Source organism: Calidris pugnax, unplaced genomic scaffold (genome assembly GCF_001431845.1).
Source record: "Calidris pugnax isolate Ruff unplaced genomic scaffold, ASM143184v1 scaffold60, whole genome shotgun sequence".
NCBI classification, from domain to species: Eukaryota; Metazoa; Chordata; class Aves; order Charadriiformes; family Scolopacidae; genus Calidris; species Calidris pugnax.
Window position 1 is genome coordinate 1 of NW_015090831.1, and position 62,444 is coordinate 62,444.

The following is a 62,444-nucleotide window of genomic DNA, read 5'->3' on the forward strand; positions in this document are numbered from 1 at the left end:
CAGAGTGGGAGGAACATACAATGGGATCTGTGAAACTAAAAACCACAAAGAAACACTACAACAATTCCCACATCCTGTCTTCAAATGACACCAGACAGATTTTGTACAGTCCAATGAAAATAATTGCAAGTGAATTTGTCATCCAGTTATTTTTCACCTCGTTTAATGTTCTGTTTATCCCACCTCCACTCACAGGTGTATTTTTCTACTTATTCCAGTCCATTTTGCCACGGCATTCCCACTCCAGAGCAGTGCCACATCACCCTGGTTACAGTGGCACAGATCAAAGGGCAGAGATTAAAAAAAAACCCTTCACAATAAACCCTAAGACAGGGACAAATTAACACAAACGAACTGTGCAATGAGACCTTTAAACCCCTGTATAACAACAGCATTACCTTCCTTCTCACACAAATCCATTCCATCATCAAACACCGACAGGTTTCCCTCCTTTAACAGCAGCTTCTTAATACAGTATCATTAATGATGTTAAAAATTAACCTTACCAAATCACCATGAAATTAAAACAATCTAAAATAATGAGTCATGACTGCAAAATACATTCATCCATGTGTTTGCTTCAACCCTCTCCCCCAAAACTTACAGTTTTTTTCCTGCATCTCCTTGGTTTCTTGAAGGCAAGAGCAGAGGACATTAAAGGCTCACACAAATAAAACACAAAAATACACGAGCTAGAACACAGGAACCAGTCACTTGGTGAAGGGAGTGAGAAATATCCCCCCTCTCTGCTCCCTTTAAGAGAGGGCTGTGGGCCCTGTTCTCTTAATTCAAAACACCTGCAAGAACCCAGCCCCTTAAGCTCAGGCACTTCTTGCAGGGCTTCTTTTAGAGACAAGTGATGTTAAACAAATGCCTCCTACAAAAATGTCTTTGTGCCCTGAAATAGCTAGATTTTTTTATATCTTGATCTTCTTTTGATGTTATTTGCTACAAAAACCCCAAATAGGCTTTTTTTTTTTTTTGTCCCTGTTTAACTGAACTGACCGTGTGCTGCTCGTTTCCTTAATTTGGAATTTCAACCAGCACCTGTGCTTCAATTTTTGTGGTGAGTCCAGAGGCTGGTGTAGAAGCTCATTTTTTTGCTTTGAAACCTTTCTGATCAAATGGAATAGTAAAAAAAATATTTCCACTTAAAATTCCACGTTCTTACTGAAAATTACCTTACTAATGATTACAGCAATTTCATTTTCAGAAATGCACACTAGTTTTCTTCCTGCCTTTTTGAAATGCTGTGGGGCTCAGCACGTCTCCAGCAGGATAACCTGCCCTCCAAGAGGGAAGGATCGGCATCGGTGAAGGATCCTGGAGTCACTGCTGGTAAAAGTCAAAGCAGAGGATATTATAAACCACACCAAGGCCATGGCAGAATTCCATTTAAACTAAGATTGCTAAAAAAATTTGGATTTATGTTGCCTGGGGAAGAGGGAATCTCCACCCCATGAAAGATTTGATGAACCTGGAACCAGTTACACCAACCGGGAAAGTCAAAATCCCACCCCATGACCCCAATCCCCCCCATGATCCCACCCCAGGGCTCACTTTAACAAACTGAATAAACTGCAAAGTAGATTTTCCTTAACCAAAATCAATAAAGGAGAGAAGAATCTTCCTCATAATTGGTCTTGGTGTCTTCAGAAGCAAAAGGCTTTTTATCTTGTTGACCACAAACATTTTCCACCAGCAAATGTTTTAATATTTTTAATTAAAAAGTGCCATCTGTGGAGGAGATTTAAAACAGTAACACAGCAGTAAGAAAGCATCATACAAACCAACACTGATTAGAGAAGGAGCTTTTAAAAAATAAATCTTCTAGAGACTGTCCAGTGCAATGTAAAACAAAAAAAATAATAATTCCCCATTACACACATATATTATACAATGACACTTATCTTTCCTCAGCTGCACCAATGGATTTACTTGCTGTTCCCCTTGAATTCTTTCCAGGTTGTAAGGGCAATAGGAAGGGAGAATTTTGTCCATGAAGGCACATGGGTTTGGGACCCACAGATTTCACCTGGTGCCTGCTGTCTCTGGAGATAAAAACCTGCCCAATTACTGAGGGAGAACACAGGATTTAACACGTTATTGCTGGAAGAGGGATGTGCGTAGAAATATTAGCAAAGACACTCCTGCATGTGAAGTTATGGGCATGCATTGACAAAAACCTCATTTCCAGAGCTGGGTGGCCAATTTAGGCATTAACGAGTCGTCTGTATTGAAGGTACAACATCTGTGAACACATGAAATACATACATCACGGAGCACCCGACGATTATTTTTCTCAAGTCAAACAACACTCCAATAAGTTCCTCAGTGAGTCCTTCAGACAGACAGCTCAAGAGAAAATATAGCCATCATATATATTTATAGCCATCATATATACCCATCAATATAGCCATCAATAAAATAGAAGCATTCTGCCATAAATTAACATTGATTGCCCACGCAGTCGATCATTAGTCACACCAAAAATAGGCAATCTGGGGAATTTTAGCACTATTTTCTCTAATAATCAGCACAATCTGCTTTTTTCCTACAATGTCAGCGTTTCACATTGGCCTATAATAAAACGTAAGGGCCAGCATACAGGTTTTTACATACGTAAAAAGCAGCAATGGGTAAAATTGATATTCATTCATAAATTCTGTATTTTTTTCAGCCAAGTGCCTATTTGTGCAGCGTTAACATTGCAGAAGCAGCTTTTGCATATTCCTTTTTCAAGAAACAATAGCCTTAAACTTCGCAATAACAAAGGTATGGATGTGTTGAGATGACTAGAACTCATCCTCAATATCCTCCACTATTGGAATTCTATTACGCCAAAATACCAAACCTTTGGCAACACCAAATCTTTTCATATCCCAGGTTACCATCTTTATTCTTAATTTGAAAAAGATGACACTTAAAATTAATTTTGGGACTCCGGTGGAATTCTTCAATTATTCTTTTTTTTTAATTGTAAACAATTCTTTACCAAATGCATGAAGTATTTAAATTATGCGCAGATTTCTTAACTTTTCAGTGTGACAAACAGGAAAAAAACCCAACCAAACTCAGTTTGACCAATTAAAACAAAGACATAGAGACCTCCCCTCCCAAAAGGTCTTTTGGCAGCTACAGGGAACCTGCAGCCCTTTTCTACTGGGCAGCTCTTCAGGGTCTCCCTGGCATTCCCAAACCCTCTGGCATGGCATTTGCAGCATAAATAAATGTCAGCACTTAAGATTATTGTAATATTATTTACAGTAAACTCATATAAGACTACAGGGAGCTTTAAGGCCTTGTTGAGATTGCAATGGTTACTCTCAGAAATGGATTTATGGGAGCACCCAGTGCTTAGAGGCAAAACCAGGAAAAACACCGTGACACGAAACGTGGCAAAAAACCTGCCTTCACCTTCCTGAGGAACTCCCCGTTGAGCAGAGAGCAAACCTGGGACAGTCTTCCCACAAGCAAAGAGATAATGTTTAATGATGAAAAACACAGAACATAGTTGTTAAAATGTTTGACACCGAGGTAAATACTATCAATAAGTTACCTAGGGATGGTCCCTGAAAAAAGGAGAAATTTCCTCAAAATATCCTCAGCATCTTGGCCTGTTGAATGGCACAGCAATGGTCATCAGACTCCGGAGCCTGCAAAACCTGCAAGAACTACTTTGCATAAGCAAAATACAAATGTGTTTCCAATTAAAAAAAAAACCAAACCCGAAAGCGTTTCCATCCAATTTTTGTAACTACACAATTGCCTGTCAACAACCAAAAACTGATTTGTAGACACATTTATATATATCCTAAAATATTCCGTAGGCAATTTTAGGATGTAAACAAAACTGAAAACATTTCAAAATCTGGTTTTCACCTGCTCGTCTATTGTAGTCATTTTAAGTACCAAATAACTAGGCCAATATTTATGTAAATAAATCCCGATTTACAGCTTCTTAAATTTTTCAGAGAACAGTTTGGAATCTCTTTTTAAGAGTAAGTCTCCATGATCTGTCCTGAAAAATAGTTCAACAGTTAATCATAATTTTAACCATCTCACTTAAGATGAGAAAAAGCCACTAGAGACAGATCAGAACATTCTATCTTACTTGTAATCATATTGATATATTCATAAATGAATAAAATAGTTTAGGAAAAGAAAAAAGGGAATGCAGCTCCTCAACATTGCCAGGTGAAATCCTTCATTGTGCTGCAGTATCTTAGGCTGTCAGAGAAGTTGATGGAAATGGTGGGGAGTTGGAGGAAACACAACTGGGCAAACGGGAGCAGCTGAAATTTGTTGGGATTTTGGATCCCACTAAACCATGCTGAGAAGAGATGTAACATCGGTACCTGCTGGTCTCTACAACCAGGATGTGACCAATTCAGACACTGTGAGCTTGTCCCATTGCAGCCTCTGTAAAAGCTTTATTTGTCAGAGCCCTGGAAAGCACCATTCTGCGTCAGAAGGGACAAGAATTCACACAAGCTACTTATTTATGCTGCTCTGCATCCCAAGGTTTACAGTTTTTAATACATCTATCTGTCAGCTAAACTCTACCATCCCTGTGCAACCTGCTCTGGGTGGACCTGCTTTGGCAGGGGGGGTTGGACAAGATGATCTCCAGAGGTCCCTTCCAACCCCAACTGTTCATCTCATTGATGAACAGTTGTCTAAAATGTATGGAGTCAAATTGGCAAACTATGGAAATAATTCACATCATAATGGAAAACAGAATCTTGGCCCAAAGTTTTCAAACAGGGGTGGCAAAGCCACATAACGATGATGTCCAGAGGCCTGGGACATCCTCCAGTGCTGACTTACGAGCTGAAGATCCATCAAGGACAGTAATGTTTCTGGGAGAAACTTCTGCAAATCTAAAGGGAACACAGAAGGCTCCTCTCCTTAGTTATAATGTGGCTGCTTGGCCATAGCTGCAATTTTGAAGTCATGGTATCACCACCACTTTGAACAATATCACAAAGATTCAGCTGAGGTGGGACTCTATGGGAAGAAAATAATCCCTTTGTTGGGGGGAGAATTCTGATTTAGGTGCCCAAACAGTTCATCAGTTTTAGACAGAAATTCTACATAATTTCACACTGTTTTAAAATCTGAGTGCAAGGCCACATTTTTACAGAAAAGAAAGATACAAGTATTATTTTGCATTATTTCCAGCAGAAGTTATAGCTCTGATCAAAACAGAAAAAAAATTCTCTCATATATGTTCTCTATGAAAACCACACGTGTTCTCTATGAAAACCATAACTAACGACAAGCTTAAATACACCTGTTGATCAAGACACAAAACTCCATGTTATTTATGCACAATAAAAAGCAGTTTAAAAGCAGTCTCCATTCAGATACCTCTTGGCACATCGTCCATCAAAAAGTTCCTTCTTATCTCACCTGGGAAAGCGATTGTCTACAGACACTTTTCTCTGTCCAAAAACCACGTTGAGTATGTGCATTGTCATCATAAAACAGTGAATTATTATATTTGAGTTCACCCCACTGCTTAGTCAAGCAGTGGGTGGCTGTGGTTGGATATTTTTAAAATACTGCAGGCCATATGAAGTATCTTCACTGAAATATCCAAAGAGTTGGACACTTGTCTTTCCACCGTCCCCTTAAATTTGATGTAATTAAGGAGCAGCGGTGATTTCTCCTTGCACATAGTGAATCAAGCTCCTTAGGGTTCCTTACGGCCTGCAGAAAGGTGGACTCTCCCTGGAAGATGTCATGGGAGGATGATGCATCACGATAAGGTGACCATCAGGACCGACACGAGCAGGGCAACGCTGACCATCCGCCTGCTGCCATCTGAGGTTCTCCGGGCGTGCAAGACGGCAAACACGGCGTTGGTGTGGTTGGTTGGTATTTCTACGTTGCAAATCATGCCCTCGCAGCAGGACACACATTCCTGTTGGGACAAAAAAAAAGGTCACTGGGCACAGGGTAACTCAGAACAGCTTTTAGGGATGAACATATTTTTCAATTGATTGCAAAGGTTGTATCTACCACAACTTCTCTTCCACCACGGCCTTCCTGGAGTAACTCACCCTCTAGTGGCTTGGGAGCTGTGATGTGATGCTTTCCACCACTTTCCCCTTCTAACACAACCTAAAACCATGAGTTTGAATGTTTCAAATTTCAGCTAGAAAATTCTGACTGTCAAAACTCTGTTCCCATTCGTTTTTCCCCTCAAGCTTCTGTCTCCAGTGCAGCTTTGTGTGCTGAACTTCACACTTGCTCTTTTTTTTCCCCAGTTTTCTAGTGCCACAGAACCACTGACACAGCTGATTTTCAGGAGAGACTCTGAAAATAGTCTTCCTTACTTGACATTCCTTGCTGGGAAAGCCAAGAGAATGTCAATTTTTTTTATCTAATCCAAAGACATAAGAACTCTTACAGGATTAAAAGCAGCAGAAGGCAGGCTGCGTGGTCTTTTCATGCCCACAGCCCACCAGAGCCTGTTGAAATCAATGGAAGTTGATTCAAATAACATCCAAATTCTTTTATATTTAACATGGGCATTGTCTGCTTTGTCTTTGGTTTATGAAATCTTTCAAGTTAAAAATAACATTACTAACTTTCCCAACTATTAAAGAATTAGTGCATAATACTTCACTGCAGTGAATAATATGTTGGTGGGATATGCTTGATTATTCAGAATAAACTTTTACCCAGCATCCCAAGGATGGGAGAAGGCAGCAGTTCTAGCTATTTGTCATGGAACAAAACCTCATAGAATCATAGAATGGTTTGGGTTGGAAGAATCATCCAGTCCAAACCCCCCTACCCTGGGCAGGGACACCTCCCACCACACCAGGTTGCTCCAAGCCCCCTCCAACCTGCCCTTCAACCCCTCCAGGGATGGGGCAGCCACAGCTTCTCTGGGCAACCTGGGCCAGGCTCTCACCACCCTCACACCAAAGAAGTTCTTCCCCACATCTCAGCTCAATCTCCCCTCTTTCAGGGTCAAACCCTTCCCCTCCTCCTAGGACTCCCCTCCCTCATCCAGAGTCTCTCCCCATCTCTCCTGGATCCCCCTTGAGGGACTGGAAGGGGCTCCAAGGTCTCCCTGGGGCCTTCTCTTCTCCAGGCTGAACCCCCCCAACTCTCTCAGCCTGTCCTCCCAGCAGAGGGGCTCCAGCCCCTCTTCACTTGTATCTCCCTCATGTTCCTCCCTCAGTTGTATCTGGCTTAAGAATGTGGCTCTTCGTGGACACACACATCCTGGCTTTGTGTCCTGTGCCGCGTTACCCAAGCTGTGCTGTGCAGAGACACGACTGGACAGGAAAAACAAGTACTGAAATGCAACCCTCAAACCCAACCTGCTGCTCTGAAAGAAGGAGTGGTGCTTACCGTGTGGCCACTTTCCCTGTGGTGGTGGCAGCCTACGAAGTGGCATTCCTCTCCAGTGGCACATTTTTTGGTGACTGACGTACTCTTCCCATGGTCCGTGAAGAGATGAACTGTCAAGCAGTACTGAGTACCTACAAAATAAATTCACAAATGTTTATCTGCATAAAGGATGTCTTCTTTGACAGGGTTTAAAAACTTCACGCAACGTAGCAACATATTCCCATAAAAATGACTTATTTTGGCTGCATAAAGCTATTTTTCAACTTGATCAAAGTCCCATGTAGCAAGAAATTAATTACTGTTGAAATCTTGAGTTTAACTGACCCTTCAAACCTACAGAAAGGCTGCTCTCATTTAAACTACTTCTTAGCACTATCATCTACACATTTATCATCCATTCTCTATTCTTTTTTTTTTTTTTCAGCACATTCTTGCTGGTTTTGTTTCTGACACATTTCCTCGTTCCTCTAGTTCACATCTTCCCTTTTCCCACTGTTCCTGTGCACATCACTGCCAAGAAAAACGAGGAAACATATTTCCATTCTTTTTTTTTTTTTTTTTAATGTATCCATCATCCTCTCACACAAGTATGATCCCCAGTCATTCAGGTCTTGCTGCTCACCCGTGAGCCTAGAGCACAGAAACCATTATATCTCGGGATCTGTTCTCCAAAAGGAAGGGGATAAAGCTACAAAGGCGATTCTTAAGTTTGTTTGAATTTAAATTTATTCCTAGGAAGCACATAGCTATATATCTATACACACATACATATATAATAAATCAATTAATGCATGAATAAGATGTTAATAATATGTTACTATATTAATAATATCTGATATACATTGTATAAAATGGTTTATAGATACATATATATGTATAAATAATGTTTCACTCTTGCTTCTCACTCTGAAATGGTCAAAATATTCACCTCAGCAGAAATAATATGAGTCAGTATTAGTAATAACACAACTGTGTTGGCACGTTAATCCTATTCAGTTAGAATTCTCCAAGATGGCTGAGTCAGGGGAGAAACAAAGTTAAATGTTCTGTTTATCCCACCTCCACTCACAGGTGTATTTTTCTACTTATTCCAGTCCATTTTGCCACAGCATTCCCACTCCAGAGCAGTGCCACATCGCCCTGGTTACAGTGGCACAGATCAAAGGGTAAAGATTAAAAAAAAAGACCCCTCACAATAAACCCTAAGACAGGAAAAAATTAACACAAACGAACTGTGCAATGAGACCTTTAAACCCCTGTATAACAACAGCAGTACCTTCCTTCTCACACAAATCCATTCCATCATCAAACACCGACAGGTTTCCCTCCTTTAACAGCAGCTTCTTAATACAGTATCATTAATGATGTTAAAAATTAACCTTACCAAATCACCATGAAATTAAAACAATCTAAAATAATGAGTCATGACTGCAAAATACATTCATCCATGTGTTTGCTTCAACCCTCTCCCCCAAAACTTACAGTTTTTTTCCTGCATCTCCTTGGTTTCTTGAAGGCAAGAGCAGAGGACATTAAAGGCTCACACAAATAAAACACAAAAATACACGAGCTAGAACACAGGAACCAGTCACTTGGTGAAGGGAGTGAGAAATATCCCCCCTCTCTGCTCCCTTTAAGAGAGGGCTGTGGGCCCTGTTCTCTTAATTCAAAACACCTGCAAGAACCCAGCCCCTTAAGCTCAGGCACTTCTTGCAGGGCTTCTTTTAGAGACAAGTGATGTTAAACAAATGCCTCCTACAAAAATGTCTTTGTGCCCTGAAATAGCTAGATTTTTTTATATCTTGATCTTCTTTTGATGTTATTTGCTACAAAAACCCCAAATCCACATATATTATACAATGACACTTATCTTTCCTCAGCTGCACCAATGGATTTACTTGCTGTTCCCCTTGAATTCTTTCCAGGTTGTAAGGGCAATAGGAAGGGAGAATTTTGTCCATGAAGGCACATGGGTTTGGGACCCACAGATTTCACCTGGTGCCTGCTGTCTCTGGAGATAAAAACCTGCCCAATTACTGAGGGAGAACACAGGATTTAACACGTTATTGCTGGAAGAGGGATGTGCGTAGAAATATTAGCAAAGACACTCCTGCATGTGAAGTTATGGGCATGCATTGACAAAAACCTCATTTCCAGAGCTGGGTGGCCAATTTAGGCATTAACGAGTCGTCTGTATTGAAGGTACAACATCTGTGAACACATGAAATACATACATCACGGAGCACCCGACGATTATTTTTCTCAAGTCAAACAACACTCCAATAAGTTCCTCAGTGAGTCCTTCAGACAGACAGCTCAAGAGAAAATATAGCCATCATATATATTTATAGCCATCATATATACCCATCAATATAGCCATCAATAAAATAGAAGCATTCTGCCATAAATTAACGTTGATTGCCCACGCAGTCGATCATTAGTCACACCATTGCCCACATCAAATCTGGAGAATTTTAGCACTATTTTCTCTAATAATCAGAAAATAGGCAATCTGGGGAATTTTAGCACTATTTTCTCTAATAATCAGCACATTCTGCTTTTTTCCTACAATGCCAGCGTTTCACATTGGCCTATAATAAAACGTAAGGGCCAGCATACAGGTTTTTACATACATGAAAAGCAGCAATGGGTAAAATTGATATTCATTCATAAATTCTGTATTTTTTTCAGCCAAGTGCCTATTTGTGCAGCGTTAACATTGCAGAAGCAGCTTTTGCATATTCCTTTTTCAAGAAACAATAGCCTTAAACTTCGCAATAACAAAGGTATGGATGTGTTGAGATGACTAGAACTCATCCTCAATATCCTCCACTATTGGAATTCTATTACGCCACAATACCAAACCTTTGGCAACACCAAATCTTTTCATATCCCAGGTTACCATCTTTATTCTTAATTTGAAAAAGATGACACTTAAAATTAATTTTGGGACTCCGGTGGAATTCTTCAATTATTCTTTTTTTTTAATTGTAAACAATTCTTTACCAAATGCATGAAGTATTTAAATTATGCGCAGATTTCTTATCTTTTCAGTGTGACAAACAGGAAAAAAACCCAACCAAACTCAGTTTGACCAATTAAAACAAAGACATAGAGACCTCCCCTCCCAAAAGGTCTTTTGGCAGCTACAGGGAACCTGCAGCCCTTTTCTACTGGGCAGCTCTTCAGGGTCTCCCTGGCATTCCCAAACCCTCTGGCATGGCATTTGCAGCATAAATAAATGTCAGCACTTAAGCTTATTGTAATATTATTTACAGTAAACTCATATAAGACTACAGGGAGCTTTAAGGCCTTGTTGAGATTGCAATGGTTACTCTCAGAAATGGATTTATGGGAGCACCCAGTGCTTAGAGGCAAAACCAGGAAAAACACAGTGACACGAAACGTGGCAAAAAACCTGCCTTCACCTTCCTGAGGAATTCCCTGTTGAGCAGAGAGCAAACCTGGGATAGTTTTCCTACAAGCAAAGAGATAATAATGTTTAATGATGAAAAACACGGAACGTACTTGTTACTATGTCTGACACCGAGGTGAATACTATCAATAAGTTACCTAGGGATGGTCCCTGAAAAAAGGAGAAATTTCCTCAAAATATCCTCAGCATCTTGGCCTGTTGAATGGCACAGCAATGGTCATCAGACTCCGGAGCCTGCAAAACCTGCAAGAACTACTTTGCATAAGCAAAATACAAATGTGTTTCCAATTAAAAAAAAAACCAAACCCGAAAGCGTTTCCATCCAATTTTTGTAACTACACAATTGCCTGTCAACAACCAAAAACTGATTTGTAGACACATTTATATATATCCTAAAATATTCCGTAGGCAATTTTAGGATGTAAACAAAACTGAAAACATTTCAAAATCTGGTTTTCACCTGCTCGTCTATTGTAGTCATTTTAAGTACCAAATAACTAGGCCAATATTTATGTAAATAAATCCCGATTTACAGCTTCTTAAATTTTTCAGAGAACAGTTTGGAATCTCTTTTTAAGAGTAAGTCTCCATGATCTGTCCTGAAAAATAGTTCAACAGATAATCATAATTTTAACCATCTCACTTAAGATGAGAAAAAGCCACTAGAGACAGATCAGAACATTCTATCTTATTTGTAATCATAGCAATATATTCATAAATGAATAAAATAGTTTAGAAAAAGAAAAAAGGGAATGCAGCTCCTCAACATGGTCAGGTCAAATCCTTTGCTATGCTGCAGTATCTTAGGCTGTCAGAGAAGTTGATGGAAATGGTGGGGAGTTGGAGGAAACACAATTGGGCAAACGGGAGCAGCTGAAATTTGTTGGGATTTTGGATCCCACTAAACCATGCTGAGAAGAGATGTAACATCGGTACCTGCTGGTCTCTACAACCAGGATGTGACCAATTCAGACACTGTGAGCTTGTCCCATTGCAGACTCTGTAAAAGCTTGATTTGTCAGAGCCCTGGAAAGCACCATTCTGTGTCAGAAGGGGCAAGAATTCAGACAAGATACTTATTTATGCTGCTCTGCATCCCAAGGTTTGATGGAAATGGTGGGGAGTTGGAGGAAACACAATTGGGCAAACGGGAGCAGCTGAAATTTGTTGGGATTTTGGATCCCACTAAACCATGCTGAGAAGAGATGTAACATCGGTACCTGCTGGTCTCTACAACCAGGATGTGACCAATTCAGACACTGTGAGCTTGTCCCATTGCAGACTCTGTAAAAGCTTGATTTGTCAGAGCCCTGGAAAGCACCATTCTGCGTCAGAAGGGACAAGAATTCACACAAGCTACTTATTTATGCTGCTCTGCATCCCAAGGTTTACATTTTTTAATACATCTATCTGTCATCTAAACTCTGCCATCCCTGTGCAACTTGCTCTAGGTGGACCTGCTTGTTTTTAATACATCTATCTGTCAGCTAAACTCTACCATCCCTGTGCAACCTGCTCTGGGTGGACCTGCTTTGGCAGGGGGGGTTGGACAAGATGATCTCCAGAGGTCCCTTCCAACCCCAACTGTTCATCTCATTGATGAACAGTTGTCTAAAATGTATGGAGTCAAATTGGCAAACTATGGAAATAATTCACATTAACCCCCCCCCTCAATATCATAATGGAAAACAGAATCTTGGCCCAAAGTTTTCAAACAGGGGTGGCAAAGCCACATAACGATGATGTCCAGAGGCCTGGGACATCCAACAGTGCTGACTTACAAGCTGAAGATCCATCAAGGACAGTAATGTTTCTGGGAGAAACTTCTGCAAATCTAAAGGGAACACAGAAGGCTCCTCTCCTTAGTTATAATGTGGCTGCTTGGCCATAGCTGCAATTTTGAAGTCATGGTATCACCACCACTTTGAACAATATCACAAAGATTCAGCTGAGGTGGGACTCTATGGCAAGAAAATAACCCCTTTGTTGGGGGGAGAATTCTGATTTAGGTGCCCAAACAGTTCATCAGTTTTAGACAGAAATTCTACATAATTTCACACTGTTTTAAAATCTGAGTGCAAGGCCACATTTTTACAGAAAAGAAAGATACAAGTATTATTTTGCATTATTTCCAGCAGAAGTTATAGCTCTGATCAAAACAGAAAAAAAATTCTCTCATATATGTTCTCTATGAAAACCACACGTGTTCTCTATGAAAACCATAACTAACGACAAGCTTAAATACACCTGTTGATCAAGACACAAAACTCCATGTTATTTATGCACAATAAAAAGCAGTTTAAAAGCAGTCTCCATTCAGATACCTCTTGGCACATCGTCCATCAAAAAGTTCCTTCTTATCTCACCTGGGAAAGCGATTGTCTACAGACACTTTTCTCTGTCCAAAAACCACGTTGAGTATGTGCATTGTCATCATAAAACAGTGAATTATTATATTTGAGTTCACCCCACTGCTTAGTCAAGCAGTGGGTGGCTGTGGTTGGATATTTTTAAAATACTGCAGGCCATATGAAGTATCTTCACTGAAATATCCAAAGAGTTGGACACTTGTCTTTCCACCGTCCCCTTAAATTTGATGTAATTAAGGAGCAGCGGTGTTAACTCTCTCAAAGACTCTCTCTCCTTAGCAGAGAAGCACTTACTTTCAGGACACCATCTATCTTCAGCCCATCTGTTACAGTTGTATTAAAACATCCAAGGAGTTGGACACTTGTCTTTCCACCGTCCCCTTAAATTTGATGTAATTAAGGAGCAGCGGTGATTTCTCCTTGCACATAGTGAATCAAGCTCCTTAGGGTTCCTTACGGCCTGCAGAAAGGTGGACTCTCCCTGGAAGATGTCATGGGAGGATGATGCATCACGATAAGGTGACCATCAGGACCGACACGAGCAGGGCAACGCTGACCATCCGCCTGCTGCCATCTGAGGTTCTCCGGGCGTGCAAGACGGCAAACACGGCGTTGGTGTGGTTGGTTGGTATTTCTACGTTGCAAATCATGCCCTCGCAGCAGGACACACATTCCTGTTGGGACAAAAAAAAAGGTCACTGGGCACAGGGTAACTCAGAACAGCTTTTAGGGATGAACATATTTTTCAATTGATTGCAAAGGTTGTATCTACCACAACTTCTCTTCCACCACGGCCTTCCTGGAGTAACTCACCCTCTAGTGGCTTGGGAGCTGTGATGTGATGCTTTCCACCACTTTCCCCTTCTAACACAACCTAAAACCATGAGTTTGAATGTTTCAAATTTCAGCTAGAAAATTCTGACTGTCAAAACTCTGTTCCCATTCGTTTTTCCCCTCAAGCTTCTGTCTCCAGTGCAGCTTTGTGTGCTGAACTTCACACTTGCTCTTTTTTTTCCCCAGTTTTCTAGTGCCACAGAACCACTGACACAGCTGATTTTCAGGAGAGACTCTGAAAATAGTCTTCCTTACTTGACATTCCTTGCTGGGAAAGCCAAGAGAATGTCAATTTTTTTTATCTAATCCAAAGACATAAGAACTCTTACAGGATTAAAAGCAGCAGAAGGCAGGCTGCGTGGTCTTTTCATGCCCACAGCCCACCAGAGCCTGTTGAAATCAATGGAAGTTGATTCAAATAACATCCAAATTCTTTTATATTTAACATGGGCATTGTCTGCTTTGTCTTTGGTTTATGAAATCTTTCAAGTTAAAAATAACATTACTAACTTTCCCAACTATTAAAGAATTAGTGCATAATACTTCACTGCAGTGAATAATATGTTGGTGGGATATGCTTGATTATTCAGAATAAACTTTTACCCAGCATCCCAAGGATGGGAGAAGGCAGCAGTTCTAGCTATTTGTCATGGAACAAAACCTCATAGAATCATAGAATGGTTTGGGTTGGAAGAATCATCCAGTCCAAACCCCCCTACCCTGGGCAGGGACACCTCCCACCACACCAGGTTGCTCCAAGCCCCCTCCAACCTGCCCTTCAACCCCTCCAGGGATGGGGCAGCCACAGCTTCTCTGGGCAACCTGGGCCAGGCTCTCACCACCCTCACACCAAAGAAGTTCTTCCCCACATCTCAGCTCAATCTCCCCTCTTTCAGGGTCAAACCCTTCCCCTCCTCCTAGGACTCCCCTCCCTCATCCAGAGTCTCTCCCCATCTCTCCTGGATCCCCCTTGAGGGACTGGAAGGGGCTCCAAGGTCTCCCTGGGGCCTTCTCTTCTCCAGGCTGAACCCCCCCAACTCTCTCAGCCTGTCCTCCCAGCAGAGGGGCTCCAGCCCCTCTTCACTTGTATCTCCCTCATGTTCCTCCCTCAGTTGTATCTGGCTTAAGAATGTGGCTCTTCGTGGACACACACATCCTGGCTTTGTGTCCTGTGCCGCGTTACCCAAGCTGTGCTGTGCAGAGACACGACTGGACAGGAAAAACAAGTACTGAAATGCAACCCTCAAACCCAACCTGCTGCTCTGAAAGAAGGAGTGGTGCTTACCGTGTGGCCACTTTCCCTGTGGTGGTGGCAGCCTACGAAGTGGCATTCCTCTCCAGTGGCACATTTTTTGGTGACTGACGTACTCTTCCCATGGTCCGTGAAGAGATGAACTGTCAAGCAGTACTGAGTACCTACAAAATAAATTCACAAATGTTTATCTGCATAAAGGATGTCTTCTTTGACAGGGTTTAAAAACTTCACGCAACGTAGCAACATATTCCCATAAAAATGACTTATTTTGGCTGCATAAAGCTATTTTTCAACTTGATCAAAGTCCCATGTAGCAAGAAATTAATTACTGTTGAAATCTTGAGTTTAACTGACCCTTCAAACCTACAGAAAGGCTGCTCTCATTTAAACTACTTCTTAGCACTATCATCTACACATTTATCATCCATTCTCTATTCTTTTTTTTTTTTTTCAGCACATTCTTGCTGGTTTTGTTTCTGACACATTTCCTCGTTCCTCTAGTTCACATCTTCCCTTTTCCCACTGTTCCTGTGCACATCACTGCCAAGAAAAACGAGGAAACATATTTCCATTCTTTTTTTTTTTTTTTTTAATGTATCCATCATCCTCTCACACAAGTATGATCCCCAGTCATTCAGGTCTTGCTGCTCACCCGTGAGCCTAGAGCACAGAAACCATTATATCTCGGGATCTGTTCTCCAAAAGGAAGGGGATAAAGCTACAAAGGCGATTCTTAAGTTTGTTTGAATTTAAATTTATTCCTAGGAAGCACATAGCTATATATCTATACACACATACATATATAATAAATCAATTAATGCATGAATAAGATGTTAATAATATGTTACTATATTAATAATATCTGATATACATTGTATAAAATGGTTTATAGATACATATATATGTATAAATAATGTTTCACTCTTGCTTCTCACTCTGAAATGGTCAAAATATTCACCTCAGCAGAAATAATATGAGTCAGTATTAGTAATAACACAACTGTGTTGGCACGTTAATCCTATTCAGTTAGAATTCTCCAAGATGGCTGAGTCAGGGGAGAAACAAATTTAACTCTCTCAAAGACTCTCCTTAGCAGAGAAGCACTTACTTTCAGGACACCATCTATCTTCAGCCCATCTGTTACAGTTGTAATTGTCCACCGCGTTATCGCAGGTAAAGCACTTAAAACTGTTTGGAAATGGAGTGGCTTTAAAAGTATTAAAATAGAGTAAGTTTGGCAATATTAAGAAAAAAATATTCAAAATCATACCGTAAGTGTTCACACACACATATACTCACAAAAACCTATTACATATATTTACATATTTTCAACGATACATCACTGTTAGACAAATAAAACTGATGAAACAAGTTTTGTAGAAAGCTTTTAAACTGAACTTTAAAGCACCTCCTCCTGTTTTCATTCCCTCACAATCCAAAACACCATTTAAGCCGTGGTGGGAAAAACAGGAAAGAGAGAACACCTTATATGTATGCACAGGACAGTGCACCCGCGTGTGTGTTTGTACAGACACACAAACACAATCTACATTCAAATGGCTTTTCATTCCTTTGATGCAATAAAAACACGTCTTCAAAACCAGCTTCAGATCTTGATCTCCAGCTCTGAAGAAGCCTGAGCCCTCTGACAAAGGGATCAAGAGAGCTACTTTAAAATCTTATTTCCATTTTATAAATATATAAATTATTTTAAGGTGCACATTTCCCTAGATGCACATATATTCCTATTTTATCTGGCTGTCTCGACTGTTTCAATGATACGTGTCATGAAAATCTTCTCCCCTGAAATGAAGGGATAGGGCACTTCAGATGCTAGATAAGAGGCAAAAAAATGATGCTATTAGTGACAACTGGCTTCACAGGTCTCACAAGGTTTTTAATTACCTTCAGTTTGAATTAATTGCATACCGCACACCTATTCTTTGCCTTACAAAAACCCCCACACAATAAAAGGCAAACCCCTCTGTTCTGTGACACTTATGAGAAATCCACTGCATAATTTGCTCTGCTGGAAGACATTTCAGAGACAGAAAAATATAATAAAAGTACTTAAAATGTGAAAACTGTTGCCCTCGTGCACTCTTTAATTTAGCAATGCACGCAACTGTTTGTTTTCATTCAGTCAACTTATAAAATCTAAGAAATAAACTAAACTACTCTGGGTTGGAAGGCAAAAGTTTTATTTTAAACTTTTTAGCCTTCATATTTGAGGAAGACAAACACCTAAAAACCAAAGGATTGGAAGAATATGGCAATTAACTAAAAATCCACAAAAAAGAGTGTAACTGTCTACTTACGGTCCAGTGGAGGTCTCACGTTGTAAAAGTTGATGTTCTCAGCTGAAACCCAATTTCCTGAAAGGGTGAGGAAGGGAAGAAAGGCTCCGGCCAGCATGTGACAGAATAACAACATGCTGAGTGGTGGTGTAGAGGGAAAGCAAAACTCTCCGGCCTAGGAAAGAAAAGGCATGCATTATTTAGGGGGAATTCATCAAGAACCGGGCAGGTAGGACAATAAGTTTCCTACGAACTGCTTTGGGAACCTGGAAAATCCAGCCCGTAGGTCTATACTGTGAAGAGGGCTAATGCAAACAGGCACCAACCATGAACAATGCAAAGCTGGGCAGTTACTGCCTTCTGCTGGCCAAGAGCCTGTACGAAGCACTTCACATTCCCACAAATGTAGAAAATAAATAAATTTATTTCACCTATTTCTCCTTGTAAGCAACAGCAATCTTGGAGATTCCTTGTATTCACTTGTATCTCCCTCATGTTCCTCCCTCAGTTGTATCTGGCTTAAGAATGTGGCTCTTCGTGGACACACACATCCTGGCTTTGTGTCCTGTGCCGCGTTACCCAAGCTGTGCTGTGCAGAGACACGACTGGACAGGAAAAACAAGTACTGAAATGCAACCCTCAAACCCAACCTGCTGCTCTGAAAGAAGGAGTGGTGCTTACCGTGTGGCCACTTTCCCTGTGGTGGTGGCAGCCTACGAAGTGGCATTCCTCTCCAGTGGCACATTTTTTGGTGACTGACGTACTCTTCCCATGGTCCGTGAAGAGATGAACTGTCAAGCAGTACTGAGTACCTACAAAATAAATTCACAAATGTTTATCTGCATAAAGGATGTCTTCTTTGACAGGGTTTAAAAACTTCACGCAACGTAGCAACATATTCCCATAAAAATGACTTATTTTGGCTGCATAAAGCTATTTTTCAACTTGATCAAAGTCCCATGTAGCAAGAAATTAATTACTGTTGAAATCTTGAGTTTAACTGACCCTTCAAACCTACAGAAAGGCTGCTCTCATTTAAACTACTTCTTAGCACTATCATCTACACATTTATCATCCATTCTCTATTCTTTTTTTTTTTTTTCAGCACATTCTTGCTGGTTTTGTTTCTGACACATTTCCTCGTTCCTCTAGTTCACATCTTCCCTTTTCCCACTGTTCCTGTGCACATCACTGCCAAGAAAAACGAGGAAACATATTTCCATTCTTTTTTTTTTTTTTTTTAATGTATCCATCATCCTCTCACACAAGTATGATCCCCAGTCATTCAGGTCTTGCTGCTCACCCGTGAGCCTAGAGCACAGAAACCATTATATCTCGGGATCTGTTCTCCAAAAGGAAGGGGATAAAGCTACAAAGGCGATTCTTAAGTTTGTTTGAATTTAAATTTATTCCTAGGAAGCACATAGCTATATATCTATACACACATACATATATAATAAATCAATTAATGCATGAATAAGATGTTAATAATATGTTACTATATTAATAATATCTGATATACATTGTATAAAATGGTTTATAGATACATATATATGTATAAATAATGTTTCACTCTTGCTTCTCACTCTGAAATGGTCAAAATATTCACCTCAGCAGAAATAATATGAGTCAGTATTAGTAATAACACAACTGTGTTGGCACGTTAATCCTATTCAGTTAGAATTCTCCAAGATGGCTGAGTCAGGGGAGAAACAAATTTAACTCTCTCAAAGACTCTCCTTAGCAGAGAAGCACTTACTTTCAGGACACCATCTATCTTCAGCCCATCTGTTACAGTTGTAATTGTCCACCGCGTTATCGCAGGTAAAGCACTTAAAACTGTTTGGAAATGGAGTGGCTTTAAAAGTATTAAAATAGAGTAAGTTTGGCAATATTAAGAAAAAAATATTCAAAATCATACCGTAAGTGTTCACACACACATATACTCACAAAAACCTATTACATATATTTACATATTTTCAACGATACATCACTGTTAGACAAATAAAACTGATGAAACAAGTTTTGTAGAAAGCTTTTAAACTGAACTTTAAAGCACCTCCTCCTGTTTTCATTCCCTCACAATCCAAAACACCATTTAAGCCGTGGTGGGAAAAACAGGAAAGAGAGAACACCTTATATGTATGCACAGGACAGTGCACCCGCGTGTGTGTTTGTACAGACACACAAACACAATCTACATTCAAATGGCTTTTCATTCCTTTGATGCAATAAAAACACGTCTTCAAAACCAGCTTCAGATCTTGATCTCCAGCTCTGAAGAAGCCTGAGCCCTCTGACAAAGGGATCAAGAGAGCTACTTTAAAATCTTATTTCCATTTTATAAATATATAAATTATTTTAAGGTGCACATTTCCCTAGATGCACATATATTCCTATTTTATCTGGCTGTCTCGACTGTTTCAATGATACGTGTCATGAAAATCTTCTCCCCTGAAATGAAGGGATAGGGCACTTCAGATGCTAGATAAGAGGCAAAAAAATGATGCTATTAGTGACAACTGGCTTCACAGGTCTCACAAGGTTTTTAATTACCTTCAGTTTGAATTAATTGCATACCGCACACCTATTCTTTGCCTTACAAAAACCCCCACACAATAAAAGGCAAACCCCTCTGTTCTGTGACACTTATGAGAAATCCACTGCATAATTTGCTCTGCTGGAAGACATTTCAGAGACAGAAAAATATAATAAAAGTACTTAAAATGTGAAAACTGTTGCCCTCGTGCACTCTTTAATTTAGCAATGCACGCAACTGTTTGTTTTCATTCAGTCAACTTATAAAATCTAAGAAATAAACTAAACTACTCTGGGTTGGAAGGCAAAAGTTTTATTTTAAACTTTTTAGCCTTCATATTTGAGGAAGACAAACACCTAAAAACCAAAGGATTGGAAGAATATGGCAATTAACTAAAAATCCACAAAAAAGAGTGTAACTGTCTACTTACGGTCCAGTGGAGGTCTCACGTTGTAAAAGTTGATGTTCTCAGCTGAAACCCAATTTCCTGAAAGGGTGAGGAAGGGAAGAAAGGCTCCGGCCAGCATGTGACAGAATAACAACATGCTGAGTGGTGGTGTAGAGGGAAAGCAAAACTCTCCGGCCTAGGAAAGAAAAGGCATGCATTATTTAGGGGGAATTCATCAAGAACCGGGCAGGTAGGACAATAAGTTTCCTACGAACTGCTTTGGGAACCTGGAAAATCCAGCCCGTAGGTCTATACTGTGAAGAGGGCTAATGCAAACAGGCACCAACCATGAACAATGCAAAGCTGGGCAGTTACTGCCTTCTGCTGGCCAAGAGCCTGTACGAAGCACTTCACATTCCCACAAATGTAGAAAATAAATAAATTTATTTCACCTATTTCTCCTTGTAAGCAACAGCAATCTTGGAGATTCCTTGTAAAAATTCCTAAAAATCAACGCCAAAACAGAGCTCCTTTATATCCTACTTGAAACAGAGAGGATTGCAGCGCCAGTAAAGAAAGCAAAATGCAGACAAATGTCATTTTTGACACCAACAGCCTAGAGCCCAAGACCAATTCCTTATCTGATATAGATCAATGTATGTCTACTGACTTCAGATAAATTCTAAGTGCTCTTATCAGTGGCACAGTGTTAAGGTTCACGAGTGTAAATTAGATTTATTTCTTTTTGAGCTGCATACAAAGGAAGATGCCCAGTGACATTACACAGGTTTTGGAGAACTGTGAAGTAGAACAGTCAGAGGGATGAGAGGCATCTTTTAGGCCTGCTCTGCACATTTATTTGGGGCCCCCAAATCGACATCCTCAGTATTTTGGTAAGGCTTTAATAGAGAAGAAGAACTAATCACTGAACACTTTGGTCAGTTCGATATTTAGATGTACACACGTACGTACATACACACAGGTGTGTAGGGCAAATTGTAATGATAGTGGGGACCCAGTTGAGATATTAAAAAGCAGGATCCGAGGAAGTGGCCCTCCACCCATGCAAATTCCCAGCAGGAGAAACCAGCTGGAGTGGAGGCTCCCGCCAAACCAGAGACGTTGCTGGGAGCTGCCAAGTGCATTCATTCAGAAATCTCTGCGCAGTCCCATGTCCGTGTTACACTGAATGAACCCCAGCCCTGAACTGAAAATGCTACACAAGACCACAGCACAGAAGTCAAAGAATTTCCTTCTTTTTCCTATTTTTTTTTCCCCCAATTGACAGACGGGAATGATTTGAAAGATGATTTTGCCAACAAACCAATCAACAGAAAGTTCAACTTTATGCACTGGGATTTTAGCCATCCTACTTAAGATCAGATCTCAAGAACTTCTTGGCTGTGAGGGTGGTGAGAGCATCCTCTCACACAAGTATGATCCCCAGTCATTCAGGTCTTGCTGCTCACCCGTGAGCCTAGAGCACAGAAACCATTATATCTCGGGATCTGTTCTCCAAAAGGAAGGGGATAAAGCTACAAAGGCGATTCTTAAGTTTGTTTGAATTTAAATTTATTCCTAGGAAGCACATAGCTATATATCTATACACACATACATATATAATAAATCAATTAATGCATGAATAAGATGTTAATAATATGTTACTATATTAATAATATCTGATATACATTGTATAAAATGGTTTATAGATACATATATATGTATAAATAATGTTTCACTCTTGCTTCTCACTCTGAAATGGTCAAAATATTCACCTCAGCAGAAATAATATGAGTCAGTATTAGTAATAACACAACTGTGTTGGCACGTTAATCCTATTCAGTTAGAATTCTCCAAGATGGCTGAGTCAGGGGAGAAACAAAGTCTTGTTTTTTAAATCATGGCTTTATGAATCTATTTCAGCAGATCCTGAGAAAGCCACAGCATACCTCTACTTGCAGTGCACTTCCAACACTATTTTCTGTGGATGGACCAGATTTCTTCTCATATAGCCCAGGATCTAAGGAAGGATTAAGGAGAATCTGTGGGAAAAGCACAAAAAGTGATCGTTGCAATTCTGTCCTGAAGGAACTAATGACCTGAAACACTGTTATGTCCTTATTTAGGTTGAAAATGGAGATAGAAACTCCAAAGTGCAGTGGTTTTTATAACAAAATATTCATAGAAGCACGTGAACTACACCGTATGGCTCTGCCTCCTTGAGTGCAATCCTAATAGAGATTCTCTCCTTCCTGTGACACCCCAACAGCATAAAAGACAAATGAAAAACAAAAAATGAAGCAATGAGATTACTCAGTCCTTCCACGAGGGTGAGTTCACTTCTCTCACAGGGGAAAAACATAATTCAGGCAACAACCTGGGCAGGACCAGACTACACCAGATGAATATATATTTCATACTCAAGAGACATCCAAGCTTTCAACACATGCTGTGACCAAAATAGAAACACTAATTAAGGAACCTAAAAGAGCAAAGACAATCATCAGCCTCCAGATTAGGGGTTATTAGCGAGCTATGAAGTAAACAGGTCCCCCACAGTTCATTCCTTACTGAAACAGGAACACAAAAACGCTGGTCAAATCCCTAACACCACAGCAAAAACCAAAATCAATCTAAACCATAGTCACAGTTCTCTCCAATATTTGCACAGTGATATTCTGCAGCATTAAATATGAGCTGTTTATAACCCACTTGACTGGTCTCACTAACACACACTCAAGGTGCACATTTCAAATGTACACTTAGTTTTAGTGTTTTTTTTTTAAATTTTTTGAGAGACAAACCTGTACGTGACTGGATGCTTTTCTGCTGACAAGTCAAACCCACATCATGCTCCATCACTGAGCTGTTGCCTCCAAAGTCTATTTAATGACCCCTTAATGTTATCCAAGAGAGATGTGGCATTATCCAGGACAGGAGATTTTTGCCATCTACAGCTGAGATTCTTAAAATCAATTTTGCTCACAAAATAACCTTTTATCCCAATGTCATGAGGTGACAGAATTTCTATTCCAGCTGACAAATTCCTCCTTTTCTTTGTAGAGAGTAATTCCCCATTTTATTATCCCTTATTTTATACCCCTTTTATTATACCTTATCTGCTTGAAGGTGTTTTTGGATCGGGTTTCAGTGCTCTAACCCAGAGGAGGAAGCACCATAGTGCACCAACCCCCTTCATTATTACCCCTTATTCTGAAGGAGCTGAAAAGTTGAAGTCAAAGTAATCACAAAATGTTACGTGTACTGGAAGGAAAACACATGAGCATAATTTCTATAGGAGTATATATATAGAGAGAGAGAGAATTATGTATATAAAATAGTCAGTCTGAGAAAAAATTAACAGCTGAAGATAAAGTATATATATATATATGTATACACACACATAGAATTATGTATATAAAATACTCAGTCTGAGAAAAAATTAACAGCTGAAGATACACAAAGATGAACTTAAGAGATCTTCCATTTCCTGCATAGAGGAAAATCCTTACATGGTCATTTAAAAACCAAAATACCCCCAAAGCACAGAAGATTAAATGCAATTATACACCACTGAATTAGCCAGCTCTTCAGTAACGTCCCCTTTGCCTGACCCAGAAGACACATCCCTCCTCTCACCCTGTTTCCAGGTTGTCCTTACCCATTTCTTCCCATAGGTATGCTGGTCTCCAAGCCCTGGGAGGGAGTGATGCTCCAGCACAAATAGGTACCAATTTGCAGAGCCACATGTTCCTGGTGCTAATTACCTTCCTCTTGTGTCCCTGGATGATGAGGGATCCAGTTTTCACTGACCTTCGAGCCCTTAACACTACAGGCTGCTAGAGCACTTCTGGTAAGAGTAGGAGAAAAATCTTCTTTGTGCATCAAATTTTCAACATCCTTCTTCACGGACCCCTTGCAAAATAGCTCTGGTTTTGCCCCTCTGAATAGCACAAACAAGTTACTTTTAAATTGGCAAGCCAGTTTTAATCAAGTAGCAAATTTCAGAGTATTTGGGGCTGCTCAATAGCATTTAATTCTTGCCATTTTACCCTGCAGGAAGACAAGGTATTGAATCATTTCAATATGTAACAGTTGCAAAATGTATATTTTTTTATGTTTATATATATGTTCTGCAGAGTCTACTAGGTTGAGGAAAATTCTCCTTTACAGGGAGCCTGGTCTGTAATGTGACCTGATGCACCTGGCAAGCAAATAAAAGGCACAATTACGCTTGTGCCAGCTTTCTACAAATTCAAGCTCTCTCCTGGCTCCCCCCCCAACCAAGTTCCTATTGCTTTCCCCAGAGAAGCTCATGCCAAATGGAAAATTTCGGAGAATATAAATACAAAAAAAAAAAAAAAAAAAAAGCCTTGCATCGGTGTAAAGCACAGCGAATCGACCCCACGATCTGCCGCAGTCAAAGGTGTCCTTGTTTGCCAACCAGGGCAATAAATAATGGATGTGGTTTGACGTGCTCTTGGTTACACAGCTGCACCAGAAGCCCTTCTCAAATAAAATAGGAAAATATTGGCCAAAAAGAAAAAAAAAAAAGGCTTTCATATCTTATCCAACATCTTTAAAACGCTTATTTTCTTCAGAGCCTCTTATCTCTGGTGTGCTTTCAGATAATATTATCTAGTAGCATGAGTAAATATTTCATTATGTGCAATTAAGAACTCTCATTAATGAAGGAGAAAACTGTCACAATACAGGAGATTAATTTATATAAACAAGAGCAAACACAGAGACACCACTTTCCCGGGGAGAGGGAAGAAAACCCAAGAGGGAAGGGCTGTGAAGAATTGTAACTAAAGCCCACTTCAAGAAAACAATGAGGAATACAATGGCTGAAATAACTATTATATTCCAGAAGGTTTTAAAGTTTATCTTGCAATATATATATAATAGATGAGTAGGAAGCAGGGTGCTTGATTTCTGATTTTAATAAAATTCAAGTCTGTCTACATTGTTTTTCCTGGCAGACTCTGGGGAGGATTAGCAGATTTTAACATCAGATACGGAATGCAAATGAAACTTCCTGCTGTCATTTAGTAAGCAATTTTCAGGTGCTATTAGATAATTGCAAATGCTTATGTTAAGCTTGTTAAATACCACTTCAGGACATAAGAGTTAGAAATACATAGGCAGAAAGGTATGTATGTTAAGGGCTGAAAAAGTTAAAACCAACACCTGACATCATCAGGTGTTCCCTGCAACAAATCATAGGGGCCAAAAATGACACTTCAGCTTATCTAAAAGGATAAAAATAGCTCTTTGGCTTCCCCATTTTTTAGACAAATCCTGCCATTCTCACGTTTTCCTCTGGAGACCACTTAGTTTGATCCATAAACCACCATTTACCCCACTTCAAAACTCAGAGATTGAGTAAATGGACGGAATGAATAAGAGAAAACCTCCATTTTCCTTGGGAAACAGGTGGAGGACATTTAAAATAAAAATGGGGGGAAAAAGGAAATATTCTGAAGGATTAAAAAAAACCCACCATAAAATAGTGTTACAGATTACAGGGGGTTGGGACTAGATGATATTTAAGGTCCCTTGCAGCCCAAACCATTCTGATTCTGTGATTCTCTGATCTGCAAATTAGAACTGTTCGTTATATTATTTTCTTACTTACCGAGCTGAAGTTTCTATTTTGTGATTTTTTACCTTGCACCATGTTATTGTTAGTACAGAGTAAGAGGGAAACAGATTTTACAGGAGACTGACAGGCATCTGCAACTGGTAACGCTGCCAGAATGAGATTTCAGTTACCAACACGATTTCTTTATCTTCACCCACAGTACGTTTAACCATGGCCTGGAATTAAATTTGGTCTTAATTACCAGAAATTACAGAGTTCTGTATCTCAGATCTTCTAATAAGTAAACCACACAGAGATCTGGTAATGGCAACATCATGTAGCTTGGGGTATAATGCTGGCAGGGGAAGCTGTGACGCAAACCCATTGTGAGAGGGGATTTTGAAATCATTAATGGACAATTAATGCAATAAATCTGAGCACCACCACTGAAATGAAGCATTCACAAGGATAAAAACACATATTTGTTTTTAAACTCATACCAAAAAAAGAAGGTCCACGGACTAAAAATTGCATGACGTGACGTTACATCTCATTCCTTTTAGAGCCAAAACTGCTCAGCAAAAACTAGTCTTGAGCACTGACATTTATTTTAAAATTCAGAATCCTCGATCACCTTTGGAAAATAATTTATTCTAGCAAAAAGTCATTAATGAGAGAGAAATCTCCTATTCCCTTCTGCAAGTACATCATTTCCTCGAAGAACTGCACTTTGTCAAAGCGATGGATGACCAGAAGTTTCACACTTCGGTTTGTAACAGCTTCTATATATCACATATTCAAGCTTTAAATCTCTCCCACCTGTGCAAGGCTGGAAATAGGAACTTAATATTACTCTAGAGAAAAGAGATTATAGGAATAAGCAGCATTTTTTTCTTTCCTCAGGCTCATCAGAGCACTTCTGTAAAGACCAGTTTAACCGCCTTAATTTTACAGAATATTTTGTTAACTATCTCAGTGGATCAGATCATAATTAATTATTATTAATTAGTCAGGCCTCATTACAAGTGGTAGGAAAGAAGTTAAGCAGACTCACCTCTCTGTACACAAGCTGTAGGGACTCCAGTTTATATTGACCAGAGGCCCCAGTGAAAACCCAACCAGCCAAAACCGAAGTCAAAAAGTCAAAATTCTGATTTTCAGCATCCTTCCACAAAATTATCTCTAGACCACAGTCAATATGTAAAAGATTTCTATTTTGAATGTTTTGAATGTTACTCACATTCCCCAAGAGTACAAGGTAACACTACTGGACGTTGCAGAAGAATGAAGTTCTTCAAGACCTATTTTAGAACATGAGAAAGGTGGGACAACAGCATTGCTCCAATGAAACCAATGAAACATTTATATACCATCTGCTAATTGTTGTTAAATGGAAAATGCAGGGCTTCAGTCAGTTCGATCCAACCTCAGAAATAGGCCTTGGTTTTCATCCCTGTTTTTCCAAGTGAAATCCTATTTCTAACACAAACTGTGCCCAAAATACAAAGTTACATACATCATAAATTCCATATACCATCCTAGACAAAACATAAGACATTCCAGACAACAGAAATAAGGACCTACACCATTTCCATTTGTGAAGTAAACATTACACTCCCTTTCTAATGAAAATGTTGCTTTTACTTTCCCAGTAATAAGACAATGGTCATCAATGTCCTTCTGCCGCCACTTCATGCCAGTTTAGGACAGTGGCACAAACTCATCCACGCTGCAATTGAGAAAACCCACACACAGAGTCAGGCACTGGTTTATACTGGCAGGGTTTAACGTGTGAAATGTACAGTGCTGGCACCTGTCTGATACTATCTTGGCCTCATGTTTATATCAGCTTTTTGTTACTACGCAATCCTTGAAATCATAAACAACATCACCTCCTGCCATGCACCAGGAATGACTGGGAATCCCAAAGGACAGATATCAGCAGTTCCCAGTTCTGCTACACTGTGGGACCTTAAAGACCACCCAGTGCCACCCCCCTTCCCTGGGCAGGGACACCTCCCACCACACCAGGTTGCTCCAAGCCCCCTCCAACCTGCCCTTCAACCCCTCCAGGGATGGGGCAGCCACAGCTTCTTGGGGCAACCTGGGCCAGGCTCTCACCACCCTCACAGCCAAGAAGTTCTTCCCCACATCTCCATCTCCATCTCCCCTCTTTCAGGGTCAAACCCTTCCCCCTCCTCCTAGGGCTCCCCTCCCTCATCCAGAGTCCCTCCCCATCTCTCCTGGAGCCCCTTGAGGGACTGGAAGGGGCTCCAAGGTCTCCCCGGGGCCTTCTATTCTCCAGGCTGAACCCCCCCAACTCTCTCAGCCTGTCCTCATAGGAAACAATTGAGAAGAAGCTTTTATTCAGAAGCTCCTGAACTCATTTCAAGAGCTAGTAAGCCTAAGAAATACACATTGAAAATGTAACTTTAAAAGCAGAAATCTCCTGCAGGTTCTATTTTCATGGCCTACATGATGTTTATGTTAATTAAGAGGACTGATTTGCATTGCAAATGTGCTGGAGGCATGGACAGAGTGAAATTCTCATTATCATCAAGTCAATAAAGAATCTACTACAGGGTAACTGTCCAACCAACACAGAATCTTAGAATGGTTTGGGTTGGAAGGGACCTTGAGGATCATGTAGTTCCATCCCCCTGCCCTGGGCAGGGACACCTCCCACCAGACCAGGTTGCTCCAAGCCCCATCCAGCCTGGCCTTGAACCCCTCCAGGGATGGGGCAGCCACAGCTTCTCTGTTTCTATGATTCTGTGATTCTAAAAGTTGGCCAGACATACAGATATAAAAAGTACCTCCCTTGAAAGTACATTTCCTACAGAGCTGCACCACAGCCCAGTGTCACATATCATCCAAAACATTGCTAACAGTGTAACACAACCAGTTTCCAGCAGAAAATTCATCATAGTGTCAGTGATTACACTTCTGAAAAATGTTTTGTGCACAAAAATCCCCTCCTCTTCCACGTTGCTCATCCACATTTCTAAGGCACATACTTTCAGTCACTGAAAACTCACCAAGTATTTGAGTAATTCCCATTACTCAGCCTTGCCCGACATGAGCTGATACAACATCTCAAGCAAATGTAGTTCTCAGTAGATGAACCCAAATTGTGCATTTCCCCCCAGTTTTCTCTTTGAAGTCTCAGACTACTCCATCCATCCATACTTCAAATATGGCTTCCTAAATTACAGACAAAGATTCTTCTCTACTTGAGGTGCAACCACTAATGTAGAAGAGATGATGAAAACCCCACTTCCAAGCATAAGGTTCTCTGTTTGCAGGACTCTGGGTTCTACAACCCCTTTTCTAGCTGAACTTTTCAATCCCATTATTTGCCACCGAAGGGTGAGCTGAGAAGCTGGCAGGGATGAGAGTGCTTTTGATGATGTCTCTTAGGAAAATCTTGATATACCTAGAATCATAGAATTGTCTAGGTTGGAAGGGACCATTAAGACCATCTAGTCCAACCATCAACCTAACTCTGATAAAAACCAGCACTAAACCATGGAACAGGCTGCCCAGGGAGGTGGTGGAGTCACCATCCCTGGCTGTGTTTAAGGGCCGTTTAGATGCAGTGCTGAGGGACATGGTGTAGGGGAGGACTTTGTAGAGTAGGGTGGATGGTTGGACTCGATGATCCTAAGGGTCTCTTCCAACCTACACGATTCTATGATTCTATGATTCTATGTCTCTAAGCACTGTCAACACACATATTTTACAGCATTGTCTTCTTCAGGAAAGATTTACCTGGAAGATACATCCAGGGGTAAATGAACTCTGCAAAAGCAAGAGATGAAAGGGAGTAAGAAGAGAAAGCCTTTATTTTTCTACGAGTAGTAACGAAGTCTGTTTCAATTCCTTACACAGTTACAAACACAAAAAGGCTTCAGAGTCGTTAGTTTGTTTTAAAATGCTTTAAATGAACGAGGCTTTAATAAACTGCTGACCCATCCAATCTGACCCAGTGTGAGACAGCATTTACTTCCTGTCAACACTCTAATCCAGACAGGTGAAAACAGCAAAAAGCAAATCTCAATTTTTACTCCCCGGGAACTGTTCCCCACAAGCAGCGTTTGGCACAACCTCTTATTTGAACAGCCTCACTCTTGTTGCATCAAGAGCGAAAAGTGATTTGCCCTCAATTCCAAGGGAGGGACAAGCCAAACATGAAAAAGCTGCCTTCTGCAGCTTCACAAAAGCGGTGTTGACATATAGGCCATACCTGCGACTACAAAACCCCGACGCTGCCCTGTTTTCTTCCTCTAAGGCTCAAATTTCTGGAGCAGAAGCATACAGCTTCCACCTCTATAGACACAACCTGGCATTAAGCACTAATAATTAAATATAATGATATTTAATTAAAGTTATTTGAAAATAATTACTTCTGTACAGCTTCTCTCATTCCCCTTCACCATAAACATCCATGCTCTAGAACTGGAGTCATCCCTGTGACTCCCAGCATCCATGGCAGCTGGAAGGAAATCACATTTTCACATTACTCGTTCCATCTGCTGGAGGCTGAGCCTTGAATATTATAGTAGTTCACAGAATCACAGAATGATAAAAGGTTGGAAGGGACCTCTGGAGATCATCTCCTCCAACCCCCTGCCGGAGCAGGTCCACCCAGAGCAGGTCCCACAGGAACGTGTCCAGGTGGGTTTGAATGTCTCCAGAGAAGGAGACTCCACCACCTCTCTGGGCAGCCTCTTCCAGGGCTCTGCCACCCTCACAGCAAAGAAGTTCCTCCTCAGGTTTAGGTGGAACACCTTACATTCAAGTTTGTGCCCATTCCCTCTTGTCCTGTCCCTGGGCACCACAGAAAAAAGCCTGGCCCCATCCTCCTGACACCCACTCTTGAAGTATTTATAGGTGTTGATCAGATCCCCCCTCAGCCTTCTCTTCTCCAGACTAAAAAGACCCAAGTCCCTCAGCCTTTCCTCAGCAGAGAGATGCTCCAGGCCCCTCATCATCTCTGTAGCCCTCTGCTGTCCCCTCTCCAGCAGTTCCCTGTCCTTCTGGAACTGGGGAGCCCAGAACTGGTCCCAGTGCTCCAGATGGGGCCTCCCCAGGGCAGAGCAGAGGGGCAGGATGACCTCCCTCCACCTGCTGGTCACACTCTCCTTTATGCCCCCCAGGATGGCATTGGCCTTCTTGGCCACAAGGGCACATTGCTGCCTCATGGGCATCCTGTTGTCCATGAGGACACCTCAACAATAGTTGAGGAAACATTCCCAGGATTCAGAAAAAAACCCAAACATCCATCATTTCTGGCCTTCTCACCATTGCCCAGGACAGACTTACAGCATTTCATAGCATTTTTTTTCCTAATATTTTTCACTAAAGTGTGACCATCTTGCGAGTTTTTTTTATAAAAAGCATGAATTGAAACAATGCAGAGGACACGGAGTCAAACCATTTCCAGCACCAGCCATTTGGGATGAACAGCGTCCAGCCAGTCCCTTCAATTTTCCCAGTGTAGCTCCCACTTATCTCCATAGCAATAATTCAATAATAAGCACTGGTTATCTTACAAATCTTAACCATTTGGAATGGTCCTGTCCTCAACTTAGTATCACATTGAATATTGGAAGGAAAGAGGTTAAAAAAACCCCAACACTCTCAACCCATTTTATGGCCACCAAAGGGACAGAGGTGGACAGAGATGAGAAGAATCTTCTCATCTCTTCATGTTGCAAAAGATCTAGTGACTGGGGGGGCGATTCATGGTCTTTGTTCTACAGAAAGCAGCCAAGCATCTTGGTTTCATCTAGAAGAAATGTTCCCCTCCCCTGACACACATTTTCCCATTTCTCAGCTGTTTCTTTCTTTTTTTCCCCCCTTATCTCTTCGGTGTGATGCTATCGAGGCAGTGAAGTTTTCTCACTTGCTAGAGGAGGTTACCTAAGAGTTTTATAATTGAAGTGACACAACTGCTTCTATTCAGTACCATCCCAGCTCTGTGGGATATTTTCCAAGCACAGTAAGGCTATTTACACTTTGAATTGTCTTCCCCACCTTTGCATTGTTGAAGTCCTCTCTGAGAAGAAATCACCTTTATCTTCTAGATATTCTGAGCAGGGACTGGCTTGTATTCTCAAAGCCCAATACTTCATCAAAACCTCACACCTTACTCAACTCAACGGAATAATAAAACAAAACATGGGAAGAAATTTACAATCTGAACTAAAGGATAGTTTTCATTCAATTAGAAGAGCAATGGAAAGAGACAAAGTGCTCTCTCTACCTCTGCACTTACCTGCCCGAGAGACGACGACACATTCTTAAATAAATGGGTAACAAGCAAGAATGCTTCTGGGTGGGGAGATTTATTCACTATACACATGGCCTGCCACGTGCAGGATTCCATTTGACAAATTAAGAGTTGGCAAATTTTCTGTTTCCTTCATTTTCTGTTCACAATTCAACAGTAATGCTCAACAGGAAAGCACTACAAGTAGGAAAAATAAATAATCCTGCTTTTCTGAAAATAAGAGATCCCTGGCAGGTCAGGCAATACTGACTAAAAACCTAAAACTTAGCGTTGTATTTTTTGAAGCAAATGCCAATTTCTGCATCTGAAATATCATTAGTTGTTCTGCAGGAGAATTTATTTGGAGATCTACGAATAGGTGTGAGTGGACTAAGCTCAAACTCAAGAGCCAAATGCTTTATTTGCCTTTTTTTACAAAAAAATGCATTTCTACATCACCTGATAACTCCCCTTTTCCACCCAATGCCACATCCATTACCAAGAAAGAAACTTTGACTACTGATAAAGCCTACCTGCTAGAAGACATCTAAAATACTACCCAATATTTGCACTCTGCGTTTCAAAACAGGTGCCCAACTCACCAAAAAGGGTGAATAAATCGTTTATTGTGGCCGTTTCTCTTTATTGTGCTTCTCATAGGCTATAGGCCAGTTCCAAGAACTATCAGATGCCATTTGAGTAAGCCATCCATATAAATGAACACAGATGAAAACTCGCCTTACTACTGTTCCCCTCTAAACAGAAAGCAATTCACTGGGGGAAAAAACCGAAATCTTATTCCTTTTGTGTAGGGGAGCTCACATTCTAACTCTTCACAATCAAAGGCACCATGTGCTTTTTTCATAAGGTTATACTCAGAGCCTTGCAGAAATCCTTTGTATAACCTCGGGTGTATTTGAGGCAGCTAGGTCATTATCAAATTAGTGCCAGGAGAAATTGGAAAGAAAGACACAAGAAACAAAAAATCACCAGTAAGGAAAAAATAAAAAAAAAGCCTCCCCAGGGCAGAGCAGAGGGGCAGGATGACCTCCCTCCACCTGCTGGTCACACTCTCCTTTATGCCCCCCAGGATGGCATTGGCCTTCTTGGCCACAAGGGCACATTGCTGCCTCATGGGCATCCTGTTGTCCATGAGGACACCTCAACAATAGTTGAGGAAACATTCCCAGGATTCAGAAAAAAACCCAAACATCCATCATTTCTGGCCTTCTCACCATTGCCCAGGACAGACTTACAGCATTTCATAGCATTTTTTTTCCTAATATTTTTCACTAAAGTGTGACCATCTTGCGAGTTTTTTTTATAAAAAGCATGAATTGAAACAATGCAGAGGACACGGAGTCAAACCATTTCCAGCACCAGCCATTTGGGATGAACAGCGTCCAGCCAGTCCCTTCAATTTTCCCAGTGTAGCTCCCACTTATCTCCATAGCAATAATTCAATAATAAGCACTGGTTATCTTACAAATCTTAACCATTTGGAATGGTCCTGTCCTCAACTTAGTATCACATTGAATATTGGAAGGAAAGAGGTTAAAAAAACCCCAACACTCTCAACCCATTTTATGGCCACCAAAGGGACAGAGGTGGACAGAGATGAGAAGAATCTTCTCATCTCTTCATGTTGCAAAAGATCTAGTGACTGGGGGGGCGATTCATGGTCTTTGTTCTACAGAAAGCAGCCAAGCATCTTGGTTTCATCTAGAAGAAATGTTCCCCTCCCCTGACACACATTTTCCCATTTCTCAGCTGTTTCTTTCTTTTTTTCCCCCCTTATCTCTTCGGTGTGATGCTATCGAGGCAGTGAAGTTTTCTCACTTGCTAGAGGAGGTTACCTAAGAGTTTTATAATTGAAGTGACACAACTGCTTCTATTCAGTACCATCCCAGCTCTGTGGGATATTTTCCAAGCACAGTAAGGCTATTTACACTTTGAATTGTCTTCCCCACCTTTGCATTGTTGAAGTCCTCTCTGAGAAGAAATCACCTTTATCTTCTAGATATTCTGAGCAGGGACTGGCTTGTATTCTCAAAGCCCAATACTTCATCAAAACCTCACACCTTACTCAACTCAACGGAATAATAAAACAAAACATGGGAAGAAATTTACAATCTGAACTAAAGGATAGTTTTCATTCAATTAGAAGAGCAATGGAAAGAGACAAAGTGCTCTCTCTACCTCTGCACTTACCTGCCCGAGAGACGACGACACATTCTTAAATAAATGGGTAACAAGCAAGAATGCTTCTGGGTGGGGAGATTTATTCACTATACACATGGCCTGCCACGTGCAGGATTCCATTTGACAAATTAAGAGTTGGCAAATTTTCTGTTTCCTTCATTTTCTGTTCACAATTCAACAGTAATGCTCAACAGGAAAGCACTACAAGTAGGAAAAATAAATAATCCTGCTTTTCTGAAAATAAGAGATCCCTGGCAGGTCAGGCAATACTGACTAAAAACCTAAAACTTAGCGTTGTATTTTTTGAAGCAAATGCCAATTTCTGCATCTGAAATATCATTAGTTGTTCTGCAGGAGAATTTATTTGGAGATCTACGAATAGGTGTGAGTGGACTAAGCTCAAACTCAAGAGCCAAATGCTTTATTTGCCTTTTTTTACAAAAAAATGCATTTCTACATCACCTGATAACTCCCCTTTTCCACCCAATGCCACATCCATTACCAAGAAAGAAACTTTGACTACTGATAAAGCCTACCTGCTAGAAGACATCTAAAATACTACCCAATATTTGCACTCTGCGTTTCAAAACAGGTGCCCAACTCACCAAAAAGGGTGAATAAATCGTTTATTGTGGCCGTTTCTCTTTATTGTGCTTCTCATAGGCTATAGGCCAGTTCCAAGAACTATCAGATGCCATTTGAGTAAGCCATCCATATAAATGAACACAGATGAAAACTCGCCTTACTACTGTTCCCCTCTAAACAGAAAGCAATTCACTGGGGGAAAAAAACGAAATCTTATTCCTTTTGTGTAGGGGAGCTCACATTCTAACTCTTCACAATCAAAGGCACCATGTGCTTTTTTCATAAGGTTATACTCAGAGCCTTGCAGAAATCCTTTGTATAACCTCGGGTGTATTTGAGGCAGCTAGGTCATTATCAAATTAGTGCCAGGAGAAATTGGAAAGAAAGACACAAGAAACAAAAAATCACCAGTAAGGAAAAAATAAAAAAAAATCCAAACACTACTAATGGAAAAAAAAAACCTCAAACACTATTAAGGAAAAAAAAAACAACCAAACACTAGTCATGGAAAAAAAAAAAACCAACCCAAACACTAGTAATGGGGAAAAAAAAACCCCAAACACTAGTAATGGGAAAAAAAAAACCCAAACACTTGTAAGAAAATAAACACTAGTAGGAAAAAGACAACAAAAACTACTGCATACCCTTATTTATTATTATTGTGAGTCTCTTCAGGTCTACATTCTTTCATCGGGCTGTACAGATTTCCCTCAGCACCTGCAAACATCATATGAAAAGGGCAAAAGCGAAGAAGTATAAAGAAACACAGATGTCAGGCCATTTCATTTTGCAGGATTTGTGGGATTTCAGTTGATTTAATTGTTGTCTCTTCGGACTGACAATATGTAAGTATTTCAACATGTCTTTCAATACTCTGCCTTAATGGATGAAGAGCAGATTTTTTTCACTTGATTTTATCCCGTTAGATAATACCTTTTTTAAAGAGGTGGGTTTTTTTAATGTCAGGCTTCTTGCCTGTAAAGCAGGGATGTTGTTTGTTGGGAGGTGGTTCAGATCTGTGTCACGAAGTAGGAGTTGGGAAACTCTCTTTTCTCCAAAACTGCCCGGCAACGAGCCCTTTCAGGGAAGAACAGGCCAAGGTCTCAGCTTACAGGGATAATTCCTCCTGTAGATATTCACCCTCCTTCCTGACAGTCTGCAATTCAGGGACTTCCAGGGGCAGAGAGAACATAGGTATCTCGGTGTTTAATTGCCTGTCCACGGCTTGGTTAATTCAACTGTCCATGGGTTATTACTGGGCAGGTTTTGAACCCATCTGGAGTTTTGGTAATTGCAACATCCGACGGCAATAAATGTGTGTACCTTTTGAAGAGGTACTTCCTCCTCTTTGTTTTAAACCAGCTGCCTGTTTCGTTTTATGGCATCTACTCCTGCTCTGGGACAAATCACGACACCGACCACTGGTGGCTTCCTTCCCCAGAACTTGCCATGATTTACTTGGTGTCTGCCACATCCCCCATTCAGTTGTCTCTTTTTCTAAGTGGGGAAAAAAAAGGAAAAAAAGCTCCTTTTCCATAGAAGTTGAAGATCTTTGTCCACCCTTATTGTCTTCTGCACATTTTTGGTTTTGTTTTTTTTTGTTAATAGTATATATTTTGAAATCAAGGAAAAAGCAACCACTAAACAAACATGGGTACACTACAAAGGGGGAGAGACAGACACACAGACACACATCACCCTTCGTACCTAAACTGAAGGAAAAATTTAGTTTTTAGGGCTGCTAATAATACATTAAATTTCCTTTTGTTAACTATATTCATTTTCACATTAGGTCCTGCAATACACCAATTATCCACAGATTAGAAATACACCTTTTTAGAGATAAAATGACTTTCAGAAATTGTCAGTTGAGAAGTCCTACATGTAATTCCTCAAAATATATTCTGTGAACATCCACAGACGAATAGAGTTCCAGAGGGTAATTTGTAGCCTATTGCATTCAATCTGATGCTTCTAACACCATGCATGGATTATGCAGAATTTGACACAAACTTAAAATTAATTATCTGTGTGGAGAACTTACAGCTGTGTATAAACAATATAAGAACATAAATGAAACATTTTCAAACTCAGATCTTTGATTCCAAGTGTCAGTCTGGAGCAAAAAATTACATCTGAGCTATAGTATTAAATCTTCCAAACATGGCGGCTTCAGAGTCGTTAGTTTGTTTTAAAATGCTTTAAATGAACGAGGCTTTAATAAACTGCTGACCCATCCAATCTGACCCAGTGTGAGACAGCATTTACTTCCTGTCAACACTCTAATCCAGACAGGTGAAAACAGCAAAAAGCAAATCTCAATTTTTACTCCCCGGGAACTGTTCCCCACAAGCAGCGTTTGGCACAACCTCTTATTTGAACAGCCTCACTCTTGTTGCATCAAGAGCGAAAAGTGATTTGCCCTCAATTCCAAGGGAGGGACAAGCCAAACATGAAAAAGCTGCCTTCTGCAGCTTCACAAAAGCGGTGTTGACATATAGGCCATACCTGCGACTACAAAACCCCGACGCTGCCCTGTTTTCTTCCTCTAAGGCTCAAATTTCTGGAGCAGAAGCACACAGCTTCCACCTCTACAGACACAACCTGGCATTAAGCACTAATAATTAAATATAATGATATTTAATTAAAGTTATTTGAAAATAATTACTTCTGTACAGCTTCTCTCATTCCCCTTCACCATAAACATCCATGCTCTAGAACTGGAGTCATCCCTGTGACTCCCAGCATCCATGGCAGCTGGAAGGAAATCACATTTTCACATTACTCGTTCCATCTGCTGGAGGCTGAGCCTTGAATATTATAGTAGTTCACAGAATCACAGAATGATAAAAGGTTGGAAGGGACCTCTGGAGATCATCTCCTCCAACCCCCTGCCGGAGCAGGTCCACCCAGAGCAGGTCCCACAGGAACGTGTCCAGGTGGGTTTGAATGTCTCCAGAGAAGGAGACTCCACCACCTCTCTGGGCAGCCTCTTCCAGGGCTCTGCCACCCTCACAGCAAAGAAGTTCCTCCTCAGGTTTAGGTGGAACACCTTACATTCAAGTTTGTGCCCATTCCCTCTTGTCCTGTCCCTGGGCACCACAGAAAAAAGCCTGGCCCCATCCTCCTGACACCCACTCTTGAAGTATTTATAGGTGTTGATCAGATCCCCCCTCAGCCTTCTCTTCTCCAGACTAAAAAGACCCAAGTCCCTCAGCCTTTCCTCAGCAGAGAGATGCTCCAGGCCCCTCATCATCTCTGTAGCCCTCTGCTGTCCCCTCTCCAGCAGTTCCCTGTCCTTCTGGAACTGGGGAGCCCAGAACTGGTCCCAGTGCTCCAGATGGGGCCTCCCCAGGGCAGAGCAGAGGGGCAGGATGACCTCCCTCCACCTGCTGGTCACACTCTCCTTTATGCCCCCCAGGATGGCATTGGCCTTCTTGGCCACAAGGGCACATTGCTGCCTCATGGGCATCCTGTTGTCCATGAGGACACCTCAACAATAGTTGAGGAAACATTCCCAGGATTCAGAAAAAAACCCAAACATCCATCATTTCTGGCCTTCTCACCATTGCCCAGGACAGACTTACAGCATTTCATAGCATTTTTTTTCCTAATATTTTTCACTAAAGTGTGACCATCTTGCGAGTTTTTTTTATAAAAAGCATGAATTGAAACAATGCAGAGGACACGGAGTCAAACCATTTCCAGCACCAGCCATTTGGGATGAACAGCGTCCAGCCAGTCCCTTCAATTTTCCCAGTGTAGCTCCCACTTATCTCCATAGCAATAATTCAATAATAAGCACTGGTTATCTTACAAATCTTAACCATTTGGAATGGTCCTGTCCTCAACTTAGTATCACATTGAATATTGGAAGGAAAGAGGTTAAAAAAACCCCAACACTCTCAACCCATTTTATGGCCACCAAAGGGACAGAGGTGGACAGAGATGAGAAGAATCTTCTCATCTCTTCATGTTGCAAAAGATCTAGTGACTGGGGGGGCGATTCATGGTCTTTGTTCTACAGAAAGCAGCCAAGCATCTTGGTTTCATCTAGAAGAAATGTTCCCCTCCCCTGACACACATTTTCCCATTTCTCAGCTGTTTCTTTCTTTTTTTCCCCCCTTATCTCTTCGGTGTGATGCTATCGAGGCAGTGAAGTTTTCTCACTTGCTAGAGGAGGTTACCTAAGAGTTTTATAATTGAAGTGACACAACTGCTTCTATTCAGTACCATCCCAGCTCTGTGGGATATTTTCCAAGCACAGTAAGGCTATTTACACTTTGAATTGTCTTCCCCACCTTTGCATTGTTGAAGTCCTCTCTGAGAAGAAATCACCTTTATCTTCTAGATATTCTGAGCAGGGACTGGCTTGTATTCTCAAAGCCCAATACTTCATCAAAACCTCACACCTTACTCAACTCAACGGAATAATAAAACAAAACATGGGAAGAAATTTACAATCTGAACTAAAGGATAGTTTTCATTCAATTAGAAGAGCAATGGAAAGAGACAAAGTGCTCTCTCTACCTCTGCACTTACCTGCCCGAGAGACGACGACACATTCTTAAATAAATGGGTAACAAGCAAGAATGCTTCTGGGTGGGGAGATTTATTCACTATACACATGGCCTGCCACGTGCAGGATTCCATTTGACAAATTAAGAGTTGGCAAATTTTCTGTTTCCTTCATTTTCTGTTCACAATTCAACAGTAATGCTCAACAGGAAAGCACTACAAGTAGGAAAAATAAATAATCCTGCTTTTCTGAAAATAAGAGATCCCTGGCAGGTCAGGCAATACTGACTAAAAACCTAAAACTTAGCGTTGTATTTTTTGAAGCAAATGCCAATTTCTGCATCTGAAATATCATTAGTTGTTCTGCAGGAGAATTTATTTGGAGATCTACGAATAGGTGTGAGTGGACTAAGCTCAAACTCAAGAGCCAAATGCTTTATTTGCCTTTTTTTACAAAAAAATGCATTTCTACATCACCTGATAACTCCCCTTTTCCACCCAATGCCACATCCATTACCAAGAAAGAAACTTTGACTACTGATAAAGCCTACCTGCTAGAAGACATCTAAAATACTACCCAATATTTGCACTCTGCGTTTCAAAACAGGTGCCCAACTCACCAAAAAGGGTGAATAAATCGTTTATTGTGGCCGTTTCTCTTTATTGTGCTTCTCATAGGCTATAGGCCAGTTCCAAGAACTATCAGATGCCATTTGAGTAAGCCATCCATATAAATGAACACAGATGAAAACTCGCCTTACTACTATTCCCCTCTAAACAGAAAGCAATTCACTGGGGGAAAAAACGAAATCTTATTCCTTTTGTGTAGGGGAGCTCACATTCTAACTCTTCACAATCAAAGGCACCATGTGCTTTTTTCATAAGGTTATACTCAGAGCCTTGCAGAAATCCTTTGTATAACCTCGGGTGTATTTGAGGCAGCTAGGTCATTATCAAATTAGTGCCAGGAGAAATTGGAAAGAAAGACACAAGAAACAAAAAATCACCAGTAAGGAAAAAATAAAAAAAAATCCAAACACTACTAATGGAAAAAAAAAACCTCAAACACTATTAAGGAAAAAAAAAAAACCCCAAACACTAGTCATGGAAAAAAAAAAACCAACCCAAACACTAGTAATGGGGAAAAAAAAACCCCAAACACTAGTAATGGGAAAAAAAAACCCCAAACACTAGTAATGGGAAAAAAAAAACCCAAACACTTGTAAGAAAATAAACACTAGTAGGAAAAAGACAACAAAAACTACTGCATACCCTTATTTATTATTATTGTGAGTCTCTTCAGGTCTACATTCTTTCATCGGGCTGTACAGATTTCCCTCAGCACCTGCAAACATCATATGAAAAGGGCAAAAGCGAAGAAGTATAAAGAAACACAGATGTCAGGCCATTTCATTTTGCAGGATTTGTGGGATTTCAGTTGATTTAATTGTTGTCTCTTCGGACTGACAATATGTAAGTATTTCAACATGTCTTTCAATACTCTGCCTTAATGGATGAAGAGCAGATTTTTTTCACTTGATTTTATCCCGTTAGATAATACCTTTTTTAAAGAGGTGGGTTTTTTTAATGTCAGGCTTCTTGCCTGTAAAGCAGGGATGTTGTTTGTTGGGAGGTGGTTCAGATCTGTGTCACGAAGTAGGAGTTGGGAAACTCTCTTTTCTCCAAAACTGCCCGGCAACGAGCCCTTTCAGGGAAGAACAGGCCAAGGTCTCAGCTTACAGGGATAATTCCTCCTGTAGATATTCACCCTCCTTCCTGACAGTCTGCAATTCAGGGACTTCCAGGGGCAGAGAGAACATAGGTATCTCGGTGTTTAATTGCCTGTCCACGGCTTGGTTAATTCAACTGTCCATGGGTTATTACTGGGCAGGTTTTGAACCCATCTGGAGTTTTGGTAATTGCAACATCCGACGGCAATAAATGTGTGTACCTTTTGAAGAGGTACTTCCTCCTCTTTGTTTTAAACCAGCTGCCTCTTTCGTTTTATGGCATCTACTCCTGCTCTGGGACAAATCACGACACCGACCACTGGTGGCTTCCTTCCCCAGAACTTGCCATGATTTACTTGGTGTCTGCCACATCCCCCATTCAGTTGTCTCTTTTTCTAAGTGGGGAAAAAAAAGGAAAAAAAGCTCCTTTTCCATAGAAGTTGAAGATCTTTGTCCACCCTTATTGTCTTCTGCACATTTTTGGTTTTGTTTTTTTTTGTTAATAGTATATATTTTGAAATCAAGGAAAAAGCAACCACTAAACAAACATGGGTACACTACAAAGGGGGAGAGACAGACACACAGACACACTTACATCACCCTTCGTACCTAAACTGAAGGAAAAATTTAGTTTTTAGGGCTGCTAATAATACATTAAATTTCCTTTTGTTAACTATATTCATTTTCACATTAGGTCCTGCAATACACCAATTATCCACAGATTAGAAATACACCTTTTTAGAGATAAAATGACTTTCAGAAATTGTCAGTTGAGAAGTCCCACATGTAATTCCTCAAAATATATTCTGTGAACATCCACAGACGAATAGAGTTCCAGAGGGTAATTTGTAGCCTATTGCATTCAATCTGATGCTTCTAACACCATGCATGGATTATGCAGAATTTGACACAAACTTAAAATTAATTATCTGTGTGGAGAACTTACAGCTGTGTATAAACAATATAAGAACATAAATGAAACATTTTCAAACTCAGATCTTTGATTCCAAGTGTCAGTCTGGAGCAAAAAATTACATCTGAGCTATAGTATTAAATCTTCCAAACATGGCAAGGCTCAAAAAGAACTCCTTTCAGACTCTTAATTAAATTAATAAAACTAGAGGTTAGCAAAAATCTTCACTGTGTGGTGACAGAAGGGGAGAAAACAGGGAAAACAAATGCAGGATGGGCTTCATTAATAAGCCTTATGAGACAATTAATTAAAAATACAGACAGAAGGGACAGGACAAGTTAATAGGCGGAGAATCTAGAAAGTGAACTGAATCAGCAAATTATAGAGCTTTAAGTGTAAACTGAAGAATTCTACAGACCTCAATTACCCGGCAAGCGGAAAGCTGTCCCTTCCATAATACCAGGCAAATATATAGGAAGCAATAAACTTTATTACAGGAAAAAAAGAAGTCCCACGGTCTTTTGAAATAAGAGAACTTTCTTGCTGTGATTCTCTGCTCTCACTTATCTGTAGCCACGAATGGGCTTCAGCGACTGAAAACCAGCAACAGGGGAAAGGAAAAAGGAGACAACATTCCCAAACAGTTCTCAGCTGATGCTTTAATTATCTGTATAATCAGTATAAAGGGATGCTGCATCAGCAAAACCTCCTCAGTGTTTTCAAAAATTATCTTTATTTTTTACCATTGCAATATCTACGAAGAAGTGGACGAAGCAGCAGAAGGGAACCCAGCTTAGAAGAAAAGGGAAATATCTCTAGAAACCACCGTTGCCTGATGAACAGAAACAATCACAATGTGCGTGTGGCCACTGCCTCTGTCTCTGATGGAGCAGAATTTCATCTTTTAAAATCATTAGTTATATTGATACAGCTCTACGTGCTACATAAGGTAACTGAACATACAACAGTACATGGTGTTTGCCTGTACTACAGGTCTAAATCCATAACTTAGCTGTGTGTTCTTAATAAAAATGAAATAGACCATTTGACCATAGTAATTGCTTAGAGTCTATAAAAGGTACTTGTGTTTGTTTAACAAAATAAATCCGCAGCTAAGATAAACCATTGCGTGGAAAGGTGCTGAGAGGGGTAAAAACCCCAACATTCTAGAAAAGACCACGTAGGATAGTAGAAGAGAGAAAGAAAGACTAAAAGGTAAATTCCCTGAATGCAGAGTAAGACAGAGCACACTGCAAAAAGATATACTCCTTTACTCCTGCCCCATCTCCCTCCTTCCGTCCTCTCCCCAAATCCTTGGTTCTTTAAGTACTGGGTCATGTAATTAAAGAAACAAGCAGGGTACTCATTTGGATAATTATTATGCTATCTCCTTGTGATATCACCCACACATGTTCCTTCAGCCAATAAATACTTATCTGAAGTGTGCTTAAGTCCAGGCTCGGAAGGGTTGATCCCATAGAATAATAGAATGGTTTGAGTTGGAAGCGTTCTTAAGTCCAGGCTTTGCTGTTAAAGCTCGGAGGGGTTGATCTCATAGAATTATTGAATGGTTTGAGTTGGAAGGGACCAATAAAGACCATCTCGTTCCCAGCCCCTGCCCTGGGCAGGGACACCTCCCACCACACCAGGTTGCTCCAAGCCCCCTCCAACCTGCCCTTGAACCCCTCCAGGACTGGGGCAACGTGGGCCAGGGTCCCACCACCCTCACAGCAAAGAAGTCCTTCCACACATCTCATCTCAATCTCCCCTCTTTCAGTTTAAAACCATCCCCCCACATCCTATGACTCCCCTCCCTGACAAACAGTCCCTTCCCACCTCTCCTGTAGGTGCCCCTTTAGGTACTAGAAGGCTGCTATAAAGAGTTTTTAAGGTCATGTTAACCAGCCTGACAGTGCAGATACTCAGCAGAGTTCAAGTGCTTCCCAGGTCTGCAGCAGAGTGATACAGAACAGAAAAGGAGAGATTTATTTCCCCTGTCTCTGAATTCCTACGACCCATAAAGAAGAAGAAGTTGCGTTAAGCTTTGCTGATAACTGCAGCCAGGTCTCTCCAGCACCATGATTACTTTTTTCCCCAAAAACCTCCTTCCACCAACACACCAAGAAGATGGTGTGATGCTGCTTTTAATGCAAAAAAAAGATTAAAGGTTAAACACAACAACAACAAATCTTTCAGAAAACGTTTAAATGACGAATGACCCCCAAATCCTCCCGGTTGCAGGGAGGCAGCGCTGAGCCGGTCAGATCTGCTGATCCAAAAGGGTGCAAGAAGAGGCTTCAACTCAAATGCCCAAGAGCACTGTGCTAATTTGCCATTATTATCTATATGTCACTTCCCACACTTGCCACACCGCTGTGAATTACCTCTTTGATGTCTCATAGCTCCAAGCCCAGCAGCGCATCACCCCACTCGCTTCCTCCTGTAATTCCACCCCTAGAAATGAGAGTGTCTGCTCCTGACCTTTAATTTGAACTTTTTATTACGGCCTCGAAGGGTGGATTGCAGGTTTGCAACACAGCCAGGATGGTTCCAAGGACGTAGCTGGGAAAACAGTTGCAACAGAGCTAACCACACAGATCTCAACCCGTGGGCTTGGGGACAGAACTAAGAGGGTGTCCTCCACCAAGCAGGTCCTTTGAAGGACTTCTGGTTGATGCTGTTCCCATCACAGGTAGAAGGAAGTGGCCATAACATTCACGCTGCCCATCCACCAAGCAAATCACAGGCTTCTGCCATGTCTCACGCAGAAGAAAAACAGCAATTCACTAAATTCAAACATGAAAACACAGCAATGATTACCCCATAGCAAGCAAAGCATCAGCTCCACATCCATCCTTCAGCTCTCCCTATCAATGGTGGAGATAAAAACTACAGGATGACGCCTATTCGTGGTCTTCAGCTCATCTATCAGGTCTACAACACAGTCCTTAGAAGAAAAACCCAGTTTAAACACTCGTAGAACTCAAAATAGAGCAAACTGCATCACAACAATAAATAACTAATGTAAAAGCACAGTGGAAGTGTTTCCAGATAAAAAAGAAATTCATTAACCAAGAAGACAATATAAAAGCTCCTAGTTTTCCACACAGGATAGAGTGTGAATTCAGGAGGAAAAATGTAATGCTCACTTTGCCTTAGGCAGAAATCTAAGTATTTTTTTCATTCCTACCGAACAATTTCGCATTGAAGAGAGCGAAGCGATGCTCTAACAGGGGCAGAATTCCTCCAGCTCTTATCTGACACTGTGTAAACACTGTAAAGTGCCATGGAAAGATAAAGTTCTCCATCTGCTGATGGTTGCTACTGTTAGCCCAAAGGGGGGTCAAAAGTTGCCTCACCCAGCTTTTATGCAGGAGGTTTTTTAAGCCCTGAAGAATGAAGCCACGTTACTACCCATTTTGCAAAAGAAAAATCCAACTTTGTGTGTAAGAGACTCAGCCAAAGAGAAGAGATAAGGCATGTAAAGGACCAGTTAAGCTGGACCCAGACCAGCTTACTCAAAGCAATCTGAGTAATTGATAACCAGAGACAAGAAAATTAATTAACCGTCCTACGATCCTCTGCAGAATTGATTCCAAGGACAAAAAGATCACCAGTAATTAGCATTAGTCTCAAAAGTTATTCATAGTAAGATTTAAGTACCCTCAAAAAAAAAAAAAAAATAAAATCAATGGACTGAGCTTTTAGTAGCATATTTAAGCGAGGAAAATTGACCATATTATTACTAGGGACTGAGCTTTTAGTAGCATATTCAAGCGAGGAAAATTGACCATATTATTACTAGCTGAAGATTTGGAAGGAGTGGGCCCAACTTCCCACTCTATCAAAACATCTAAGGCCTTTTCATTTTGCCATCATAAAAAGAATAACTGCACACCTTAAACATATTTAATCTTACACTAACCTATGACAGACTGGGAGGTATTTGTTGGCAGCCATAAATGCTGTATTCTCACAGCTTAAGTACCCTTAAAAAAAAAATTAAAAAAAAAAAAAAATCAACGGACTGAGCTTTTAGTAGCATATTTAAGCGAGGAAAATTGACCATATTATTACTAGCTGAAGATTTGGAAGGAGTGGGCCCAACTTCCCACTCTATTAAAACATCTAAGGCCTTTTCATTTTGCCATCATAAAAAGAATAACTGCACACCTTAAACATATTTAATCTTACACTAACCTATGACAGACTGGGAGGTATTTGTTGGCAGCCATAAATGCTGTATTCTCACAGATAGGGATTCAATTTTATACTGAATAATCTCGAAGGAAGCAAGCTTGTTGAAACCCCCAGTCAAACCTTAAACAAACATCCCACTGTATTTCAAAATCTAACAGACAATTTAGTGTAATTACTTCTATTCTTTAAAGAAAAAGAAGTAGCCAGGATTTAATCAAACAGTGCTGACACACATTGCATAGAAGGGAAAAGGATTATTTTGCCCGCAGTTTAACTCCAGGAAAAATTAAGTACCAAGGGGGTTTCCTCCAGAACACAAACAAAAGCATCCAGCTGGTGATCACGGGGACCCATATTTATCTATTTCTGTGAGTTTGCCTCTCTTGCTTTATTCTGGTGACACAGAGAAGAGCCAGGAGGCAGCAGTTGTGCTGGTGGGATCACCTCGTGCTCCCCAGTCGATAAAATTCTCTAAGCTGCCAGAAATCGCCGCCGCTGGAAGGGCTCCAGAAATGGGAGAGCTCACTATGACAGACACGCCAGACGGCTGGCCTCTCTTCAAAGGCTTGGAAGCACAGGGTGGGGAAAACAGGGGTGGAGTGAAGGAACAATAATCCTAACTTAATTATAAATATAGCTTAAGAATCCCATGCTCTGTACCAGGAATACCTCCGGGGCTCAGAAAGCTGCCTCGAACAGAAAAGGCTGGGAAATGACTCGCTCATGAGTGGCTCTTAAGTGGTAATACAGGTGAAGAGGACAAGGGAATATGCCTCAGTAAGTGCTCCTTCAGCAAAGTGCTCCAGTTATTTGTTATTTTGCTCCAGGCTGGAGGGCTGCAGCCTCTACTGAGCTGTGGCCTCCATGAAGGAGAAGGTGGGAATGACCCAGAAAGCATTTTGTGGCTGTGCTCTTCCCAACATCCAAAAACTTTCTTCCCCGACTTACTTGACTCTGACAACTAACTGCCTGGGTTTTTTGGTGTCATTCATCTCTTCCCCACGTTCTTCCAGCTCTCCCTCACCATCAGGCTTGACTATTTTAGGTTCAACTGTTTTAACCATGAACAGTGACCACGATGAGAGCTCATACCACTTGCTAAGCAGAAACTTCTCCTGGACTTCCCTGCAAACACAAGAGTCCTTTTGTGTCACGAATTTCCTTTGTCTACCTTTGTGTAAGCTGCAAAGAAATCCAATTTTATAATTCCCTGTGTCAACTACTTTAAAATGCACCCTTTGGGTTCAATCGTAACCACAGATGTCTCCGCAGAAAAAGAAAATGCTAATAAATCTAACATTTAACAAGTAGCAAGCAAAGATTGCTGTGGCACTCTGTACCAAACAAGGGAAGAGCCAAAGGTGCTGTGTTTCTAAAAAAAAAAATATATGAAATTAGTCCTTGAAATGTCAACTGTGACTTCAATGTGGAGAATTATTATAAAGCCTACCACAAACTGTGATATAACTGTAAGTGAACCCAAAGGAAAGCTTTATTAGGATTTTTTTCTTGAATTGAGAGCAACCGCTTCTTGAGTGAAGACACGGTAACCTTCTAGACACTTCTGAATCCCAAACGTACAGTGTGACAATCAGAGCTCTCCACAACTCACAAATTGGATACGAAAATGATCACAGGCCTTGGAAACTATTTACTCTGCTTCTTCGTCTTCCTTTCAACACTTGTCACTATAGAGGCACGTTACCAACATCAACCAACACATCTCCTTAGGTGATAAGCGATAGCAAAAAAATGTCTGAAATAACTCCCTGCCACCTACAAAGGCTGTAGAGGCTCCCAGGGTTTCGAAATAGTTTATTATTTGCAGAGCATTAACATGTGCAAACGGAAAAAATGGCACTGATTTTCACATAATCTTTTTAGGGTTATCTTGATAACTTCTGTAGACACAGCAGATACGACACGGGAGCCCACTAAAAGCTAAAAAACAGACTGGGTATGTTAGGTAACGAGGGGGGGTACCATCTGAATTTTTCATGACCCTGGTGCCATCAGGCCCTGTTGCTCCTCTCCCTACTCCAGGGCATGAAAACCAAGGAGGGAGCCCCACCAGGCTGGGGCTGGTGGGGCAGAACCCCCATGCAGTCAGTAGAGCATAGAGTTATACAATCATTATGTTGGAAGAGACCCTTCAGATGATCAAGTCCAAGTATTGACCCAGCACTGCCAAGTCCACCACTAATACATGTCCCTCAGCACTACGTCTGCCCAACTTTTAAATCCCTCCAGGGATGGTGACTCCAACACTCCCCTGGGCAGCCTCTGCCAAGGTTTGACAACCCTTTGGGTGAAGAAATTTTTCCCAATATTCATCCTAAACCTCCTCTGGCACAACTTGAGGCCATTTCCTCTTGTCCCATGGCCTGTTCCTTGGGAGAAGAGACCGACCCCCCCTGGCTACACCTTCCTTTCAGGGAGTTGAAGAGAGCGAGAAGGTCTCCCCTCAGCCTCCTTTTCTCCAGGCTGAACACCCCCAGCTCCTCATAGGATTTGTTTTTAAATTCATCACACTATCAAAATAGTATACGAGACACAGAAGTAGTGTTCTCACTTCACTGAGACAACGTGGACCTGATTCCTCCAACAGCTCACCAGTTTCAACAGCCAGAAATTGCTGTTTAGCAGCTGCTGTTGAACACCAAAATGTTGCGAGGGCTTCTTTAAAATTTCTTTTTCGAAACAAATCCTACAAACCTTCCCTTCCAAACGTCAACCGAAACTTAATCTTGAATATAAAGTATGCAAACTGCTAGACCTCATCAGCCTTTGCTTATTCAGGCTTGACAGACAATATAAAAATCAGCATCCAAGTGCTTACGTTTCATAATCCCTTTACTTAGGGAAGTCCTACGTTGGCAGAGCTCTCTACTTAAGAGCGGTGTTTTGCTCGTAAAAAAGCTCAACAGAACTTTCAGGGCGTGAGCTCTCACGATAACTGTCACAGCTGCTAAGAAATCAACCCTCTGTGCCATGTCTCTTATACAACTATAACATTTTCTCCCATTATGTTGCTGACAAAGGCTGTTTTTTTCCCTGTCTCCACTATAAAAATCTCTTAGATATCCTCTACTTCTAAATAAGCAGCCTACAAATGTCTTCACACCTTTCTGTTGGTTTTTTTTAAATCCATGTCTCTTCATAAATACCAAATGTTTCTAGTTCTGCATAATCTAACAATATAACATTTTCTCCCATTATGTTGCTGACAAAGGCTGTTTTTTTCCCTGTCTCCACTGTAAAAATCTCTTAAAATATCCTTTACTTCTAAATAAGCAGCCTACAAATGTCTTCACACCTTTCTGTTGGTTTTTTTTAAATCCATGTCTCTTCATAAATACCAAATGTTTCTAGTTCTGCATAATCTAACAAAACAAAATATAAACCCAGAAGAAAACTGAAAGGAAAAAAAAAATATCCAAATGTTGTTCTCTGTTCTTACACCATGTTCTTAGGACCATTTGTACAGTGCAGGGAAAAAAAAAAAAGATAAATGTTTCTCACTGGAAATGTAAGAATTGCACACAGATTCCTAAAGATTACCATAATGAATTTTTGCCTAAAAAGTGTCTGGATTGAGAATTATTTAGCACTACCCACACTTGCAGGATTTAAGTAATGATACAGCCATTCAGCATCCTGAAGTGACTCGTGCTAAAAAGTCTGATATGTGCCCGGGCATGAGGGTGGCTGGAGGCTGAGGATGGAAGTGGGGAAAGGCAGCAGAAGGTGATACCATCTCCTGAACCTGCAGGCTGGAGCCCCTCTGCTGGGAGGGGGGGCTGAGAGAGTTGGGGGGTTCAGCCTGGAGAAGAGAAGGCTCCGGAGAGACCTTCAAGCCCCTTCCAGTCCCTCAAGGGGCTCCAGGAGAGATGGGGAGGGACTCTGGATGAGGGAGGGGAGCCCTAGGAGGAGGGGGAAGGGTTTGACCCTGAAAGAGGGGAGATGGAGCTGAGATGTGGGGAAGAAGTTCTTTGGTGTGAGGGTGGTGAGAGCCTGGCCCAGGTTGCCCCGAGAAGCTGTGGCTGCCCCATCCCTGGAGGGGTTGAAGGCCAGGTTGGAGGGGGCTTTGAGGGAGGTGTCCCTGTCCGGGGCAGAGGGGTTGGAATGAGATGGTCTTGAAGGTCCCTTCCAACCCAAACCTGTAAGTCTATGAGTCGATAATTAATTTTTAAATGAGTTAAAGCCGCAGCCACTTGCCAGTCCCCAACTGCTCGTTCCCACCTCCAACCTGCCCCCCCAGAAGGTGTGTGTGGCCACACCATGAACCAAACAGAGGAACCGCTCCAGGTGAAAATAAACCCAGGGAAGATTGCTTGTCAGCCACGTCCCTCTTCCTGGCTGAGTCCTCTCTGCAGCTGTACGAATGCCTATGCAAACACAGCGCAGGAACGAGCAGGAACAGACAACGTGGTTACTGTTTCATGCTCTCAGAAAGCTACCTGTGAACTTCACCCCCCAAGCAGTCTGTCTTAAAATAAACTACGTTCCTTCACCGCCGCTGCGAGCCGGTTCCTGGGTAGCTGGTTTGCATTCCTCACGTGCTTTGGTAATAGATCAATAAATACTCAGCGGGTCTGCCCCTATTTAGACACCCAGGTGATATAAATACTAGACACAGATGAATGCAAATTGCACCGTCCAAAAGCCTAGGGGGTTAGGGCTGCAGATTGATGGAAGGCTGTGTGACCAGGCCCAAACAAACTCATCGGGGAGGCACCAGCTTGTCATTTTGACCTGATTATACCGTAGACGTTGCTGTTGAGTGTGGTTATGGTCATTAGTCCACAGGCAAGAAAGTAAACAAGGCATTTAGCTGAGACAAGAAAGCAGAAACAAGGACAGGAAGCAGTGGAGAAATCACAGAAACACATGGGTTTGGAAGGGACCTCTGGAGATCATCTAGTCCAACTCCCTGCCAGAGCGGAGCAGTGGAGAAATCACAGAATCACATGGGTTTGGAAGGGACCTCTGGAAATCATCTCCTCCAACCCCCTGCCAGAGCAGGTCCCACAGGAACGCATCCAGGTGGGTTTGAATGTCTCCAGAGAAGGAGACTCCACCACCTCTCTGGGCAGCCTCTGCCAGGGCTCTGCCACCCTCACAGCAAACAAGTTCCTCCTCAGGTTTAGGTGGAACACCTTACATTCAAGTTTGTGCCCATTTCCTCTTGTTCTGTCACTGGGCACCACTGAAAAAAGCCTGGCCCCATCCTCCTGACACCCACCCTTGAAGTATTTATAGGCATTCACAGATTTGACAGAGTTGGAAGGGACCTCTAGACATCATCTAGTCCAACTCCCCTGCTAAGGCAGGATTGCCTAGAGCACAAAATCAGATCCCCCCTCAGTCTTCTCCAGACTAAAAAGAAATGAGACTGCCAGTTTAGTAACAACTCAGTAACACAAAGATTTCCCAAAGCAACCAACGTGAAGAGACACGAAACCCTGAGAGGAGGATTTAATTAATAAGGTGGCTGCCCCATCCCTGGAGGTGTTCAAGGTCAGGCTGGATGGAGCTTTGAGCAATCTGGTCTGGTGGGAGGTGTCCTTGCTCAGGGCAGGGAAGAGAGAAGCTGGGGAAACAAAAATTTTAAAAAAATCTTATTTTTTCTTTATGACAAAAATACGCAGAGCGTTAAAGGGGTTTAAACTAATTTAATTCCTGATCACTGAAAGTAATGGCAAAATTTCCCATCAACCTCTTTAGGGCCAGAATTTAACCACAGAGAAAGAAATTGTATAGAAGGGAATACATCTACCTAAATGCATATACAGAAGGTAAGATTAAGTCAGTCTGATCACTCCTTTTCTTATTCTTACATTAAAAAAATATTATTTGAATCTTCATTTTTCCATGTTACTCAACAAAGAGTGCAGAAGAAGTATTCCCAGAACAGAGAGAAGGCTGTGATCACCATCAAATGGGGATTTTAAAGCCGAAAGGTGACTTTAAGCACAGATAAAATGATGAACAGGATTTTCACAATTAGCTTCAAGAACTTAAAATGTCCGAGAATGTAACAAGCCTGGTATATGGCAAAAAAAAAATGAGGTTGGAGACAAGCAAGCAGCAAAACGGAAACTGTCTCCCATGGAGCAGATTAACATCTGGGCACAGAAAGACAGTTGAGATTCCTTTTTGAGGATGTCAGCACATTTCCATGAATATGGAGTCCAAAGAAAGGGGAAGAAACAATGGAAATATTCTTAGGCACAATTTTGAACTAAATGGAGATGAACCCCCCCTAGATACAAGGGAGATGATATAAGTCGTCAACAGCTTATACGATGCAGAAGGAACCAGATGGGGAGGAAATCACAGCAGTGAGTGATGGTGAAAGCGCAGCTGGAGAGAACAAGTCACAACAGAAGACGAGACAGCCTGTACCAAGAAACGATGTGAGCCACACCAGAATCTCCCACATTTGATTATCCAAAGGCAAGAATTAGTCTTTTCACTTCTGGCCCTCTTTTACCACTGCAGCTGCTCTTCAGCTCTCTTGTAGGTTCTCGGCTGTTGGGTCAGAACAAACACATAGTTTGCTGGTGGGTACAAAAAGAGAGTTTTTAGTCGGTACAGGTGTGTTCTGGGGACATAGATGGAACCACTGTGTCATCCCAACAGCGAATCCCAGTGACAGAGGGGGACAGACCAGCACTGATGAACCTGTGATAAGATTTTTCCCAAGAAAGGCTGGACCAGATAATCAGAATCACAGAATCACAGAATCTTCTAGGTTGGAAGGGACCTTAAAGATCATCTTGTCCAACCATCAACCTAACTGACAAAAATAGACACCCACACAACAAACAAGAAGCATCATCATCACTAAACCAGACCTCCCAGCACTACATCAACCTGTCTTTTGAACACCTCCAGGGATGGTGCCTCAACCACCTCCCTGGGCAGCTGTTGGGGCAGAACAAACATATGGTCTGCTGGTGGGTATGAAAAGAGGGTTTTTAGTCAGTACAGGTGTGTTCTGGGGACATAGATGTAACCACTGTGTCATCCCAACAGCGAATCCCAGTGACAGAGGGGGACAGACCAGCACTGATGAACCTGTGATAAGATTTTTCCCAAGAAAGGCTGGACCAGATAATCAGAATCACAGAATCACAGAATCTTCTAGGTTGGAAGGGACCTTAAAGATCATCTTGTCCAACCATCAACCTAACTGACAAAAATAGACACCCACACAACAAACAAGAAGCATCATCATCACTAAACCAGACCTCCCAGCACTACATCAACCTGTCTTTTGAACACCTCCAGGGATGGTGCCTCAACCACCTCCCTGGGCAGCCCATTCCAATGGCTGAGAACTCTTTCAGTGAAAAAATTTTTCCTAATATCCAGCCTGAACCTCCCCTGGCGCAACTTGAGGCCATTTCCTCTTGTCTTGTTGCCTGTGACTTGAGAAAAGAGACCGACCCCCACCTCTCTACACCCTCCTTTCAGGGAGTTGTAGAGAGCAATAAGGTCTCCCCTCAGCCTCCTCTTCTCCAGGCTGAATAACCCCAGTTCCCTCAGCCTCTCCTCATAAGACTTATTCTCCAGACAATCATTGAAAGGGATCCTTAGCCCCTTCCAACTTGGTGTTCCATGACTCAGCCAAGCAGATGCTGATCAAATCGACAGTTACCAGTGAAAAATGCAGCAAGTATATTGGAACTTAAATCACCCACTGGAGCCTGGCTCTGAACACGAGTCCCTTCCTTTGCTGCATCCCAAGACACTAATGTTTTATTAAGAGAGATTAAAGACAGGTGATGTGACCCACAAAGCTTTTTATCATTATACATTAATTTTCTTTGCTCAGTGGTCATTAATCAGGGTTTCCCTGAAAAGAAGTAGTAGTTCAAATATTTTTCCAAATGGATAGAAAGTTTTCTTGGTTGTCTTGTGTCTTCTGCAATCCCCTGCTTTTAATAAAACAGTCTTGTAAATTTTATAGCAATATACAGCATCTTTGGAGTCCTCAGCATCAGAAGGACATGGACCGGTTGGAGCAGGGCCAGAGGAGGCCACGGAGATGCTGGGGGGGCTGGAGCCCCTCTGCTGGGAGGGGGGGCTGAGAGAGTTGGGGGGGTTCAGCCTGGAGAAGAGACAGCTCCGGGGAGACCTTCAAGCCCCTTCCAGTCCCTCAAGGGGCTCCAGGAAAGCTGGGGAGGGACTCTGGATGAGGGAGGGGAGCCCTAGGAGGAGGGGGAAGGGTTTGACCCTGAAAGAGGGGAGATGGAGATGAGATGTGGGGAAGAAGTTCTTTGCTGTGAGGGTGGTGAGAGCCTGGCCCAGGTTGCCCCGAGAAGCTGTGGCTGCCCCATCCCTGGAGGGGTTGAAGGGCAGGTTGGAGGGGGCTTGGAGCAACCTGGGCTGGTGGGAGGTGTCCCTGCCCAGGGCAGGGGGGTTGGAACAAGATGATTTTATTATTTTTTTTTAAGTAAATCAGTTTCCTTACCAAGTGCACACCTATGAGGCCGGCACATTGCTGCAGAGAAAGCACACCAGTATTTCCAGAGCCAACACATCCCAGACCCACACTACACCTGAGAAAGTCAATAGTAACGGCGACAAATCAATACCTGCCCCACAGGACTAAAAAAAATATCCCATTTAACAAGTATCCTCCAATAAACCAGATTAAACCATTAAAAAACCCACTTAAAACAGAATAACCTTTTCTCATTTAAAGTGACTACTAGGAAATGAAAGTCAATAATTGACGGCAGCCTCTTTAGGGAGCTGAAGCAGCTCTAAAAGAAGGGGGCTCATTACACGGCATCTGATAAGTCCCCGCCCGAGTTTAATGATCAACAATGGGCCTCTGTCTGGAAATCCTCTAAGAATCGGTGTCCTGCTCCACTCCCGACGGCCGGGGAGACACACACCCCTGCATTTGCAATTTTCCCAGCGAGCTAAAGAAAGCGGGGTGGCTAATTTAATGGATCAAAGCCAAGCAGAATTACTGTCTATTCAACACCTGTAGGTCATACACTTTGCACTTAAAAACACGTCAAGCACAAGCACCCTCTTTTCCCGGTAACACAAATCCCATCTCGTTTGAAGCACGCTTTTTTAATTGGTTATTATTTTAAACAAGTGCTTCTTTCTACTTAACACCAAGGAGAAAATAATGAGAGTTCAAGAACAATTGTTTCCTTTTGTGCAAGGGAAGAGACAGCGTATTTGTTTTATGCAAAGTAGAACAGGATACCTAATGCTCACTTAAGGCAAACAATTGTTAAGGCTTGGAGAAAACCCCTACACATTAAAATAAACAACTTCTCCATTTCTCCATGACTAGGAAAATGAACACCCAGACAATAAACAAGCACATGGTTTACATCAATTCCTCACACTTCGAGAGAGTTGAAACTACAGATTAAAGAATCGGGAAAGTCTTTGCAGGAACAACTAATCCCTGGGGAAAGATTGCATTGTTTTTGTAATCTGGAGCCACATTTTGAAGTATACAAGTGTAGGATGAAATGAAAAAAAAAAACCTTATTCCCAAAGTAGCTGCACTCAGTTACCTAGCAAAGGGAATAAATGTTTGCTTGGTTTTCTAAGTGATGAAAGCATGAACTATATAAAATATGTTGAGATTAAGAGAAACCTAAAAGGAAACATCACCAGATGCAAGTAGGATTGTACTGGTTTTGGCTGGAATAGCTGATTTTTTTTTCATAGTAGCTCATATGGTGCTATGCCTTGGATTTATGACCACAACAGTGTTGACAACACACCTGTGTTTTAGCTATTGCTGGACAGCCCTTACACAGCATCACGGCCTCTTCTGCTCCTCACCCCAGCCCACCAGCAACCAGGCTGGGGGGGCACAAGGAGCTGGGAGAGGACACTGACCCCAAAGGGATGTCCCATCACCACACAATGTCACGCTCAACAATAAAATCTGGGGGGAAAAAGAAGGAAGGAGGGACGTTGAGAGTTAAGGTGTTCATCTTCCTAAGTAACAATTGCAAGTGATGAAGCCCTGCCTTCCTGGAAATGGCTAAACATCTGCCCGTCAATGGGAAATACTGAACGAATTCCTGATTTTGCTCTGCTTGCATTAATAATTCATTAAATAAAATATACACTTCATAAATTGAAAAAGATGATTTGCAACATCAGAAGAGTGCTTACGGACGTGGAGCGCTCTGCAGCGCTGATGAATGAGGAAAAGTGAAAGTGACATGCCACTTCCCAGAAGGGAGAAGAATCTACTTATGTCCCATGCACATATATTTTAAGAAACCACAGGGTGTACCAGCTGCTCAACTCTGCAGACAGATTCCTAGCCAAAGGCTTCTCCCTTGCCCTCCTTTGGGATCGCACCCTTGGACTTGGACAACCTGCTGACCTGGTTGGCATCACCTCCTCTTCCCTCGTTCTCTCCATCACTCATATAATATTTCCTACATCACCAAATTTTTCTCCAGAGTTTCACTCTCTATGTAAACCTCAATGATTCGGTGCTTCCAGCTGGTGGAAGAGATGCTGTAACATCACCTGCTCCTGGTTGAGCAAACAGGACGCTCTCCTGGTGGACAACAGGATGACCACGAGGCAGCAATGTGCCCTTGTGGCCAAGAAAGCCAACGGCATCCTGGGGGGCATCAAGAAGAGTGTGGCCAGCAGGTGGAGGGAGGTCATCCTGCCCCTCTGCTCTGCCCTGGGGAGGCTCCATCTGGAGTCCTGTGTCCAGTTCTGGGCTCCCCAGTTCCAGAAGGACAGGGAACTGCTGGAGAGGGGAGAGCAGAGGGCTACAAAGATGATGAGGGGCCTGGAGCATCTCTACTACAAGGAAAGGCTGAGGGACTTGGGGCTTTTTAGTCTGGAGAAGAGAAGGCTGAGGGGGGATCTGATCAACACCTATAAATACTTCAAGGGTGGGTGTCAGGAGGATGGGGCCAGGCTTTTTTCAGTGGTGCCCAGGGACAGGACAAGGGGAAATGGGCACAAACTTGAACATAAGAAGTTCCATCTCACCATGAGGAGGAACTTCTGTGCTGTGAGGGTGGCAGAGCCATGGCAGAGGCTGCCCAGAGAGGTGGTGGAGTCTCCTTCTGGAGACATTCAAAACCCACCTGGACATGTTCCAACACATGCAACCTGCTCAGGGTGGACCTGCTCCGGCAGGGGGTTGGAGGAGATGATCTCCAGAGGTCCCTTCCCACCCCACATCATTCTGTGATTCCGTGAAACCCAGGTGTCTCAGCTTCTCCTGTGATCCAGCCCCACGTCCACCTTGTACATCTCTGCTGGACTCACTGCACTTTATCAGTGTGTCTTGCTTGTACTGGGTTTGCATGGCCAGGTTTTGGTGGGGGGGTGTTTCTCACTCTCTTCCTTACATAAAAATCAGGACTATAAACATTTTAAGCATTTCAGATCAGCAGCAACCTGATCACAGGGAGAGAAAACGCAGGGCAAAAAGGCCGAAAAGGCTGAGTGTGGATTTAAAAAACAATTTTGACCAGCATTACCTGCTTCGTGGTGGCTTTAGCAAACCCCTTGGCATACTTCCTACGAAGCTAAATAAGAATTGTATGCCAGAGACATGAATTTGATTTGATTTTGATTCCTCGTGCTGGGAAGTATGTGCTGTAACCCTCAGCTTCTGCTGGGAAAGGCCACAATTCTACTGCAAAACCATTTTGAATTCTTGCACTCAGTGTAAGTTAATTTAGCAAGAGGGCTTCAGCACACGCTCTCAGATGTCTCTTCTAATTTCACAGTCTCCATCCAGACACTTCCCCAGCCCCATTCACCCTTGGCAAGCACCAGCCAAACCTCCCAGTCCCCAGTTTGCACTAAAATGAGTTTCACTACAAACGCGTTGTCTGGTTCTGGATGCTGTATTATGACAAAATTAAAATCTGACAATCTAATTTGTGGCAAAGATTTCCAAGCTTTTCAAAACGAAAAGGTTGTTGTTTGGGGTTTGTCGGTTGTTTTGTTGGGGTTTGGTTTGGGGGTTTTTTTTGCCCACAAAAAAATAAGCAGGCATATATTTAAAATACTTTAATTACCCCGATTCACTTCCATGTCCAAAATACAAATTAAGGCGTGGAACACTGAGAGGACTCACAAATAGCATCCCAACAACCATGGAAAATGCTTCCAGCATCTCCCTGTAAGAGGCCCATGAAGGTCAGAGGGAACTCGGTGAGAAGTGGCAGCTCTCTCCAGCAGCAGGCAGGGTACCCACTGTCAGCTCTCAGCTACAGAAACCAAGACATGAAGGGCTATACAAAAACTCACTTCAGTTTCTTCCAGGATGGGTATAAATATTTACCAGAAAACTGTATTAAAAAAAAAAAAAAAAAAAAAAGAAAGAAAAAAAAAGGATCATCATGTAAGAGCCAGGTATTCTAAATATTTCCAGAAAGAAAAAAAAAAGATCGTCATGTAAGAGCCAGGTATTCTAAATATTTCTAAGCAAGCCCAGCATAACATCAAATGAAAAACCTCTCAAATCCCTCCCACTACACAGTTTGTACATATGCAAGCCATTTTTGGCACCATATAAATGAATAGCTATAGCCTGTTAACGGGCTGAGAGGCAACAACCCCTGCCAAACACTTCCAAAACCAGAAACTTCCAAAAACCACCAGAGAGAAGCCGCGGTGCCCTGTTCTACATCAGCCACCCTGTTGTGCTGGGGACACGAGGCTGGCATTGCTTCTGACACTCTAGAAGATAAAAATAAACTATTTTTCATATTTTCCAGTGATTATCCATATTTTCATACTATCCAGTGATGATTCTGGTAATTAATTTCTTAGCTCTATATTACAACCAGCATTTGAATTTGAGTTATTGAACTATACAGTTGCTCCCTTATACTCAGCATTTGAATTTGAATTATTGAACTATACAGTTGCTCCCTTATACTTTTTTTAAATGAGAAAATATGCAAAGTTCATGATTTACGTCTCCTATACCATTTCTTCTATCACCTCTTCTCCTTCCCTGCTGTACTGTCTATCATTTCTGTCACTCAACACAACTTGGGCTTACATCAACCAGCTTGTTTCTCCAGTACAAATTTCTATTCCGTTTTTTCTGTGCATTCCTGCCCTGTGCACTTTTTCACAACACACACGGAGCCACAACAGCATTGTTGGTGTAAGCTAAAAGAAACTAATTTTCAACAATTAAGATGAAACCCTGCAAGTAGTCTTAATTTATAAACCTTCTGTGGGTACACTGAGCGTTGCACTTCAAAGCGAAGAGAAGCACAGAAGAAAAGCATTACTTTCAAATATTGGCTCTTGCTGTTAAAAAAAAAATAATAAAATCAAGTTCAGTATATATTCCATTACTAGACCTGATGACATACCTAAAAGCTACATCTAATGTCATAGTTCTCAGGCTTTTCAAGTCTCTTTCCATGTCAGGAGCTTAATGAGCAGAAAACCAAACAAGAACTCCAAAGAAGATCAATGTCATTCAACAAAACCCTCTCCTTTTTTTTAAAAAAAAAAAACATTGCATGCATTCTTGAGAAGACAGTGATGACAGATTTAATGTCAAAACCTTTTTAAAAATTTTCTAACCTTTTAATTTTTTTTTTAACTCTTAAAAATAATCATTGCTACTTTCAGCTTACACAATGTGAAAGCCAAAACCATGTAATAAAAAGTACACTTTGCCTTCATCTGAATTTAATTTAGAGACTATTATTTCTTCCACAGGTCTAATCATATTTTATTGTAAGAAATACCTTTCTTTATTATGTTAAGATAAACATTAAGGTGTTTTATCATGGTAATTTCTTTAAGATAGCAAATATAGCGCTGACATGATTCAAGTCAAGCGCAGGAAGCCAAGACTCTGGAGTTCCCTTCCCAGCATCACTCCTGGCTGCTGTTTATTTTTGGAAAAAAATCACTGCTGCAGTCTGAGTCTTGGTCTCTGCTCTCCTATAAAACATCCTCCCTTCAGGGCTGGGGCTGACGTAGGGTGTACAAGCAAATGCTGATTAACAAAAACGTCATTTCATCTACAGCATAAAATTCCAGTATGTTCTTGAGCCAACCTCCCTCAGACCCCAGCCCGGCCAAGCTCTCTCCTACGGGCTTTCCCATTAACTTCAACAGATGTATTTTTTAAAAATTTTCTAACCTTTTAATTTTTTTTTTAACTCTTAAAAATAATCATTGCTACTTTCAGCTTACGCAATGGGAAAGCCAAAACCAGGTAATAAAAACTACACTTTGCCTTCATCTGAAGTTAATTTAGAGACTATTATTTCTTCCACAGGTCTAATCATATTTTATTGTAAGAAATACCTTTCTTTATTATGTTAAGATAAACATTAAGGTGTTTTATCATGGTAATTTCTTTAAGATAGCAAATATAGCGCTGACATGATTCAAGTCAAGCGCAGGAAGCCAAGACTCTGGAGTTCCCTTCCCAGCATCACTCCTGGCTGCTGTTTATTTTTGGAAAAAAATCACTGCTGCAGTCTGAGTCTTGGTCTCTGCTCTCCTATAAAACATCCTCCCTTCAGGGCTGGGGCTGACGTAGGGTGTACAAGCAAATGCTGATTAACAAAAACGTCATTTCATCTACAGCATAAAATTCCAGTATGTTCTTGAGCCAACCTCCCTCAGACCCCAGCCCGGCCAAGCTCTCTCCTACGGGCTTTCCCATTAACTTCAACAGATGTATGCATATAATTAGATGCTTGGCTTAATCAGAGCAATACAAAGATAAACTCGATTTAGTTCACTCTGTGATTCCAGCTGGCTTTTGGGGTTGCCCATCTACAATGTGTGTATCCACTCTCTGCCACCTCGTACCTGTTCTTAAAAATTACCCTTCCACACAGCCATAGGTGAACCTCCACACGCCACTGGAGATGTAATACAACCAAAACAACAATTTCCTGCTTTTAAAGAGAACTGATTTTTCAAGACTCTAGTCACAGTGGGAAACGGGATCTTGAGTTTTTGAGTTGTTACAAGTCTGAGCAATTAAATCTCATAGAAAAACACATTAATACATGGACTACAAGTTTCTTGTAGTGAAGAAAGGTGAGGAAAGATTAATAACCCTGGTATTTAACATGCTATTATAGCTACAGGCACAAAGAACTTCCCCTGTGTCTGATATACTATTGGGCATTGCATTGCACAACACATATTCACAGCTTCAGGCTTTTCTATTAAAATAGAAGATAAAAATCCCAGCTTTCTGAACCACTGGTTACTGCACTGACAGGTCAATCCGTCCAGCAGAGAGAGACATTTGGGTGGTTTATCAACATTCAGGGTGTGAAAAGGCATCCCAAGCACAATCCTTCCATTTTACGTCTTTCTTCACTAAAGCAGAGACTGGAAAAAACCTAAACCAAAGTCTAGTCAATGCATTCCTGTGTTAGAAATGGTATTAGCCACAAATTGCATACATATATATATATATATATGTATATATACATATACATAAATCCACCATCAGAGATTACTTCTGTGACTGTACATTAGAGACTTGAGCTGATTTTGATGAGACAGACTCATGTGATATTTTTCCTACAGAGCTTAAAGAGCCATTTTTTCAAGCACCAAGTTTTAAATTCACGAAAGCAATTTATGCTTCAATAAAAAAAAATTAAAAAATTAAAATGACAGTAGACACACAAATGAACAACTGCCATCTTCCCGTTCTCCCTCTCAGCTGATTCCCCAGGCACCTCAAACTTTTCCATTCCCTAATCGCAGGAAATTTTGCTGTCAGGCACACCCAATTTTGGCAGGCCCCAGCAGCTTACCACCCCACCGCGCAGCTTAGTCCCACGCTTGTATCCACAAGCCCTTCTTGAGGGCTTCATCTGAGGGGTTTGATCCAGATGGCACTCAGACCAGATACCTTCATTAGCTGGGGGGGGGGGGGGGGGGGGGGGGGGGG

The 62,444-nt window shown here is 41.5% G+C and overlaps 3 protein-coding genes across 3 annotated transcripts; all 3 read right to left on the minus strand.

Annotated features, from left to right (window-relative positions):
• Positions 1–4,756: 4,756 nt before the first annotated feature.
• On the minus strand, positions 4,757–13,516 carry LOC106887535 (ly6/PLAUR domain-containing protein 6B-like; the record flags this gene model as incomplete). Its single annotated transcript, XM_014941126.1, has 3 exons — positions 4,757–5,929; positions 7,375–7,505; positions 13,474–13,516. Coding segments are annotated over 3 exons (339 nt in total), but the record flags the coding sequence as incomplete, so codon positions are not given.
• Positions 13,517–13,561: 45 nt separating this feature from the next.
• LOC106887551 (ly6/PLAUR domain-containing protein 6B-like) lies at positions 13,562–17,713 on the minus strand. Its single transcript, XM_014941142.1, has 4 exons — positions 17,587–17,713; positions 16,377–16,475; positions 15,299–15,429; positions 13,562–13,853 (listed from the first exon to the last, which is right to left on the minus strand). Exons 1-4 carry the CDS (start codon positions 17,699–17,701, stop codon positions 13,689–13,691), a joined length of 510 nt encoding a protein of 169 aa, XP_014796628.1. The 5' UTR covers positions 17,702–17,713; the 3' UTR covers positions 13,562–13,688.
• A 52-nt stretch (positions 17,714–17,765) lies between these two features.
• On the minus strand, positions 17,766–22,528 carry LOC106887536 (ly6/PLAUR domain-containing protein 6B-like). The gene is made up of 5 exons (XM_014941127.1): positions 22,442–22,528; positions 20,535–20,688; positions 19,325–19,423; positions 18,247–18,377; positions 17,766–17,831 (listed from the first exon to the last, which is right to left on the minus strand). The coding sequence occupies exons 2-5, from the start codon at positions 20,647–20,649 to the stop codon at positions 17,766–17,768; spliced, it is 411 nt and encodes a 136-aa protein (XP_014796613.1). The 5' UTR covers positions 20,650–20,688; positions 22,442–22,528.
• Between the last annotated feature and the right edge of the window lie 39,916 nt (positions 22,529–62,444).

Bases quoted from the DNA above. Each gene is read 5' to 3' on its own strand.
- LOC106887551 (XM_014941142.1), bottom strand. From the start codon at position 17,701: ATGTTGTTATTCTGTCACATGCTGGCCGGAGCCTTTCTTCCCTTCCTC. The intron at 16,476-17,586 runs GTAAGTAGACAG...ATACTTTTAAAG, and splicing joins CGTGAGACCTCCACTGGACC to CCACTCCATTTCCAAACAGT. The intron at 13,854-15,298 runs GTAAGCACCACT...TTGTCCCAACAG, and splicing joins ACAGGGAAAGTGGCCACACG to GAATGTGTGTCCTGCTGCGA.
- LOC106887536 (XM_014941127.1), bottom strand. From the start codon at position 20,649: ATGTTGTTATTCTGTCACATGCTGGCCGGAGCCTTTCTTCCCTTCCTC. The intron at 19,424-20,534 runs GTAAGTAGACAG...ATACTTTTAAAG, and splicing joins CGTGAGACCTCCACTGGACC to CCACTCCATTTCCAAACAGT. The intron at 17,832-18,246 runs GTAAGCACCACT...TGGATTTTCCAG, and splicing joins ACAGGGAAAGTGGCCACACG to GTTCCCAAAGCAGTTCGTAG.